Here is a 72,089-nt window from a genome sequence, read left to right as displayed (position 1 = left end):
ATGAATGGAAGGAATGATGCATATTCAAGCCAGATAACCACTTCTACTATGCTTAACCCCAGAGATGGGTGAACACCCTCAGACTACAAGGCTTTAGACCACCAATTACTCACAGTTTAAGGAATAGGTGAACATGGAGAACACTGACCACACCAGTAGATGCACAAGACCTTGTGATGGCTGGCTACAACCAGTAGAAAGGTATGTAAATCTATTTCCTAATGCACAAACAGGATGACAGCTCTCCGGCACCAAGAAAACAGAAGCCTGCATACACCTTCAATAATACATACTAGATTCTAACACAGAGGTGAGATGACAGCCCCTCTAATGCTAAACATCAAGAGCACATGAGAAATGCATAACAGACATAGCCTGGAACAAAGAAGAAGTGGAAAGTAAGCAATTAACAACAAAAGAAGCTTGCATTAGCTGAAAATGATGACCAGATGTTGCGGCTATCACAGTAGTCACAGTCTCCAGAAGTTGAAATTTACATCAAAACAATATCCATCAACCCTCATTACACCTTGTTTCTGGGTATATATGGAGGTTGATTACAAAAATATCTGCTATCCTATGCGTGGAGGGGTCATAATGGACCACCAATCACATTAACTGTTTGATATGGGTCTTTGATACAATCTACTGCTTTAATGAAAAAAAATTGACATTCTCTGGTACTCAGGTGTACTCCTCGAGTAGGTGGAGTGTTGTATGAATAAATTTCCATAACTGCTGAAGGCGTTTAACTGCTCGAGGCTGTACTTTCCTTCCTTGTCCGTGCTATCTCTTGAATGAGGTAATTGAAGATTAACTGCACAGAGTGTTGGTGGGTGATCGCCTTCGTTCCCTGGAAGCGTGGTATAGGCCAAACACACGAAAACTGCATGGAAAATGAACGAAGGGTTGGGAATGAATGTTAGCCGTTGGATGGAACTGACGGATGGCTCAGATCGCATGGCGGGAGGCGATGGGAAGACGCAGGGTGGAGCGACTATGAGCCGTTGGATCACATATATGGACGGCGGAGATCATTTGATAGGGAGTATTGGGAGAAGGCGTGAATGGAGAAACGTGGGCCATCAGATCATGGTCGGGCAGATCTAACAGTGATTGGGGGTGGAAGTTGCATGGGAGATAATGAGCGGGAGAACGAGTGGGATGGCGGTAAGTGGTTTCCCCACACCGCTTATGGGAGGCAGTGGTATTTGTACAGAGGAGTCATGATACCACTCAGGCGTTAACGTGTGGTGGATGTGACTCATGGGAAACTGCTTTCCCTGCTGGCTATCACGCGTGCATGTTCAGGCGGCAGGATGGGCGAATGCCGTCAGATTGGGAGATGGACGATTGGATGGCAGGAATTAACGCACAAGCTTGGTGGAACTGATGTGATAGGAAAAGCTGCAGGTCGGGGACTTTGTAAAAGCATGTGGTTATACAGGTTAAGACCTTAGCGCCGAGGGGTTTGATGTAAAGGGGCTTACACGGGGGAACACACTGAATTGGCAGATAGCGCTTGCTTCGGAGGTTATATGACCGCGGTTGTATGAGAGCTTAAATTTGGCGCTCAGGAGCCAAAGAAATTAAGGTTTATACTAAATATTGGAGTAAAACAAGGATTGCGGGGGATTATGGAGTTATAAGGGAAATGAAGGAGAAGAGGAAACCAACTGCTGCGAGCCTCTTGCAAACATAACTAGCACTACCAGACCTGTTTTTTATCGATTTAAAGTTGTAGAATATAATAGAGCTAACACTGGCTCTTTCTGGGGATGAGATCCTCCCTGTGAGGTCTCAAGAACTTGCAGATCAATGCCTTTCTAGTCGAAAACAAATTAGCCAAAATTCATAGTGTTCCATTGGGCATGGAGTCTACTTTGCCTACACAAAACTGATAAAAACAAAATATTTACAACTTTTAAGGCCAAAGACCTTAAACAACATAATTTTTCAGAAAACGCCCATTAACTGGGCCATCAAAAACTGCCTCTCCTCTCATACTTTTTAGTATGAAGGTGTTGTTCCCTTGAATCTGAGAAATGATGAAAGGCCCTGTCCAAAAAGCATCAAATTTCCCATGGTTTCCTTTGTTTTCCTTCAATGCATCCCATTTCAGAACCAAGTCTCCAACCTGAAAATTATCTGATTTTGACCCTTTGTCTAAGGCTTCCTTGATCTTATCTGATGTGTTGCAGCCTTTTCAACCAGTTTTTCTCTAATCTGATGTACCTCTGAAATCAATAATCCTCTTTGCCATGTCTCCTTCCTCATTCTGCTCTTCTTGAAGGAATTTTGCCACAGGGAGAGTTAACTAAATGGGGAATACAGCTTCAGCGCCATATACCAGCCTGAATGAGAATTTTCTGTGGATTTCTTAATGGTTACTCTGTCAGCCCATAGTGCATATTTGAGCTTAGCTTCCCAATTCCTTTTATTGTCCTCCAGCAGCTTCTTAATTATCCTTATTAGGCTTTTATTTGAAGATTCTGCTAGACCATTCCCTTGAGGATAATATGAGGTGGAATGAACCAGTTTAATACCCATCGAATCACACATATCTATTATCGGGAAATCTAGTGTCCACTTAGAACTGCTAGTCCCACTAAGACTGGTAGCTATCTTAGAAACAAACAAACTAAAACTACTTTCATTTTCCTTTATGAGAAGTAGATAAGAGAGGAATGAAGGATACCAACCTCAGTCTTGCACTTGGTTCCTTGCTCGGTTCCTCTCCCTTTTTATAGACCCTTGCTGCTTTCTCCTTCGTCTACCCAGCTTCAAATAGCACCTCTGGAATCAAAGCAGCATAATACTATCAAAGAACAGAGATCTACAATCATAAACAATATAGGACCAGATATATATTGATCACACAAATGCATATATCATCAAACATACAAGAATGTGGAGGAAAACTTGAATAGCTTTATTAATATCAAGAATAAGCGAAGAGGATTACAACCAATTGTTCTGACCCAGCGTCATCCTCCAGCATGAAAGCCCTTCTTTCACCTCATGAAAATCTTAGATCACCCAACACTATGATATTCCAACAAGAAACCAACAACACTTCCTTACAAGATACAAAATTCCAGCCTCTGGATCTCTTGGATGAGGGATCCATATATAGATGATTGCAAGGGGGTGAGTCAGCTTCTAGAATTTTGATTAGTGTCCTCTCTCTGATAGTTCATGGTTCCACTTGGAGATTGATGATCTCTTACTCATCCCTAGGCGAATTCAGAGAGGCAAGTGTCATAGGAGAAGTTTCTGGAAGATTATATGATCATCCACCTCGCAAACTGTCTCTGCCATTTGTCCACTCTCTTCCATCGCACCCTACAGAAGGGCTTTTCAGTATGCATCACACCCTTTACACTGGGCAGGTGGGATGCATCGTACCCTTAGCACTGAGCGAGATGTATGGTCTAGTTTTGACGAGTTCTAAGCAGTTTCCTGTGGAGAACTTCTAGGAGATGATGTAATCAGTTGACCTTGTTCCTTTAGGGTATGAAACAACACTTTTAGGGACTTAGGAGCCCTTGGTTTATGGACATGTTTGATTGGGGTTGCAGTACCCAAAAATGTCTATAACAGTTGCCCCCTAAAGCATGAGGTCGTTAATCTTTTGATGTCGGGTGAAATTCTTTATCATGAGGATCAGAAGTTTTTTCGAGCTGGAAGGCGACCTGTAATAAGATACAATACAATACATTATCTTCATAATATTTTTCATGATCTAGCTGAGGCAGGAATTCCCATGCTTAGCTTTATAAATTCATTTTCATGTACATAAGACAGACAACCATCTGTGTGGGAGACTGATGATTCTAGTAGAGTCATCATCCTTTGATTCAGATGATCATCTGTGCAGCAACAATGTACATTTGATGTCTTTATTTTCCTGAATATATCGTGGCCCAGATGGATGAAACTAGATCCGAGGTCTTCAAACTCATCCAATCTTCACTCGGAGTACAAGCCGATCCATGTGAAAGATGTTCTGGGGTCAAACATGGAAAGACATCGCCTGATTACCAGACAATGATGTAAGCTGTTAACAGGTCCGAGAGGAATCACCGATAATGATGATGACCCTCAAGGTACCACAATACAATTCGCGTGGTGTGAAAATGGATTGGCGTCTAACATCACGCAAAATCTTTCGGTTGAAGGCCAATGATGTAAACCTGTCGCTGGAAGTGAGAAACTTGCCATTGAGGCATGCAAGCTTCAAAGTACTGAAAGGGTTGTTCCTAAGTCGACTTCTTGGATAATGAGCTGATGTCGACAAGAAGCGACCCGCCGTAGGAGGGCCTTAATGAATCCCACATCTACGACATAGAATGGAGTAAATGATTTTGGAGGTCAAAACGATCTGATGATACAGGTTTTAGGGTGGTGGTCATGAAAGAATGGAGCGTGAATGTATTGCAGCAGATGAGACACAGGTGAATTCTCTGAGCGACTTCTCTTGAACATACCAGTGACATAGACATGGATTGGTAGCGTTAACCCCAAATATGGATGGTGTGGTGAACCAATGGTGATATGACCGGTGAACGGAACAACCCAACCCGACTCGGATGCGGAGTGAAAGTGTCATGTTCAAGAGCGACTTGCTACCAATAATGTTTCCTCAAGTTTTCTTCCCAATTTTTCCCCCAATCATTGCTGACCAATACCTCTTTATTTTTGTCAAGCTTGAGGAGGATAACATATGCTTGTTCTATAATTTTCCATTCGGGAAAACCCATCGCTATATTTTAACGAGCCTAGCAACAGTGAAACTCGTTCTTGTCTGTATGGACAAGTTTGTTGCTATTCGGTTTTAATGAGTTTAACGACAAAGATAACTCAGTCCTTTTCAATTTTAGAGAGTCCGAAAGGGACGTAAAGGAAAATCCAATAATCCTTTTTCGTCATGTAATCCCTTAAGTCTGAAAAAGTATAAAATAATACAAAAGGGATGAATTTTCGGTAATTTTAAGGAGCCAAACAAAATAGGCGCTCGATCTTTTTGAGTAATAATCCCTCAGGTCCAAAAAGATTAAAATCTAGAGGAGGGATAGCACTTCCGGTCACTTTAACGAGCTGGAGAGGCCAATCGCTCAGCAATCTTTTCATATTTTACGACTCAGGTGAAAAGAGCTTAAAGGAGACTCGTTTTCTGAGGAATGAGTGATAATTTTGGGTAGCAGCTGATTCTAGGTAAGGTTTGGAATTTTCCAATCACGGCAGTGTCACGAGGATGGCTAACAGGATCACTCTTCACAGTTGTTCCTCAAAAGGGGTAAACAATCAAATGGAGGTGAATGTTCGGCCAAAACAGAGTGGAGGTGATGATGAGAACACGACCAGGGCTCAAAAGCTGATGATAATGCATTCACAATGGTTATTTACCGGAAATTGGTTCATTTTTTAATGAGCTTAAACTCTGGGGGAAACATTTGCTCATTGATTAGGTTTAATTTTTAACGAGCTTGAACTCCACATAAAAACTGCTCGTGGCGGGTTTATTTTTTAACGAGCTTGAACCCTGCGGTAACACTACTCATGGTGGGTTTATTTTTTAGCGAGATTAAACCCTATGGTAACACTGCTCGTGATAAGTTTGCATGCCCCTAGCATAATAATGCAAATTGAGGTGCATTCACCCCAAGCTTCATTGCATTCATTGCGGTGGTTGGAATGAAGGTTTACCTTCGAGATCTTTGAAAGACTCGACTTGGATTTTACGAGATCATAATCCAAGACTCGATTTGGAAAGGGAGTTGTTTCATTTTTTAATGAGGTTGACACAAGATAGGAACTGTCCTCAGAATCCACCGTATTTACAGTATTTGATAGAAAATCAAAAACTGAAGGATGATCAAGGTTGTTGGAATAATCTTCATGATAATTTAGAAGATGGGAACGATGGTGGTAATCTTCCCATGGTGCCTCTCCTATCATCATTAATTGAGTGATTCCTTCATCTGTAGAGTGTACATGCGACCAAGGATTTGAAGAGGTGTTATATTCCTTAGACCTATTTATCCAAACACTCGATGAGTGTTGACTTGAGTTTGCCCCCCAGGCCAAGAAAATTGATTGCTACAATATTTCTATTAGGGCGATGATCCATGCTAAAAAAATGTTCAAGAATCTTCTGAATCTAGAAGATATCATATTGCAAGTTCCCATCGTGGCCACTTCCGCTAGATTGTTTGGAGGTGGTAGGGAAAAAGTACCCATCAATGTAGGGTCTTTTAGTAGGCCTACTCCGATATTTTGAAGCGAATGAGGGCTTCCATGGATCATTGGAATGCTTCCCATAACTTGTGAACTATTGGGGAGAAATGTTTGTTGGTCAACGATTGTAATTCCTCCTTGAAAGGGAAATGCAATCTTCCTGAAATAGGTTGACACAATGACAGCCATAGCATATATCCAGGGCCTTCCCAATAGGATGTTGTAATCGAGGTTTCCATCAATTACTTCAACATCTATTTCTACTGTTTTGCCCCCCAGTTCGGCTTGCAAGTTACTTAAAATCCCATATGGGGTGTATGTTCGTCCATCAAATGATTTTAATGTCGTCAAAGATCATGACAAGGGTGGAGATCCTAAAGTTTTCCAGCAACTCATTGACATAATACATGTAGATGCCCCCTCATCAATAATTGTTCGATGAACATTTTTGTTGAGGGCTTTCACTTGAATGAGGAAAGCTAGTTGAGTTGGAAACTGAGGGTCATATCCTTTGTGATTAAAGGACACAAGATTGGAATCCGTTGGGTTAATCCTACCTATCGGTGATAATAAAGCCTGCTCTTGAGAGGGGCAATTTTGCAGTACCTCAAGTGTCAACATAGCGGATGGCGATTGGGCCAAATCCTCCACTATATTATAATGCTATGCTGCTCTGGCATGAGGATTAAATGTCGATTTGTGTACTACTCCCTTTGGCGGCTTTATTGTTAGTTTAGGAATGATGGGTGGCACAACTTCTGTCGAAGTTGTTGTCGAACTACTGGGTTGATCACTGGCCTTATTGTCTGACAGCTGTGGATTCCCGTAATCTTTATTCCTTGTCGATATCAAAGAATCATTTTGTTGCTTCGAAACCGACAACATTAGCACTTGGGACAAGGAAGCATTGTCACTAGCAACCAGATTTGTTCCTGGATTTGGAAACGGATCAGTCAATACTGCCGAGGTTTTTGAATTCTTGAAGAACTTTCTAAGCTTAGCTTTATACAGACACTCTCTTGTCCAATGATCCTCATCACATATTAGGCATGGACGATTTGGTTTCCTATCTCCAGAAGGGTTGGCAGAAGATTTTTCAGGGGACTCCTCCTCCTATTTTTTCTTCTTCCCTTTCTTTTTCTTCTTGCCTCCTGGTTGCTTGGTTTCTTTTCCTTTGTCAGTCAATACGACATTTACTTCCAAGGTGAGAAGTTCTTCATTCACATTTTGACCTTAAACCGTACGGGCCTTTTTCGACTTAGCCTTTACGGTTTTTGTGCTGGTCGTTCCTATCACGCCGTCCTTGGCATGAGAGTCTTTTTTTGATTTAGGAGAGGGAGGAACGGAAAATTTCGGTCTAGGAGCATCAGTGCTTTTATCATAGAGCATGCCAGGCTGAGTATAGATCAAGTCTAGATATTGCGCATTAGCAATTACTTGTTATTCAGTAACGACTCCTCCCTTTGCCACATCTTCCGTAATAGAAAGTAACAATGACTTAATAAACCATTAAGCCAATAGCTGATCAGGAACATATGTTCTTACCATTCTACAACGACGTCGCCACTCATGAATATGATCGGATATGTGAGTGGTTGTCATTTTCTTGAAATTGGTAAGAAGCTCTGTTCCCATTTCGTAACTTATGGGTAACTGAAAATGGGTTAAAAAGGTTGTGGCTAGGGAACTAAAGTTATCAAACGAAGCTCTAGGTAATTCGATATACCATTTTGCTGCCGGACCAGTTAACGTTCGCTGAAAAAGGAAAATCCTGATCGAATCATCATTTAGAGTGTTAGATGAACACCATAGATGAAAGGTCATCACATGATTCGACGGGTCTTCACCCGGATTTCCATTAAATTTAGGAATATCTAATGGAAGTTTATGAGGAATCGCTGGCCACCAAGGGGCGTAAGCGACTGGAGCATTTGTTAGCCGGTTTAGATCTGGTAATTCTAAAGTTTCCACGAAGGGAAACTGTTGATTCAGGTTCAGCGAAGCGTACCCAGGATAAGATGGGATTGCCTGAGCAGTGGGTCTTTGCGTACGAGTGTAGTGCATTTGATGTTGATAACTTTGATAAGGTTGATGGGCATAACCATTATGAAATGGTTGATGTTGACCGTTTTGAACATACGGCTGCCCATTTCTTGCAAAGACTTGGTGCTCAGTTCCTTGGTAAACTTGTTGGAATTGTGGTTGTTGATATTGCATTAGCCATGGTTGTGAGACCATGTGTTGTTGTCCAATACTGGTTGTTTGATTGAGATGAGGGGTAATGGTACCCGTTTGAGCCTGGGTCACTCCAGTTAAGGAGCCACTAACCGATGATTGTGGTGGCGTCGCAGGGACAAGGGGTTGTTGGATTGTGACCTGAGAGACTTGAGGTTGGCATACAATAGGTAACGCTTGTACTTGCGACACCGTCACAATAGCCGGTGTAGTGGGGATATTTGACATAGGCATACTTTGTTGCATTGAGTATACAACTCTTGGTTGTTGAGGTAGTATCGATATCCAACCAATGGATGTAATTCCAACATAACCTGAATTTTGTTGCGAACCCTCGTATGTTTGACCTCCTGGAGGAGACAATGAAAGGGCATGTTTCCCCCCATACGAAGGTAGTCCAGTGCTTAATGGAATGATTTGCCTTTGAATATCGAACTACCCAAATTGACACTGTGAAGGATCAATTTGTTGGGACTCAACATAAGAGATTCCAGATATTATTCCAGACGAACAAACGGGAATAGACCATACTGTCGAAACAGCCTTTGGACGGATTCCATCCATCGATTGAGAGCTAGTCGCGACAGATGGTATGCTGGTGAACATTGTCGGAGTAGTAGCAGGAAGTTTTTCCACTGTTGTGTCAGTTGACACAGTCGTAGATGTTGACGGTTGCTCAGACATATCTATTCTATCCAAAAGGTTTCCTAGCGATTCTACAGGAACTTCTGATAACAGTAGACTAATTTCTGATGAAGAAGGATATAGAGTGATCCCAACTCCAAATTGCGATGGAGTAGTAGATGGTGGATCCTCCACAATCTCTTCTATGGCAATCAAACCGGGTGGAAGAGGTAGACCGTCAGGTCCGTAAAATATTTCCGGTTCCGAAGAAGGTATGGATTTTGTAGCGACTGATGTTTGGGGAACAACACCTTCCGAATCAGCTACAGATTGAGCTAGTTTAGGTATACTAGGATCAGTTCTACTGTCCTCTAGTTGCTGCGGAACTTCTTCTATAAAGGCAGGGGTACCATAAATGTTTGGAGTAACCGGAGTCTCCGAGGGTGTCGGAACACTTGTTCCAACCTGACCAGGGGACTTTGAGCCGGTTAAACGAGTTCGCTTTGTCCGAAATAGTTTTGATTTTGGAGACAAAGACGGTTGACTCGTAAGCCTCCATGAACGACGGGGTTTCAATTGACTTTCTTCCACAATTGCGGATTACTCGATCAACTAAAAATAAAGGGGAAAATGTTTCCGAATTAAATGAACTTTAGACGCTTTGACACAACTTGTTTTTTCAATTTTTAAGAGTCGAGAAAAAACAAAAGATGACTCTAGTCACCTTCGATTTTTAATGAGTCTGAAGTGACAAGTGCTCATACCTTTTCCTTTAAGGAGTCTGAAAAGGAACGAAAGAGACTACTCTAGAAATCTAGACAGAGGGATTACCAAATCAATCACAAAACTACAGAATAATTTTTACGGTACAGTAGTCAATCTTCCCGAATGCTGTGTTTAGTGCATTGCGATTGATAGGGCGGTAGACACGGCTTCCTATGGATAAAGGATTAGCCTATTGTGGTCTCCCAATATATACTCGACGGTACGTGGGAGCACAAGTCTCTACTGGCACTTGTCGTCTCAAAGAGGAGGAATCACCCAACCAACAGTGAAAGCGACAGTTACCAAGCTTTACGACGCTGGAATATGTCTCTAGCCTAGACTTCTAGATGTTGTGCGTTAGGTTCCAAAGCATTTTTAGGTTCATTAAATTTATTTTACAGTTGATCTTCCTTAATAAATTTTCCTTTCAGGTTCACCACGTGATGTAGATATAATTCCTGAAATGCAATCTAAGATGATAAACAATCGTTTAATCTTCTTTTTGTAATGAAAATCCTAGCTACTAAAGAAAGAGAGATGGTATTCTTTCAACATAGAGCAGAGAGCACACACTAGATGCATTGTCCTAAATCAAACCAACAAACAGTCTAAATGAAAATGCACATGCATGTATTTGTTTTCAGCTTCCTTAATGTGTGAATGACCAGAAGAATGCTAAGTACAAATCTGAATTATCTTTTCAAAGTGATAGTACTAACAAATTTCTCTTCAAAAATGAAAGGAAGATAATGATCACACTTTGCTATTTTGAATTGAAAACTACTTTCGACACTTGAAAAACTACTAATTCAAATCAAATACAAGAGTAACTGTATAATCGACCATAAAAAACAATAGAATTATTTTCTTTGACTGAAAACGACACTTGCGACACTTTCAAATAAAATGATGACAGTTTGATTATGCTACTTCTTTGTAAAAGAGAACTAAAAATGGCACACAATACATAAAAACATTAACAGTTCTTTGCACAATGGAGGCGGAATGATGGAAAGGAAGGGGGTTTCCACAGTGGTATACTGACCATAGATAGCAAAACGAGATCTTGTCTGACCAGCGCACCTGTAACATAGGGAAAGTGTGATGCAGCGCACATACTACACACGGGAAGTGCGATGCATCCAGATCCCCAAGAGTAGAAGGTGCGATGGTCCAGGGACGAGACTTCAACTGGGTTCCGGGTCACAGTTTGCAGCTTTGTTCAGGGATTTAATCTGAGCAAGTGATGTACAATAAATAGAAATCACAGGGGCTTATCTAATGAGGTTACTAGAGCCACCACTAGGGCAATTAGAAGGTTTGAAAATCGATTGCTCAGTTTATAAACAACACCTAGAGATAGACTGAAGCAACATTGATCTACTTTGCACTTGCATAGCAAATGTAGTTTGAAGGCTAGCTGGCTTGACTTTAGGCTCCATCTGTAGGTTTATAAAGCAAAAAAATATAGACAAGCAAACAATCTATTCGCTCCCTAGTGGAGTCACCATTTTGTTATCGGGAAATCTAGTGTCCACTCGGAACTGTTAGTCCCACTAAGACTGGTATCTATCTTAGAAACAAACAAACTAAAACTACTTTCATTTTCCTTTATGAGAAGTAGATAAGAGAGGAATGAAGGACACCAACCTCAGTCTTGCGCTTGGTTCCTTGCTCGGTTCCTCTCCCTTCTGATAGATCCTTGCCACTTTCTCCTTCGTCTACCCAGCTTCAAAGAGCACCTGTGGAATCAAAGCAGCATAATACTATCAAAGAACAGAGATCTACAATCTTAAACAATATAGGACTAGATATATATTGACCACACAAATGCATATATCATCAAACATACGAGAATGTGGAGGAAAACTTGAACAACTTTATTAATATCAAGAATAAGCAAAGGTGATTACAACTAATTGTTCTGACCCAGCATCATCCTCCAACATGAAAGCCCTTATTTCACCTCATGAAAAGCTTAGATCAGCCAACACTATGATATTCCAACAAGAAACCAACAACACTTCCTTACAAGATACAAAATTCCAGCCTCTAGATCTCTTGGATGAGGGATCCATATATAGATGATTGCAGGGGGGTGAGTCAGCTTCTGGGATTTTGATTAGTGTCCTCTCTCTGATAGTTCTTGGTTCCACTTGGAGATTGATGATCTCTTACTCATCCCTAGGTGAATTCAGAGAGGCAAGTGTCATAAGAGAAATTTCTGGAAGATTCTATGATCATCCACCTCCTAAAATGTCTTTGTCATTTGTCCACTCTCGCCCATCGCACCCTACAGAAGGGATTTTCAGTATGCATCACACCCTTTACATTGGGTAGGTGGGATGCATCGCACCATTAGCACTGAGCAACCTATATGGTCCACTTTTGACCAGTTCTGAGCAGTTTCCTGTGGAGAGATTCTAGGAGATGATGCAATCAGTTGACCTTGTTCCTTTAGGGTATGAAATAGCACTTTTAGGGACTTAGTAGCCCTTGGTTTATGGACATGTTTGATTGGGGTTGTAGTACCCAAAAATGTCTATAACAATATCCACCAATTCTTTTGCTCTGAAGGTTGCTGCATTATCTATGACTAATTTATGTGGACAACCAAATTTGGTAAAGATATTCTCTGTCAAAAATTTTATGACCACACTATGATTAGCCTTTCTGGTAGGAATTTCTTTAATCCACTTGGTAAAATAATCAGTGGCTACTAATATCCATTTATGCTAGCCACTGGAATGTGGATTGATTTCTCCAATAAAATCCAAGCCCCACTGCTGAAAAGGTCATTTTGCCTGTATTGGTTTTAGGGGTATGGACTTCAACTATTGCTTTCCTTCAAATCTTTGGCACCTGTCAAAAGATTTAAAAAATAAAAATACATCAAAAAATAAAGTGGGCCAATAGTACCCAGCTCTGAGAATCTTATGGGCAGTGGTTTTCCAATAATGGTGCCCTCCACACATGCTGGAATGAAACTGCTACATAACTTCTATTGACTGTTCTTTGTCCAGACACCTCAAAAGCACTCCAGATGGATCCCTCCAGTAGAGCAGATTTTCACTAATGCAATATTTAGCTGCCCTAAGCTTTATAGTTCTGGCTTGACTTTGAGTAAGGCCTGAAGGAATTTCTAGCTTTAGCAAAAAATTAATTATTGCAGAATACCAATCACAAGAAGCTAGATTTTCTGCTACTGATTTCTTTCTGGTTGGTTTAGTTGCTTCTTCTTCTTCATCTGTTTGGCGACTTTCTACAATTGTGCACAGGAAATCAATATCCAATGATCTGCAATTTTCTTCAGCTAACAACCTGGCAAGACCCTAACCTCTAACCAACTTGGTGGGTTTTAATTCTATATTAAATTCAATCAACCTTGCAATCCATTTAGCCCTTCTTCCATCAGCAACAGGTTGTGTTAAGACATCTTTTATTGCAACAGAGGGTACATATGCAATTATCTTGGAGTGTAGAATGTAAACTCTAAAAGCTTTCAAGGATTTTATAAGGGCATATGCTTGTTTTTCAATAATGTCATACCTCAATTCAGCATCCCTTAAGTTTTTGCTAAAAAATGCTACTGGATGTTCTGAACCTTCTTCATCTACCTGCAATAAAACTACTGCAATGGTGTCTTTAGAGGCAAATGAAAATATATGAAACTCCTTGATGTAATCTGGGCTGCTTAGAATGGGAGCTTCCATAATGGATTTTTTAATAGACTCGAAATATCTTCTTGCTATATCATTCCATCTGATCTCTGACCCTTTCTTCAACATGGAGTTAATCTGCTTGACCAGTTGTGCAAAATTTAAACCTCCTTAAAAAATTAATTTTGCCCAGAAAGGATTGAATATCATTTTTTGATCTCAGGATAAACAAGGTCTATATTTCTTTTACTCTTTTTGGGTAAATTCAGACACCTGTAGCAGAAACAATATGTCCCAACAACTTGCCTTCTTCTAAAGAAAATAGTGATTTTGTAGGATTGACTGAAATTTCAAACCTCCTGCACTTCAGGAACACCTTTTCAAATGCTACAAATGATCTTGATGGCTGCTGGAGTATACTATTATGTCATCAAGGTAGATAAGGACAAATTTATCTTTCTCTCCCACAAATGCTATATCCATAGCTCTCTGAAATGTTGCTCCAGCATTCATCAATCCAAAAGGCATATTGGCGTACATAAAAGTGCCCCAAGGAGTGGTGAATGCAGTCTTCTCTTGGTCATTTGGATGCACAACAATTTGATTAAACCCTGCAAATCCATCCAAGAAAGACATTACTTTGGCTCCTGAGACCTTCTGCAGCAAATGCTCCAGCTTGGGTAGAGGGTAGTTGTCTTTCTTAGAGCATTTGTTTAAGTTTCTGAAATCGACACACAGTCTGATTTCTCCACTTTTCTTCCTCACCACTACCAAGTTGGCTACCCACTTGGAATATCTGAGAGGGACTATGATCTTGGCAGCCAACAACTTTTTAAATTCTTTTTCAATCAGAGGAATAAGTATAGGATTTATTGGTCACAGCTTTTGTTTGAAAGGAATGGTGTCTTTCTCTAGAGGGATTTTATGCTGAATAATCTTTTTTATCATAGGTTTTCAGGTCACTATATTCCCAGGCAAACACATCAGCAAATTTCTTCATTAAGCTGTAGTATTCAGAACTTTGGTCAGCAGAAAGATGAGTGGAAAAATTTACGTATATAAGCTGACCTGGACTTCCTATATCATTCTTACAGACTGCAGATTGATCTTCTTTTTGGGCAGCCTTTTAAGGTACATCATTCTGGTCGAACAACCTTTTTAGAGGAATTAGACCCTTTGGAATATGATTACTAGGAAGATGGACAATGATTTCTTTGCCTTTTACTTCTAAGCTGGGGTTGGGGGCTTTCTTGGAAGGCTTCATTCTCTTGGTCAATTTTCATTTCAGAAAATTCATCAATGACTTGCAGAAACCTATTTAATTCATCATCATCTTCAAAGACTTTCCAGTGGTGAACATTGTTAGGCAAGGATGGTCTGTACTTCATTTGGAATTCATATATAAGTTTGGGAGGCATGGGAGGGATAAACAGGCTAGCAGACACAGCAAGGGAATCAACAAGCTGATTTTTGGCTCTAGGGATATATGAAAATGAAAAATTTTCAAAGGAATCTTTGAGTCTCCATACCTCATCTCTGTATGCTTTCAGCCTTGGGTGCTTTGCTTGAAATGTTTTATTTACTTGTTGAATGATCAAATCAGCATCTCCAAATACCTTCAAATTCTTGATTCCTCTGTCTTTTTCTGCATTAAGGCCCAATAGAAAAGCCTCATACTCTGCTATATTGTTTGTGACTTGAAAAGCCAGCTTGAAAGACAGATGTGTGCTTTCTTGTTCTGGAGATATCAGCACCACCCCTGCTCTTGTAGTCTCCCTGGAACATGCTTCATCAAAGAACATCTCCCAAACCTGACTTCCTTGCTCTTTCTCGGCCTGATTTGTTGGTTTCCTGAGCTGCATTGAGCCCTTCTGGGGTTCTTCTATTTGGAGAATACATGCTCCAAAATCAGAGTCCACAGCATATATGGAATGATTAGTAGGATTCTTCTCATCGTTGATGATGTATGCGAGCTGTGCTTCTCTATACAATCTCCTGCTCTCTCCTCCAAAAACTGGGACAGTGGCATAAGATATTGTAATGTCCCACCTAATCTCTTAATCCATCCTCTGGGCAGCAGCATGCCAAACTTAGGAGGGACATATGCTACCACAATATCCATCATCATACTCTTCATGGGAAGCTGAGTTAAGGTAATGGCTAGATCTTTAATCAATCCTAGGCATTTTACTTTCCTTGAATGAAAAGAGAATAAATTATGATATGGTCTGGTGATGTCAAGGCCTAACTCTTCCATGACAGCTTTAGGCATCAGATTGTGGCTGGCCCCTGTGTCTAGCAGGCATATATGGAGGATTTTGTCATGAATGGTCAAGGAGACATAAAAAGATGGAGAATTATTATCAGCAGGTTCAATCATGGGGCTAAGCACAACAGCAGGCTTGTCATATTGCAAGTTGACAGAGTCAGTGGGGGTTTGTGTGGTTTCTAGCTCAAGAGCTTCAAGGATAGGCTTTCTAAATACTTCACTCTTTACCAACTCTACCAGAGGCACAGATATTTTCAACTTTTGAACTTCTAACTCAAAGCTGAAAGAGGAATGTAACTTATCAAAACCTCTTACCTCTTGAACTAGAGCTTTGAGGATCATTGGATCAGCAGTTGGTCTTCTCTGTTTGATATTTTGTGATTCTGTTTGGACAACAGCTCTTTGGGCAGGATTCTCTTTGACATTTTTTGCATTTGACCTCAAATTGTATCTTTGTTGTTCATCAGTTTGTAGAGCAGCCTCTCTGTCCCACTCCTGACTGTCTTGTTCTTGCAGCAAAGATTCTTCATAAGTAGCCAATGTCAAAAATGCAGCGCTGCCTTTATCTTCCATTCAGTGAATTTCATCCTCATCTTCAAATTGTTCCTCCTCCATGACTACATTTTGGAAAGGAGCTTTAACTTTCTGTTCTTCATTTGGTTCTTTACCCCTCCGAGTTATTTGTAACTGCTCATTTGCTCTTCTGAATGGATTTGGATTTCTTTGAGAAAATGTGTTCTGCTGCCTTATCTTTCCTGAATTCTGCTCAACCTTCAGCTTAGATATTTCAGCAGCCAATGACTCTATCATCTTAGTTATTTTATCTAATTTAGGCTCTAAAGATGATAAAGAGGAAGTAGAAGATTGACCTCTCTGCCTCCTTCTATCAGCATGACCTTTTACCTTTTCTACAGCCATAATATTAGATTCCACCTCTAGTGCTGCATCCTGCATGTCAGCTAGAGTGGCACATCTTCTTTCTCTCAATAGCAGGCATAAGTCAGAGTCAAAAGCATTGGCATAAGTGAGTTTGGCAGAGGTGGGGGTAGGCTTTACCTCAGCTGGTATCTTACTATACATACGATTGAATCTTTTATTAAAATCAAGCAATGATTCCTCATTTTCCCTCTTCAGGTTACCAAACTTAGTATGGTAATACAACAAGTCTTTTTTATCTCCCCAGTGATTCAAAAATGCATCATCTAAGGCTTCAATATCAGCAATAGATCTAGGGGCTAGTTCTCTGAACCACTTCCTAGCCTCTCCATCAAGGCTCTGGACAAAATCTCTCATCCATACATCATTTTCACTTATATCTAAGTTATCAGCATAACTGTAAAAGGCCTCAAGGTATTCTTCTGTTGTTACTCCCTCTGTGCCTGTGAACTTAGGCATATATTTTTTATATTGTCCCACAGGCATGGGATTTAAAGGAACAGGCAAGACCAAGTGTCCATATCTAGCAGCAACAACTCTTTCTATCTACGTGGGTGCTTGCTGGCCTGCCATGATTGGGATATGTGGAAGGCTACTCACAGATTGAACGGTAAGAAGTAATGTGATGGATGGCAGAGATAAAGGGATGTTTTGGACTGTATGGGAAGCTTTCTTTGGACTGAGAATCAAAGGGGAACTAGATGGACAAGGGGCTGTATTAATCTCTGAAGGAATTTCCTTATTAACACTGTTGTGCTCTAAATCTTCAAACTGTATATCTTCAGCTATAACTTTATCTTTTAGAGATGCATGAGATTTCTTAGGATTACCTAATCCTGATGCCCCTTTCTGTGGTGCTTTCTACGATTTGACAATCCTCTCAGGGTCAGGCACTGGTTCAGCTGGTGATTTCTGAGGATTTCTTCGAGTATGTCTCACAAACTAAGACAGAACTTCAATGTGGAGTCACCAAATGTTGGTCTTCCTCTAGTGGAGTTTCTAGATAGATGATTACAACTAGAAATGTGCCCATACCTTGTCTATCATCAAATCTGGAACTGTGTCGTTCTCCCAGGGAAGCTGAGCTTCAATCTCCTCTCCCCGACAACGACGCCAATTAATGTTATCACCCTAAGAAACTCTCCTAGGTTGTATATCAGAGATGCTTGGGAACATTACAAACTCAACAAAAATGTTGGAAAATGGTGTATGAATGGAAGGAATGATGCATATTCAAGCCAGATAACCACTTCTACTATGCTTAACCCCAGACATGGGTGAACACCCTCAGACTACAAGGTTTTAAACCACCAATTACTCACAGTTTAAGGAATAGGTGAACATGGAGAATACTGACCACATTGGCAGATGCACAAGACCATGTGATGGCTAGCTGCAACCAGTAGAAAGGCCTGTAAATCTATTTCCTAATGCACATACAGGATGACAGCACTCTGGCACCAAGAAAATAGAAACCTGCATACACTTTCAGTAATATATACTAGATTCTAACACAGAGGTGGGATGATAGCCCCTCTAATGCTAAACATCAAGAGCACATGAAGAATGCATAACAGGCATAGCCTAGAACAAAGAAGAAGTGGAAAGTGAGCAATTAACAACAAAAGAAGCTTGCATTAGCTGAAAATTAATACCAGACGCCGCGGGTATCACAGTAGTCACAGTCTCCAGAAGTTGAACTTTACATCAAAAAAATATCCATCAACCCTCATTACATATTGTTTCTGGGTATATATGGAGGTTGATTACAAAAATATCTATTATCCTATGCGTGGAGGGGTCATAATGGACCACCAACCACATTAACTGTCTGATATGGGTCTTTGATACAATATGTTGCTTTAATGAACAAAATTTGACATTCTCTGGTACTTAGGTGTACTCCTCGAGCAGGTGGAGTGTTGTATGAATAAATTTCCATAACTACTGAAGGTGTTTAACTGCTCGAGGCTGTACTTTCCTTCCTTGGCCGTGTTGTCTCTTGAATGGGGTAGTTGAAGATTAACTGTGTAGAGTGCTGGTGGGTGATCGCCTTCGTCCCCTGGAAGCATGGTATAGGCCAAACACACGAAAACTACATGGAATATGAACGAAGGGCAGGGAATGAATGCTAGTCATTGGATGGAACTGACGGATGGCTGAGATCTCATGGTGGGTGGCGATGGGAAGATGCAGGGCGGAGTGACTATGAGATGTCGGATCACATATATGGATGGCAGAGATCATTTGATAGGGAGTATCAGGAGAAGGCGTGAATGGAGAAACGTGGGCCGTCGGATCATGGTCGGGCAGATCCGACGGTGATCGAGGGCGGAAGTTGCATGGGAGATAACGAGCGGGAGAACGGGCGGGATGGCAGTAAGTGGTTTCCCCGCACCATTTATGGGAGGTAGTGGTATTCATACAGAGGAGTCACGATACCACTCAGCCCTTGACGCATGGTGGATGTGACTCGCAAGAAACCACTTTCTCCGCTGGCTATTGCGCGTGCATGTTCAGGCGGCAGGACACGTGAATGCCGTCAAATTGGGAGATGGACGATCGGACGACGGGAATTAACGCACGAGCTTGGTGGAACTTATGTGACAGGAAAAGTTGTGGCCCAGGGACTTTCTAAAAGTGCGCGGTTGTACATGTTAAGACCTTAGCGCCGGGGGGTTTGACGTAAAAGGGCTTACATGGGGGAACACACCAAATTGGCAGATAGCGCTTGCTTCGAAGGTTATATGACTGCAGTTGTTGAAAACTTAAATTTGGCGCCCGAGAGCCAAAGAAATCAAGGTTTATACTAAATATTGGGGTAAAACAGGGATAGCGGGGGATTATGGAGTTATAAGGAAAATGAAGGAGAAGAGGGAACCAACTACTGCGAGCCTCTTGCAAACATAACCAGCACTGCCAAAACTTTTTTTTTATCCATTGAAAGTTGTATAATATAGAAAAGCTAACAGGAATCTATAGTAGACTCACTAGAATCTAGCATAAAATTTTGTAAGAGATTCATCTTTATGCATGGAAAGATTTTCAATTTCAAAACACAAATTTTCATTATTGTGATTTTCATGGGTTGATAGAATTACCTTCATAAAATGGTTTGATGTTCATGTATTAACTCAGTTGGACACATTTTGGACCATTTTTGAATCTATCCTCAAAATTGAGAATAAATAATCTACAAATTTAATTATCATTAGTAATATCGAAAGATTCACATTTATGTACAAATCAACAAAGATGTTTTAAGGAGGAAATTTTTCTCTCACTATCATACCTCATATTAGACAAGGATTCAATTTGTCTCTTAGGTATGCCTCTCCTAGGTTTGCATGAGCTAAAAGTATAACCCAAATAAGGAATCTACACTTGGGCCAAGATTAGTTAAACAAATTTTAAAACAAGAATCCACAGAGGCAATCTATCTGTGGCACTCCTTCTAGCACCAAAAATTTTGATGGAATTTTTTTTTACCAAAATAAACATTCAGGAGACCACCCAATGATAGCCCCAAATTAGACTCTTTGTAGTTTGGATTGGTGTTTTCAACTAGTTCTATTGGGTCTAGTTATTGAATTATGATGTCCCTAATTACTTATCACCAGAAAAATAAATATCAGATATACCCTCTTGTATATCTCTCGCAAGAAAGAAACCCTTAAGCTAAAACAAGGGTTCAATGAAGGCACACTAGAATTTGCACTTATATAAGGAGATTTATAAAAATTTAGTGAACTCATTCTTAATGAAAATCTACTCTAGGATACATGTAGCAAATAGGAAATCTAATCTATCCTATCTAAATTAGGACAAGATATATATCTCATCCAAATCAATAACAAGTTATTTAAAATAATGAGGATTTAACATCTGTTGTATGATAAATATCAAGTGGTTGAAGAAGTCCTAACATGCAACATTTTAAGTGTCATACATGCTCTATTTTAGAGATTGAAAATAATTATAGATAAGCTGATAGATAATTCATTAAATTGCACCTCTGTTCCCTTCAGTATCTGACTACTCTAGCCTCTGTTGCTTTGATCTCTAACTGCATCAATCACACTGATTCCTTCTATTGCATCCATGTTGCTGCTGGTCCTATCTCCCAACACTGCATCCACACTGCACCTCCTCTCATCATGTTGCATCATGCTTCCTACTACTGCACTGCAACTCAGTTACTAGGAAGTAAGTAACTGATCTCCCAACTGACCTCCCTATTGGGTTAGAAATAACCTCTGATGCTAAAGCTCCCTTTTCCGCTCTATCCACATTTGTCTCTACCCACTCAGCCAATCCTTCTACTCCTCGTCGGGGCCCCCGTAGCAAGGTCTAATCAAAGAGGTTAGGTACCTCAAGGATCCTGCCCCTAGTTCAGCCTTCTTGGGACTATCACTTCACATCACCCCACCTCCCACTTGGAGGTATGGATGCATGTGATCCCTCTGCCCACTTAGCTCGAAATTTCCCCCTACTAGAGGTCTCTGCATGAGTGGATGCCTCCACTCGGTCTCCTCTCAGCTTCTCCAGTTGTGGCTGCTCCACAACCTCTTGAAGCTGCTTCACCAATTGTGGCTCCTCCACAATTGTCTGAGACTTCTTCTGGCATTGCATGTTGAGAGGTAATGTACTCTCCCTCTCAACCACCAAATCTCCAACATTTTCCTTGCTCCTCTAGGCTTTGCATGCATCTTCAACCTCAAGAGAATACAGGTTCTTGACTCGTGAACCGATATGCTTCACTTGTCTCGTGGTGATGTGTCTAAGAAGAACCTTTCCCTTACTGAAGACTACATCATAGCCTTTGTCCTCCAACATCGCGATTGATACCAAGTTCTTCTTCAGTCCTGGCACATATTTCACATCTGTCAAGGTGATGCGAGCTCCATGCTCCCTCTGAAAAGCAATTGTTCCCACTCCTGAAACACTAAACCTTTCATTGTCACGCATCTATATGAGTATCTTGAGGTGTTTCTCCTCCAAGGCACTGAATAAACTCTTATTGCCAGTTATGTGGAATGAGACTCCACTATCAAGAAACCAACCACAACCCATCATCGATGAAACCATGCATGCAATGAGGGTAAAATCCAATTCGAACTGAGAGGCCAATGCCTCACCTTCAGATCCTTCCGAGGATCCCTTCTTTCATTTCTTCAATGGATAATTAGTTGCATAATGGCCCACCTCATGGCAATTAAAGCATCTCACTTTAGATTTGTCAATCTTCTTCCCTCCATGAGAAGAACTCGATTTGGGATGAGAATCCTTCTCCTTCCCTTTCCTTGCCTTACTCACTAAGGAAAAATTTTCTTCATCCTCCTTGGATGAAGAACCATCTCGGTGCACCTCCTAATCTCCTCCAGCATCAGATCCGACCACAGTCGTTCCCAATCTGGCAGTTTCTCTCTTTTATTCACTGAATCCTGGTAGTTGTGCCAGCTCTTAGGAATACCGAGGAGAGAAAGACTCACCATATCATCATCGACTGTCGTGATTCCTACACTTCCAAGCTCATCTCTGTAGGTGGTGATCTTTTTCAAATATGTAAAGATTGTGTCGTCCTCTTCACACTTTATTTTCCCAGGCTTATCCTTCAGCGCCAACTTCCTCTAATCACTATTGTTATGATATAGCTCCTTCAATGTCTTCCACATTGAAAACAGAGTCTCCTTCCCATGGATACTCGAGACAATATGGTCTCGAACTCCCTCCAGAAGAATCCTCCTTTCTCTCGCCACACATTTCTTCCATTCTACCAATTCTTGGGTATTAGCTATTGCTGGCTTGTGGACTTCTTGATCAATGAATTCCTTCAAACCATTTTCCTCTAATAACACTTCCATGCAATCCTTCCAGGCTATGTAATTCAAGTTTCCATCTAGGGCATACTCGAGTCTCAAGCCATGGAACGCCATTGGTGAGATATGATAAGAAATCAATTTTGTACCTACAATCAAGAACTTCAAACTTCGAACTTCTCCCTTATTTGTATATTGTTCTCTGCTTTGATCACCTTTGGTCTGATACCATGTAGAAATTCTTCTACAAAACCTCGCTCCGATACCATGTAGAAATTCTCAATGTAGATCACCTAATAATGCAATGTAACTAAAGAAAAATACTTGATCTACTTCTCCAAACAAACTTGCGGAAGCTTAATAGATTTTGAGCAAGATCAAATAGAACACATATAATAGAGAATGAGAAATCAATCACACATGAAAATAGAAGAATACGCTGGGGAAAGACTCAGCTAAAAACCCCGATCTTTGTATTATCATACAAGTGGAAATATCTCAGGATTACATAAAGCTTTAGTGCACAAGCTATCCAGCTTTCAGTACAATCCCTCACTACTACTTATAGACAAAATAGACGACACATATGCCTTCCTTCAGTCCTCCAAGCCTCCTATTTCCTTGCACAGTTTCTCCTGGGTCCTCTAGCTGCAACCTGGGTGAATAATCCTCTCACACACAACACTGACCTTTGAAATAACTGCGCAATCCTGAAGGAGATAATTCGTTCTGCATGGATGAGTTTCCTATATAGGAAAAATCCTCCAACTGATAGTACACTATCCCTTCCTTTAATCTCAACTGGGTCTTTCTCTGAACTGACATGCATGAGTTATTTATGAGAGAATATTCAATTATCTGGAGAACCCTAGTTGCATGCATGTATGCATTAACTGACTGAACTCACAATCAGTTCCTCCAACTGTTTGGAACTAATTTCACTTGAATTAACTCAGTTAACTGAGCTAACTAATTACAACTCAAATACAACTCATCCTTATCTCCTTAATTACGGGATAACTTCCTCAATCAAAGGGATAATTGTTGCATGTCTTCACATAGACTTCATGTTTGATTTTCTCCAAATAATTAACTCAAGATGAATTAATTAATTATTTTTCAAACAGCTAGTGAGACTAAATTCGAATTTTAATTCTCAATTTTAATTTAGGGACTAATTAAAATTGGAATCTATCCCGAAATGTTATTTATAGCAATGTTAGTTTTAGCATTTCTATTTTCTCCTATTTCCAACAGAGTTGGAGTATATCTTGAAATGATATTTATAGCAATGCTATTTTTAGCATTTCTTGTTGCCATTTTCAACAGGGAAGGTGGGAGAACATAAATAGATTGGTTTTTGGTTGGAGGGTGTTGGATCTACTATGGACGCACTTAGCCTACAATTGGACTTGGGCTTGGAGTTCTAGTGGAGGTTCCCTAGGGAGGAAATTTAGATAGACTTTCTTAGTTGGTAGGGTGGCATATTGAGTTGGTCGATCCTAGCAGGGGACCATAATCAAGCCATAACCAGGTATGTATTTTCTTATGATTTAATTCATGTGAATGATTGTAAATCAAATATGTTATTTAATATATGTATTATTTTATATATGCTATTGTCAAAATATGAATTGTTTCATTGTAAATGTCATTTTCTTTGATGTGAAATTTCGTGATAAATTTAGTTCTAATTCAAGGACCCCGAGTTAGTTCCTCATAGTGTGTGACAATAAATATTAGTAATATATCCTTTATTTTTATGATCTTGTCTCTAATACTTGGTAGAGAGAGATCTTGTCATGGCTATAGAGTCAGAGATGATGGAATCCTTAAGATGCCATGGGATTTCTAATCTTCTTGATGTTCCCCTAGCATCTACTGCTATGAATTAGAAACCTTTACATATTGGTTGAGTTATTTTAGGCATTTGGTGCTCCAAACATTTAGTTTGTTATAACATAGCATTTATTGGATTTCCTAATATTATTTTTTATTTAGGAAGTTTGTGTTTGTATTTTCTATTCAAACTCCTTTTGTTCCATGATGTAACATTCATTAAGTTGTCCATTTCCTATCTTTATCTATTGAATCAATTGCCTATTATATTTTCATGCTCCTTTTTTCTCTTCTCCAATAATTTTTATATTTTCCTTCTTGTCGAATTTTGTATCTCTTTGTTATGCAACCAGCTCACAAAATAGAAGAAAAGATAGATCAAGGACTTCAAAATCAGCCTCTTCGAGGGGGAAACCTCCTTTACATTACACAAACGAACAATTCTTGGATGATACAAATGACAATACCTCCTTTCTATATATAGGAGTCTAAGGGGTCACAATATAGTTAAAGTCGACATAACACTAATAATGTAAGGGAACAACAATAACAATAGTGGGATTTTATGGGGCACAATAATAACAATATGGGGAAAACATGGGCACAAAAATAAAAATAAGGGGCTACAATGAAAATAATAATAAGGAAATACACTAGTATTATGGGGACCTAACATGCCCTCTCCTTCAGAAAAGTGTTGTCCTGAACACTTGAGTAGTTCTGGATGCTTCTGTATAAAATTATCATCCTCCTATGTGGAATATTTAGCGGGTAAGTTCTTCCACTTGATGAGATACTCTGAAATTGATCGATTCTATAGCTATCGAGTTCTTGTTTCTGTGACTACTTTAGGTTCCAATATGATTTTTCCTTCCTTGTCAAGTTCTGGCAATATTGTTTGAACTGGGAGCTTGTCACATATAACCTTATTTAAGCATGAAACATGGACAACTAGGTGCACTCGGGACGTTGTAGGAAGCTCCAATTTGTATGCCATAGTACCAATCTTTTGTAACACCATGTACGGACCATAATACTTTGGTGATAATTTATTATCCATATTATACAGAAGTTGTGTGTATATAGAGGTTGAAGTTGCGCACAACTTTTTTATATACACATAAATGAAAGTTGTGAATATACGGTAGATGCACTTATACAGAAGTTGCGCATATATGAAAGATATGCATATCTTCTGTATATGAAACACTTCTGTATGTGTGCATATCTTCCATATATTCATATATCTTTTATATATGTGCAACTTCCGTATATGCACATATTTTCTATATATGCACGACTTCCGTATATGAAAGATATGTGCATATATGGAAGTTGCATATAGGCAAGTTCAATATATGCACAACTTCCGTATATGAAAATATACGAAAATTGTACATATATGAAAGATATGTGCATATATGGAAGTTGCATATATACGAAAAATATGTGATAAAAAAGATGTGAATATATATAATATATGCACATCTTTCGTATATACGCATGTCTTCCATATATGAACAACTTCCATATATGTTCATATCTTTTGTATATGCACATATCTTCACGACCCTAATGACCTCCTATGATGAAAGAAAAGAAAGATGAGGGAGCAGGATATCCTTTCAAAATATTTCTCGAAGAAGTCCTCGAGTGACAAAGGAATAAGATCATGGAAAACTTTGCCCAGATCCTTCAGCGGATGCCCACAGGTGATGCATCTTCATCCAGTAGCCACCTTGGAGGTGTCATTCCCTTTAAGGTACAAGTCAAATTTGACATTCCCATATTTGAAGGCCAGATAGATGCAGATGTCGTAGATAAATGGTTAAATCGGTTGGAAGGATATTTTTTGGTTCATGATTTTTCCAATAGGGAAAAAATTGCTTTTGCACTCCTCAAACTTACCTCCCATGTCAAGGAGTGGTGGGAAACCTACTGTGAGTAGAGGGATGAGAGAGAAACCCTCACTGTTTTGAGTCACACCCACTTGCAATTCTTTCCGAGACGCAATCAAGGAATATTATTACCCTGTCGGGAGCTATGAAGATAAGTACATAAAATGGACCACACTGCGGCAAGGAAGGGGCCAAGACATTCTAGAGTGTACAAATATTTTTCATACCCTTTGCACAAAGTTGGGTATGAAGGATTCTAAGCAGCATTTGGTATTCAAGTACTGTGTCTGTCTACATAAATCTTTCATATATGCACAACTTTTGTATATGTCCATATTTCTTGTATGTGTACAACTTCTGTATACGTGCAACTTCCGTATATACGCATATCTTCCGTATATGTGCAACTTATGTATATGCACATATAAAAAAACTACGAATATACAAAAGTTGTGCGTAGCTTCCGTAGTATGCATGGACGATAGTCTCAAGATATGCATAGTTTTTGTATATGTGCAACTTCTGTGTATGTGTAGATCTTCCATATATGCGCATCTACCATATATGCATATATATTGTATATGCACAACCTCTAGATATGTGCATATACGAAATATATGTACATATACGAAAGTTGTGCATATACGGAAGACATGCGTATATATGAAATATGTGTATATCTTCTATATATGCACATCTTATTTATCACATATCTTTCATATATGTGCAACTTCGAATATGCACATATCTTTCATATATATACAACTTTCATATATTTGCATATACAGAAAATATATGCATATATGGAAGTTTCCTATATGCAAATTTCGTATATGCGCATATCTTCAGTATATGCACATATACGAAAGTTGAGAATAATTGAAAGATATGTCCATATATGGGAGTTATGTATATACAAAATATTTTTTGATCCATAAGATGTGCATATATAGAAGTTGCGCGACTTCTGTATATGCACATCTTTCGGATATCCGTATGTTTTCCATATATGCACATATCTTTCGTATATGTGTTTCTTTTGTATATGTGCATATCATTTGTACTTTCACATATGTAGAGGTTGCACATCTACAGAAGTTACATATATATAGAGAATATGTGTATATACAGAAGTTGTGCATATACGAAAAGTATGCGCTTATACAAAATTTTCACATATGTATGCACAACATTTATATATGTGCATATACTGAAGTTTCACATATATGGAAGCTATGTGCATATATGAAAGTTTCACATATATGGAAGATATATAGAGAAGTTGAGCATATACGGAAGATATGTGCATATACATAAGTTATGCAGAACTTCACTCTCTGTATAAGCGCAACTTCCGTATATGCACATCTTCTATATATGCATAAATAGATATGAATATATACGGAAGTTGCACATATACATAAATTGCGCATATACAAAAATTGTACATATATGGAGGTTGCATATATACAGTGGCTAAAGTTACACATAAATTATCTATATACACATCTTCCATATATGCGCAACTTTTGTATATGTGCATCTACCGTACATGTGCAACTTCCATATGTGTGCATATACAAAAGTTAAACATATACAAAGTTGTGCACAACTTCAACTTACGTACATACATAACCTCTGTATATGCGCAACTTTCGTATATGAACAAATTTTGTATATACATATATGAATGTTATGCATATACAAAAGATATGCGATGCAAAATATGTGCATATCTTTCGTATATGCGTAACTTTTGTATATGCACATATTTTTCCTATATATGTTTATTTCATATAGTGAATTTCTTTTGTATATGTGCATATTTGGAAGTTGCGCATACACAATAGATGTGCATATTTTTAATATATTTTTGTTTTGATGCGCACAATGTGTACACTCTATGGTGATAGGGTGCATTTTTATGTTAGTGTCCCATGACCGAAATCCTGTGGGCACAAATCCAACTGTGTTAAGGGTTAATGTGGTCCATGTTGGGTGGAATTGCCAAGCAATTTTGATGACTTAGATACCTTTGGGTCACAAGTTCTGACATATATCAAAATATTAAAACACAATCTTTTACTCCTACTATAAACAAATTTCACCTTAATCATATGAATCATATTTTGAAGGAAAAGTAACATATCACTATTAGAAAAACTCAAAATTTTGGCATTTCATCTTTTCACACCACATTCAAATTCATTATAAAAGTTTTATTATCATTAGAATTTATTTTAGGTTAGCACTTGTGGGATGAGTTATTTTAAGATGAATATTTTTGGTGGTAAATTAGTTGTACAACTTGAGAAAAAACATGCACCATATTGATATTACAAGACAACGTATTCCACATTATAATGTATATATAACAATGTCCGTTTAAGAACAATGAAACTTACATTAAAGTCTTGCCATATGATACTAACACAAAATAAAGGTTTTAGAATAATAGTGGTCAAAAATCATGTAAAATTATAATTATCTCACATAACATAAATGAATACATCAATACACTTCTTTATTTTCTAAGTTTCCATGTACATATGTTCATATTTATAGTTACATTGAAGTTAAGGTGCATTCACTTTAGTGGTGATATAATGAAAAATGATGTAGAGAAATATGGCATCTAAATAGTTACATTGATTTAACAATCATATGACTCACAACAAGACAATGCAATAATTTTAGTTGATATAATGCAAAATTATTTAGAACAAATCACTAATTTTAGCAATGACATAACACAAAACAATAGAGTGCATTTGATATGGCTAATGATACAATTTAAAATGAATTATAGAAATCATGAAGCTTCATATATTTTAATAATAACATAATATAATATAATAAGGTGTATTATTTTTAGTGATGATACAATGAACAATTCATTAATTCAGGAAATAATATCAATTGATTCGGTGCATTGGTTTTGGTTTTAATTGTAAATAGTCGAAATTATTAGATGAAACTACTCACACATTAATATAACACAAAACCGCATTAATATATATACCATAATGTTATAAAAAAAAAAATCTCAAATATAAGTTTTAAAATCCACAACTTGATTTCTCTAATATTTCACACATTAAAATGATTTATAATATTAAATTATTAAAATTCTAATATATATATATAAAAGTATGAAAATTAAAATAAAGAATAAAATGTAAATATAATTGTGACTGGGAAACTAAAAAATGCAACTGCTATAGAGCAACAACAACGTATTAGCTCCACTACAATATGAATTAAAATTTTGAAAAGGTTGGAAAACTAGGGATGATCCATTAAGAATGAGTTTATTCAATGTATCCCAACTCTTTTCAATGATTTGTTTACAAATATTTATAACCTTGTTTTCACTTGCAAACGTCAATATTCATCCCCTTTCGCCATTTTTGAATTTGCCATCTTTGTAAATGGTGACGTGGTTGTAGAAATGATCTCCATCTTTAAATAATTTGGAGTTGTGTGTCCACATATACATATGTAGCATCAAATTGTCTTCTTCATCTCCACCGGTGGTTTCAAACGCCTCAGATTTTGTATGCACGCTTCAAATTTGACATTAAACTTCACATAGCCTCTTCCTGGTGAAATATTACAAAGAAACAAGAGGGAAGAATAGTAAGAAAGGCACATACCTTGAAATATCTTCAGGCAAATATCAAAACATGTCGTTTATGCTAGCTGAAAGAGGGCTTAAAACAGGAAACAAACCATAGATTCATACGCTGCTTCATTTTTCTTGAGAGCATTTTTTGGTTATGGCTGTCCATAATGGCCTTTGTCATTCTCTTTACATTTCTAGCTACCTGCTTCATGATTTCCTCAAAATAATCCTCTCTTAATTTCTGAATGAACCTTTCCAACTTATCTTTAAAGCTTTCTTCGATATAAAACTGATAACTCCGATGAAATTCTGGTTTGGCTAAGTAACGTTGATTTTCCATGAACCTGTAACCAAAATAGTAGGCATTGTCTTCTTGGCATCAAGGAGACTCACGAAGTCCATGCTCGAACCACACCATAATCCTTCGATTTAAATAACTAGTTCAATAAACCATAAACATCAGGTCATCGTCAACTTGGACAATCTTTGACGTCTACTGTGTAGTGACCGGGAGTTTAGCGACAACTGAAACTCATCCGACCAAACTTTTTGACCAGGGATTTAATCTTTTCCACCATCCTTCCAAATTTCACGGTGTAATTTGAAGTTTTTGGTCATCCTTTCAATGATTAAGACCCAAATGCCCAAAACTTCGCTTCCTGTCGATAAAAAGGCATGGGGAACTTAAACCATGCTCCGATGCCAAGGGCTGCACCAGACCATTCATTTGCAAAATCCTCGATGCCTTTTACCCTAGCATTCGAAATGCACAATGCTTTCTGTGGACTTTCTTGACAATCGTATTCTCTGTTTCCATGGCTACACACCTTCAAACCACCTTTACCTGTCTGCTTTTCCTGATTTTTAGCAGAGCTTTCTGTCTTAGTCCATCCTGTACCATGGGCTCATTTCAAAATTTTCTGTTTGAAATCTTTGGCCTGCGCGGAGACAGAATTTGAATTTTTGGGGATGGAGGAAAAATTGATTGCGGAGCTATGAAGAAATTCATGATACGCCACTACTCAGTTTGAAAATCTGGCATAGCGCATTGAATAGTTTGAAATCCAAAATGCTGAGATGGTAGATAATTGGACGTCTCATCCATGCATTAAATTCAATTCAATGGTGGAGCAGACCGGACAACTGAGGTAGAGGATACCGAAAATATGGCTCTGAAATTGTTGCCGGAAAATATGACCATGTATGACCATACATATATTTTCACAGGATGATAATGTCATGGTGGCCAAAACCAATTAATGGAGTTGCGGCAGGTATTGTAAGGGAGAGCATTAATGGATCTATAGATTTGGAAATAGGCTTTGTAGAATGAAAAGTTGTTCTCCACGTTTCGTCGATGTACGTTTACAATGTTCCTGCAATGAATCCATAGTTCTGTGATTGGTGCAAATATAAATTTGCACTAAATGCATGGTACCACTAATCCAATGTTGTTAGAGGCGGCGTGCTGTTAAGTATGACTGGAATTCACTGGTTGTTTGCATGCTCCATGATTCTTCAGAAGGCCTTAATGGGTATCTCCGTTATCTTGATCGTCATCATCCTGGCGTTCACGTACTATGTTCTATATCTCAACAGAAAGGAAAAGAATGGAATCCCTCCAGAATGGCCTTTCTTAGGGATTCTCCCCTCGTTGTTTATACATTTAAACCATCTATACGATTTGATTTCAGAACTCCTGATCGGATGCGGGGGAACTTCTATTGCCAAAGGCCTTTCGCAAACCACTGTCCTTACCAGCAATCCAGCAAATGTGGAGTACATTCTCACAACTAGGTTTCAAGTTTTCCAAAGGGTCCCGCTCAAATATGTAAATGAGCAATTTCTTTTCCCCAAGTTTTATTCTCCAAGATAACCAAATGAATGCATGGAAATGCTCAATCGATAAATGAATAGAAACCTAATTCAAGGTTTGAATATCAATATTTTGTACAAGGACTTATTTGTATGGGTGACAATTTGTGTGAGAGTACATATAATCCTAAATCCATCCAATAATGAATCGGAAGCTAACTCAGAGCTTGAGTATCAACATCCTGTAGAAGGACTTATTTGTATGGGGAAGAATTTGTATGCGTACATATAACGTCAGGGAAACAACAATAAAATCCAAAAATTTAGATTAAAATAAGAGTCTTTTAATTAGTTTAACCAATCCGCCAGCCATTTCATCAAGAAGACAAGCGTAGAGACCCTTCCTAAGTTATATGCATTTTGTGAAAAACTATTTAAATTAGAACAAGTGGACCCTTGCAGATACAGACAAAATATAACAACCAATAGAGTTTTACTAAAACCAAACTGATGAAAAAAATAAAATAAAATTGTTAACAATTATACACACAACGACCCCTCGAATGGACATGTGTTAGACCGTTAGTGGTATCGACGAAATTGAAATCAAATCTTTTAGCACTGGACGAAAATGAAAAACGCCGATATGTGATATGGAGTGGACTTGATATTGCATTTAACTCTTTTTAATAACTGGATCACATCAACACATCGCAAAAGTTGTGATATGGGTGGACGTGAAATTTTGATTAAATGGAAATTAATACCATATCGGGTCCATATCAAATCGACAATAGACGAAGTCACACGACGACATATATTAATATCGTCACAATGGCATCTTGAAGGTGAATGAAATATCACAATCTCGTAGGCACTCGCTGTTTGGAGAAATTGTAGGCTCGAACACCATCTAATATGTCAATCTGCTTATTATGTGTTTATGAGCAATGATCTTCTCTATGGGATGACCATAAATTCTGTAATTGAAAAGTATATGTACAAAATTGGCATTGAGCAGATAAGCAAGGGCCACGTGCACAAGACAGAGGGGGAAATTCTTGATAGTAAAATCAAGACCTGGATTCGCACCATGAAAAATGTGGTGAGGGTTCTTTTAGCAAGTGACAAATGACTATGCCATGAGATCTTTACAAGGTTTAACCACATGAAGGATTTTATAAATCGAACAAGGTGACATAGAATGCAACAAGCACATGTCGTGTTTAGGAGAGCTCGGGCTATTCCTCCTCCTTCCGACAAGAATGGCTTCCAGTTCCTAAGAAGACATGACATTTCCCATGTTGTAGAGGATAATGTTTAGGGTAGACCCTTTTCCTAAAAAAATTGCACCAAAAAAACATGCTATGGACTATTTTTAATGTGAAACCATTCCCTATACAAGAACTACTTATGGACCATATCTCTGAATTTCTTATATGAAAAGCTTTGAACTTTAAATTGTATTCATTATCTGTAAATTTCATTATCCTTTCATTTTGAGACTTGTTACGTGGCCAAGCCAACCAAAGAATAGCTGCCCTAACAGAGCTCCACAAATAGGGACGATGATCACTTCTATCGATGGTACTTCAACAGGTACAATGTTTCTTCTTTTGGATTTAATTACTTGTGCCCAACATTTTGGTTTCCATATTGAAGTTAAGATCTTTATATGCCCATTTATATTATCATTGGAGGGATCTATATCATTCTTTTGAAAAATGGTTCTTCTTTGAAATCATCCCAAGAAAATCGATCAGTAACTATTTGTAACAGAGTCTCTTGTCTTGTATTTCATCTTGGCTCACATGTTTTTTGGAAATTGATATGTATGATAATATTCTTAGACGTTTCGTTACAAGGTGGACTCGCTGTCATATTCATGAATTAATCAATTTTGATTTGCTTGTAAGATGTCTCATTTCTGCAGAGGAATTGTTTTTGATGTTCTATGCATGCTTTCTAGTTTAGGTCGAATCCTTGGGTTTCTATATTGATGATATAAAAGGTCAAGAGGAAAAATGGTCCTTTCTCGAGCTTAGAAAATAAGCAGGAGTCCTCGGTTAGGCATTGGTAATTGTAGAAACACTGGATCATTAAACTCTGTCAGTGAAGCAAGCCGCAAACAACTTCACGAGCATCCATCAACTCCCCTTGCAAAGAAGAAGCTTTCATTGCCTAGAAATGAAAACTGCAATAATATGATATTTCAAGAGAAGAGCACCTTGAAGAATGGCAATGCTAATGCAAGTGATGCAACCCACATCATTGAAGTAAAAACCGAGGACAAAAGGATCCCATTTAAGGAAACGCATGGCAAGAAATACAATGAGGGTGAAACCTTGATGATTCCAAAGCAACCCCTTAAAAAGGAAGTTGTGTATCATTTCAACAGTGACAAAGATCAGGAGTTAAGGAAACATATGTCAACAGTAGCAAAACTATCCTCCCCAAGGGCCTCTTCCAAAATAAAGAATGACCAGAAAACAGATGAAAATACCATCTCAAAGGGCTTGGGGTTTGATCCAAACAACAAAGAGAACATGTCCGCTCCTCGAACAAGCGATTCCAAAAAGAAATTTTCAGCTTCGGATGGGGTGCATAAGTGGACAAAGTCTTGATGTGTGCATGTTATTGGAGGAAGAATTTATGATTGTGAAAATGGCAAGACTTGCCACGAGGTGTTTAGGGATCTCTCTCCCTCACTTTGGATACGCATTCCTCATTTTATGTTTCACAAGGGTTTTTAATTCCAATCATGTCACTTGAAATTGTTGCAGTGCCGACAAAAGACTTTGGAATCATGGCGTCTTGCAAGAATGTAAGCAGAGATAAGATTTATAAGTAGAGAGAAGATATAAGCAGGTGGAAGGCGGAGTAGTATATCGAAGAATCGGAAGCATCAAAGGTTTATACATGTAATCCTTTAAAAGTTTCGATGTTATGGTACGGACCCATTATCGTTTATAAACCATAATTAGTTGCATATTGGATCCAGGCTATCAGGAATTTATAAATAAGAACCATCACAAATGTCTTGCAGACCTGGTGTCTTAATACATGGCAGTTAAATTTATTATCAGATACGCTTGTTAATATTGGAGCGTTTTGAAATTGTCGCCGTAAAAATATCGATAAATGGCAGTGAACCCAATCATATTATAAATCACAATTAAATTCCAAATCGGGTCCAACCTATCAGAGTTTACAACTTGCGGAATTATTAAAAAACTCGATATAATGAGCGAATGCTATATGAATCATAAAGTAGATTTAAATTTTATATCAAATCAATGGGCAAACCAACTACATCTGAAAATTTTCGATGAAAAAACTTGCGATATATGACAGAGTATGATGTGGGTAATGGGAGGTTGGGAGTATAAAACTGTGATATCATAATTTTAAGAAAGCTACCTTATATAAAACTCTGATAAAATTCTCCCATCGGGGATTTGTGACCTTGTTCCAACCAAAAGGCAGAATGAATAAAATCATGACACCGCGCCTATCGTTGGTTGTCAAAGTGGCCAAGGGGGACTTGCCGTCGCTTTTTTCTTAGGCTTTTCTTTTCACCAATATGTGAAAATCCTAGTTTTTTCGTGAAAATATATCTATCAACTATTGATTGGATTAACAATTTTCTTGTCACACCGAAATTACCAACGATCTTTGATGGAATGGAGATTTGTTCTTCGCGTGTCGTTGTCGTTGATGTAACGTTTACCATCTTCCCGTGACGTTGCAATGAATCCATTTTCATGTGATTGGTGTAAATATAAAGATGCACTAAATTCATATACCACCAATTCAATTATGGTCGGAGTCACGCATCAGGTTAAGGGAAATAGCTATTTCCACCTCTATAGCTCCATTAATACACCCCCTACGTACCACAGGGCACGGACACTCTGACATCTATTTAATTTTCAGGCAACACTTTCTGGTTAATAGTGATGGACATATGCATGATGTGATCACCCATCTCATTGTTTGTATCGATGCCCATTGAAATGAGCGGCATGTGTATCATGGCATGTCGTGTATCATATGCTATCCATTCCCCATACCATCTGATATTAATTGCCATGGAATGTTATCATACGAAATAAAATACATGAGCTCGATTGCTGATACATACAAAATGGTGTATCAGGTGGAATACGTATCAATATTGTAACCATTAATGTCGTGTTATATGAATTTGAAAACACGCTCAATATTCAAGTTTGAACTTGTAAAGGCGCTCAATATTCAAGTTTCATCTCTAAACCAGTGGTTTCACCAAATTTTGAATTGTATAATGGCGCTCCAGATTGGAATTTTGAATTTCAGAACCCGCGCTGCCATATTTTATTGAACTTGAAAGAAGCTTTGGTTGGTTATAGTTTCTTTGCTCAGCATGAGCTTCCAGACGAGTTCGGTGCTGATCGCGATTGCGGTGGTTCTGGCTATCGTTGCCTCTGTTGGTGAGAAAACTCATTTTAGCATTTGTTTTGTAAGGGCTTTAGCTTTAATTTCTTCAATTATCGTTGTCTCTGCAGCCGGGGACCAGACAAGAAAATGCATTTTATAGTTTGGTTCGTCCAGGGTTAAGCTTTAATTTTTTCAATTATCGTTGCCTCTGCAGCTGAGAACCAGACAAGAAAATGCATTTTATCGTTTGGTTCATCAACTGTTTAAGCTTTAATTTGTTTGATTATTGTTGCCTCTGTAGCTGAGAACTAGACATGAAAATGCATTTATCGTTTGGTTTGTCAGGGGTTTTAGCTTTAATTTCTTCGACTATAGTGCCTCTGCAGCTGAGAACTAGACAAAGAAAATGCATTTTATAGTTTGGTTCATCGGGGGTTTTAACTTTAATTTCTCTGATTATCGTTGCTACTACCACTAATAAAATGAATTTTCTTGTCTTGTTCGTCCGGGGTTTCGCTATAATTTCTTCAACTATTGTTGCCTCTGCAGCGGTTTTAGCTTTAATTTCTCTGATTATCGTTGCTTCTGCAGCTGAGAAAATGCATTTTCTTGTCTGGTTCGTCAAAATTTCTTTTTGAGCTTTGATTTCTGTGATTGACCGAGTAAATTTCATTTTTTGTTTTGTTTTGGTTTGCAGGGGCTGGCACTGTGGGTATCAACTATGGTCACAAAGCAGACAATCTTCCCCCAGCTTCCAAGATAGTGCCGCTGATCAAGAGCCAAGGCATCAAACAAGTTGAAGCTCTACGACGCAGACCCTGCAGCTCTACATGCATTCAGTGGTACCGACATTAAAATCACCATTGCCCTTCCCAATGAGCAACTCTCCAACGTTGCTCGTCGTCTTTCGCGAGCCTATGCCTGGGGTCCAGCAGAATGTGGTTGCCTACGTTCTGGGCACCCAGATCACGGCCATAGCTGTCGGCAATGAAGTCTTGGCCAATTCTAATGATTTCACCTCCTACATTGTCCCTGTCATGAAGAATATTCACATGGCTCTCGTCAAATACAACCTCGATGGAATTATCAAAGTGTCAAGCCCCGTTGCCACCAGTGTGCTCCAGAACTCTTTCCCGCCATCAACCGGACTTTTCAAGAGCGACCTTGTGGAGACCACGATAAAGCTAATGCTCGATTTTCTAAGCCAAACGGGGTCCTCTCTCATGGTCAATGTCTACCCTTTCTTTGCCTACTAGGGCGATGCCAACGATATTTCTCTGGACTACGCACTCTTTCGCCCCAGTGCCAGAGTCTGGGACAGCAACACTGGGCTCCTGTACACGAACCTCTTTGACGCACAGCTCGACGTAGTGTTCTCTACAATGTCGGCCCTTGGGTATAAGAACCTCAACATTGTCGTGTCTGAGACTAGGTGGACATCTAAGGGCGACGAGGGTGAAACCGGTGCTAACCTTGACAACGCTGTGGCCTACAATGGGAACCTCGTCAAGAATGTCCTCTCCAACTCTGGAACTCCGCTCAGGCCCCAGGCCTCTCTAGACACCTTCATTTTTGCTCTCTTTAATGAAAACCAGAAGCCCGGTCCCACATCGGAGCGCAGCTACGACTTGTTCTACCCAACCAAGGAGCACGTCTACAATATTGCTCTGACACCTGCAGCCATGAACAACTAGGCACCCACCTCTGGAAGTAATTCCTCTTCCACCCCAGCCACCTCTGTGCAGCATCATCGCAGCATCGGGACAACCCCAGAAGGAGCATCAGAGACATGGTGCATTGCAAATTCGAAGATCGATACTAGTAAGCTCCAGGCGGCATTAGACTATGCATGTGGAGAAGGGGCTGCGGATTGCAAGCAGATTCAGCCTGGGACGTCTTACTACAACCCTAACACGCTGGAAGCCCATGCTTCATATGCTTTTAACAGTTATTATCAAAAGAACAGCCGCAAGACTGGAACGTGCGACTTCCAGGGCGCTGCCTATGTCGTTACCCAGTGTCCAAGTAAGTTCATATATTATCCCAGGATTAGCTTACTTTTTGTCTACATATGCGCTACCATTATTGAAGGTCTTTTGATGATTAATTTTATGATGTGTTTTTTATCTTGTTGTTGCAGAGTATGGCGATTGCAAATTCCCGACAGGTTACTACTTTAGTTCATAGAAGATCAGTAGTACCTAGTAGTATTATAGTTTAGAATCATCTCTTGTGAACTTTCTAGAGTGCCTGCAGGGCTCGATTTCGTTCCGTTTTGTATGTATATGAAGGGGCGTATCATTCTTATTATGAAATCAATATTCTTGATTATAAAAAATCGTGCTGTCAAAATGGTTTAAATTTGATTTTCGTTTAACACCTTGGTTGAAATAGTGTTCCCCAATCGACATCCGGGCATAGATAAATCTCCAACACTGGATATTCTTGCTTCTTAAACATAAACTTCAGGTTTTAACTCAATTTATTAACTTTCCTAAGATCTAAAGGGGTCGTTTAACGTTTTGACCCTTAAGTAATGAAATGGTTTGCTAAGGAATCTGTATGAAATGGTTTTCTAAAGAATCTGTGATTCGTCATTTGGTATTTTTCTTAAATATATTGCAAGCATATTTTGGGATTTACAAGTTTGGGTTGGAATTACAAATTTCAGTTTGGAAAATTCTCTAAAAAAAGTCTCTAAAGGAAGGATTTACAAATTTTTGTTGGAATTACAAATTTGAGTGGAATTACAAATTTGAGTTGCGAATATTTCATAATCAACAAATTTTTGTTGGAATTATAAATTTGAGAGGAACTACAAATTTAAATTGTAAATATTTCATAATCTACACAAAGAGAATTTTGTTTTTAATACATTCAAAACCAGTTTTAAATAACAAAAATCTATATTCTTAACCAATATTTTTTAGATTTCAAGGACATTGATGCGAGAATTTACACTGATTTTCCATTAGGGCACACGATTTTCCATTAGAGTTGTGTGTTTTAGGGATAGGAACTCAATCAATTGCAATTGAACTAAATTTTTTTATGTAACTCTTTGACTTATTTCCATCATGATTATATACTTAGAGGTGCTTATGAATACAAAAATTTAATCAATTAAACTAAACCTTTTTTTATGTAACCCTTTAACTTACAACTCCCGACCTTTTTTTATGTAATGCTTTGACTTAAGAACTCCTAACTGTGTCACTGACTGTGATGTAAAATCTCAATACAATTATTAAATTATCTAAAAAATTATGCCTTCAAAACCAATTTTAAGCAACAAAGATCTATTCTTAACCGATTTTTTTTCCTGATTCCAATCATAAACTCCAAAACATCTTTAAACAAAGCACAACTAATTAATTACATAACAATTAATTTTGTTTAGAATCTATTAAATATTAAAATCTACATTTGATCTATATATTCAAAACTAAATAATGACATAACAAGTGACTGTGTTAAAAACCTATTAAATACTAAAATCTACCTTCAATCAATGCACATCAATGCACATTCTTACCGAACCACAATAAAAAAGAAATGTTGTTAAGAAAAGTTGTTATATATGTGAACATTTCCCACTCTCATTTTCCGAACTGCAACTCATATATCTTACAACATTTCATACATTTTAGCCTCAACTTTCTAATCTATAATCCTGGACCATATTTCATAGCTTCAACTTCCCATTCTACAATACATGATGAAATGGTAATACTTCCACTAAGGTTCACAATCCGCATTTTAGTGAGATGGGTGACTATATTTCATTGCAACATTTTTGGCTTATAAATATTTTTTAATTTAAAATTTTAAACTGCATCATTCAAACCTGAATTAACTTTAAGATATAATGTATAAATCTCATAATTGTAGAACCATTATTATAGCTCTATACCCCACACTTCAATGATCATGTTATTGTTCTTTAATTTTTATTATTGTTAAAGCAGTTGTAGAATTTAAAGTAAATGACCTTCCTGTGATGTATAAATGATTTTAATGAAATTTATTATATTAATTATTTAATTAAATAATTTATTGAATATTAATTAAATAAATTAAATAAATAAATAATTATTGTTTTTAATATTAGTAATCATACTAAAACATGTTATTTTTTTCCTTTTTGAAAAAGTTATAAAATTATATTATTTTCATGTTTTCTTAAACATTTTTTATAATCAGTTTTCAAATGAAATATTTTTAAGTTTAAGATAAAATATTTAGTTAATAAGCTATTAGTTCTTAACTTTATTAGATCTAGTGCATTAAAAAAAAAAATTCACTTATCTATTCAAATAATGTGTATGTTTTTCTTACTTGTTAAAAATAGATTAAATAGAATGATCAAAATCACTAAAAAGTTATCTTTGATTAGAGATAGGAAATATCTAAATGAGGAGATCTCTTGTTCCAACCATTAATTCATGAAAAACATTATAATATTCTGAAATGTTTCCATTCTTATTTTCTATCAAAAAGTCAACTTTAGATAAACTATGAGCTTCCATATTCCTCTCCCTATACAAAGATTAGGATGGTTGAAAACACTTCCAAGTTTTATCCTTTCAATTACGATATGAGTAATTGGTCATGGCCGCAGCCAGATAAACATGTTCAGCATCTTCTGGGCTTGTTGCACGGGCTGATTGTCTATGTAGATGATCAAATCGACCCCAACGGCCCAGACGAAGGAGCAGAAAATGACGTCAAACGCATCCCTCGTGCAGTGGAATTAAGAAATGCTGGGATCAAATTTGAGCGATCGGATGGAGGCATCAAGAAGATTAGATTTGAGGCTAAGAGAGCCACAATTTGTCTTCCGTCGATATCACAGACCAGATAGAGGTACTCTTCCATAACCTAGTAGCGTTTGAGGTGTGCAAGGCATCTAAAATCAATTATGTGACGTGTTACCTGAGTTTGATGGACGAGCTGATCAACTCTGATGAAGACGTGGCTGTGATGAGAAGAAGTAACATCGTTACAAATTACCTTGGGAGCGACGCAGAGGTTGCCGATCTCTTCAATGGTCTATGTAAGGGAGTCACCGTTAGCCGGGTAGATGTACTCAGGCAACTGAAACGACAAGTGAATGTTCAGTACAGAAGTAAATTCAAGGTTTGGTTTGCCGAGCTCATGAAGGAGCATTTCTCATTGCCGTGGAGAAGTTTAGCTCTGGCGGCGGCAATTATTGTAGTGTTGCTTACCGCTGTGCAAACCCTCTTCTCAATATTCTCAGTATATAAACCATGATCTCAGGTGGCCTTTCAAATGATTTTTCTTTTTCAAATCACTGCATTACAATAGTATGTGATTCTGCGCTTTCTATTTATTTTTTCAGACGAAAAAAACATAGAAAGTTACATATTTTCATGGATTATATCAGATCGTACTTAACATAGAAAGTTACATATTTTCATGGATTATATCAGATCGTACTAAGAAGATAACATTGAAATCTACGGATCAACACTTCAAAGAAGAAGATTGTCCACAGAACAGTTTTTCAACCTGAGAAGAGCCAGAAAGCAAGAAAAACAGGGGATCCGTGCAGATCCGGTGCTTTTCTGCTTATTAAGTGATTTGCATGTTGATGGTTTTAACAAGTACAAAATGTAGAGGATGAGTTAAAGTGTACGATAAGTTCTTTTGAATATTTTATTCAAACTGTTTTTGCTGCCTTTGGGTTTGGCAATGAAATCATGAATGGGCTTTAGTTGTAGTGATTAGCAGGTTGATTGTCAATTGTATGAATATTGTGGACATGTACAAAAACAATCAGAAATTTTGTTGCACATAGCAGATTTCCAGTACCTCTTACCCTTTCTCTTGATCCATGGATTTAATTGTTGAGTTGCTTTTTAAAATTAAAACCCTTTCGCTCGATCCCATGGATTATGGATTTAATTGTTGAGTTGCTTTTCAAAATTAAAAAACACTTTTAAAAAACTGCATTATTTATATCCATGAAAGAGACACTATGAGACTAATGAACAATTGTTTATATCACTTCATTTTCAGCAAACTCATGTTATGAGACTAATGAATAATTGTTTATATCACTTCATATTCAGCAAACTCATGTTTTAGTAGTACGAATAGAATTATGATTTATATGCTTTTTACATCACAAATATCATTTATCCAAGTTCAATGAAGTTAAGATGGCCTGTTGTCCTCGTACTTGTTACACACTTCAGTTGTATTTTTAAATTTTTTCCAAACCAGATCATGAGTGGCAGTATCAATAACATTCGAAATCTTTGAGTTCATATTTACATGAGTCATATTGGCAGTCAGGGCTTGTCTTTTTGCTTTTAGATACTACTGTCTACTTCGATTGTAAACCATGTCGTGTACAAATAGATTTTCAACTAATCATGTACATATTCAGAAATTTAAGTGTCAAATTTCATGCAACAGATAATATTATGAGTTTATATTTACATGAGTCATAAATGGAGATATTATCATTTTTGTTGTATTATTTTTATTGGTGTTTTTTTTCTAAATAATGGAAAAATTTATCTTAATTTAGTTGTCAAACCAGTAATAGAGACAATCATTGCTATCTTCAAATGTTAGTTGACTCATCACTATTATTCAAGGAAAACCGCACCACTTGTAAGTACCCACTTGTGGCCCTTAAAGGGTTAGGCCTTCATTCATGCTAGATTCCTCTGGGTCTTGGGCATTTAATTTATTTCCTTACCTCCGAAAAAGTCTAGCTCTTAGCCAAGAAAAAAAATATATCACGGCAATACTCCAAGCCCATATTTTTATTGTTCCTTTTTTTTAAATAGTGTAAAAATCTATTATAACTGAATTGTCAAACTGAGAATGAGGACAACCATCACTATTTGCTATCCATGAATGCAAGCTGACTCATCATTGTTCGGAGTAGCTCTTAGTCAAGAAAAAATAATTTCAGCACAATACTCCAAGCCCATATTTCTATTGTTCTTATTTTTTCTTTTTAAATAGTGGAAAAACCTATTATAGCTGAATTGTCAAACCAAGAATGAGGACAACCATTACTATTTGCTATCCACGAATGCAAGCTAGCTCATCATTGTTATTCAAGGAAAACCACACCACTTGGATTACCCACTTACTCGTGGTCCATAAAGGGTAGGCTTTCACTCCTCTCAGATACCCTTGATTCTTGGACCATTAACTTAAGTCTTAACTGAATAAAAATAACTCTTAATTATATAAATAATTTATTTTAATTTTATATTTCTAATTATTTGTAACTGCAATTAAAAATTTTAATATATTTATATATCATATTTACAACAAATTAAAAATAAAAAGATATGAAAGTTATCTCATTAAATAAAAAATATAATATAATATAATAATTTGAAAGTTACAAAAATACCAAATACATTGAATGGAATAAGATCGGAAAAATTACCTAAAATAGATTTGAGAAGACTTATTTCTTATTTTTTATAAGCTTGGATATTCTATAACAACTTTGAGTTCATTAACGTCAAGTTAATGAAACTTCTATTTAACAATACAAATACATGTAAGCATTTATGTAACTAAATTTAAAAAATAATAAATTTCAATTACAGTGAATGTTATTATTTCTTCACAGCCTCATGGGCTCATTATCTCTTCTCATTACTTTGAGCTAGGGAAAGAAATTAAAACTTCTTTTGATCATTTTTAAAATTCAAAATGTATGTAAGTTGCTATAGGTGTATATTGCATTTTAACTTAGGTGTTATATTCATATTTCAAACCATATGAAATAGATAAGCTTTAACACTTTTACCATGTAAAAATTTAAAAATTAATATGAAAATAATGAAATTAAAATTCAAATATGTATTTATGTTTTTATAAAAGGAAAAATATGTTTTTTTTTTAAGAATAGAAATAAAAAAGTGTAAGTTTTTGGTTACATGGTAGTTTATTTGATTTTTTTATGAGACATTTTTATTTTAACATCTAAATTATGTTTCAGTTATACTTAAAGAAGAAAGACTAATTAGTCATTGGAAAAGAAAGATTAAAGAGATTAAAGGAAAATATTAACAATATAACACTATTGTGGAATTTAGAACAGGTACAAATGCCAACATCCAAAATTAAAGCTTCCTTTGAGAGTAGATCTATAAGAACAATATGCTCCTTGTAATCGTGAAGGATCTTAAGATCTTCAAACCGTTGTTGTAATAACTGGATCTTCCTTTTCCATGATTCCAAGCGAAGGATTCGGAGATCCACCTTTCCATTGAACCAACTCACTATTATTTTAGAATCACCAATTAGTTTGAAAACCTTCACCTACTTCCACAAATCTAACCTTAAAGCACACCACAGAGCAATCAACTCAGCAACAAAGTTCGTTCCATTTCCAATGCCCAACTAACATTATAGAACCACATTATTAGGGAATAGAATGGAAACATCGACCCCACAATTATCCCTTTGATAACAACCATCAAAGAAACCCCATACATTTCCTTCAAATAACACTAGCTCCCTTATACTTCTTATCTTCTTTGATTTCAAGGGCTTGACATATTCCAAAAATGAAACTCTAGAATTATGTGCAATTATTGTTGAGCATACAACATCATTCTAAAAAAAAAACTATTTATCCCTAATCAAATGCACCACATCATAAATGTGGGGATAAATTTAAAAGAGGACAAACTAAATCTCTGAACCTAAAGCCACAAACTTTCTTTAACAGAATTTCCAAACCACCAACCTTTTGTTTTAAGGACTAACAAAACCTCTTTCCAAACAGTCTTAACGAAAGGGAAAAAACAAATAAATGGTCAATAGATTCACTGTTCTGACAACATAAAATACAAAATCCGTGACCTTCCCATCTTTTTTTTGCTAAAAAATCCCAACTAAGAATATTCATTTCAAGGAGAAGCGATAAACAAGATGACATTTCTGGAGTCCTTGACATTTCCAAACTAAATCAAACCACCATTGTGAATTACAAGACATATTTTGCTTAATCAAAGCATGGTATCCATGCTTTGCTGAAATAACCCCACATTTCTTGTTTTTAGACCAGGAAAGACTATCTTCTTCATCCCTATTTAAAAAAATACCTGCTTTCCCCAAATTCATAAAAAAAATATTCCATTCACCTATAAAAACAGGGAAGATCTCTAAATCTTGAGTAGACGCCCATAAATGATTATCAACATCTGAGGGATCATATCTAGCCACAACTACAATATAATAAACATCGTGAGAATTTAGAAATTCCACCAGATCTGCAGACATCCTATGCCTACCATCACACCCAATCCATGGATATTGTCCAATTAATATGTTCCTGCCATTTCCAATTTCCACGTGTTCCATTTTTCCATAACATGTATCCCTTAGGCCACATCTCTCCAAATCATTGACCCAACCCCTCATCGATTTTGACTATCATCTCAACCATACCTCCATTGTGTTATCCTTTGGGTAATTTAACCTTATGACCGAGCTCCTGTAACAACCCCTGGTTGATTTCCTATGCAAATAAATAAAAATAATAACCAAGGTCACGCGACACATATTGCAAATAGAATGTTTGGTAAAACATAGTGATGGGGATCATTGGTGATTAATTAATGACTATGGGAATTGGCAAAGACAAAGTGGAATTAATTGGAATTTATTTATGAAAATAATGGAAAATAGGAGAAAAGGGAGATGAAAGGTCATAGAATTGCATGTGAGGAAAATTCAAGGAAAAATAAAGGAAAATGAAGAAAATAGAGGCCTCAATGATAAAAAGGATTCCGAGGATTAGTTCACGGGTTTTGTGAGTTCAGTCTTTGACAATCTCATTATTTTTTCTCTCTCTCTCATAATCTTGCACACTTAGAGAAATCTTGGAGCATGCTTGGAGCACTCTAGTTTTCATGGATTTGGAGAAAGAAGGCAAAGGAAAAGTAAGAAAGGGCAAGGGGATAGAAGGATCAACAACTACAGCGGGATTGCCTTGCAAGTATCGAGTTTCATGTATGATTTCCTTGTTAGTTTTGGCATGCATGGTATATGCATTTGGTTATTTAGTTATAATATGTCATTGACATGGAGGATTACCTGGATTGATAGTGTTTTTTCCTAGCCTTTCCATTTCTTGGATAACCATGGTATTGTGGGTTTTTCCACATGTTTCTGATTGCTGCCCAGGTTCCTTATAGCTGTGGGTTGAGTTACTAGTTCCTCGAGCCGTTGGTTGGAACAAACGATCTAGAGCCTTGGAACAACTTGGGTTGAGTTACTAGTCCTGGAGCCTTGGTTGGACAAATGCTCTGGAGCCCTGGAAGGTTATGGGTTGAGTTATTAGTTCCTGGAGCCATAGTTGGGACAAACGCTCTGGAGCCCTGGAAAACTTGGGTAGAGACCAATCTGGTTGGTGTTAGTGATGTCTGACTATTGTAGCTGCTACAACCATCCTCCAAAATTTTTCCTGTGCTTTGATTTTGGAGCCTTATTTCTGTCCACAGAAGCTTATCTTCTATTGTCGTCAAGTATTCATGGTATGTTCAAGACTTATATTTTTATATGGTAATTGTGACTCTTTGTTTCGACCTTGATCTGAACTTTTACAGCTACAAGCAACCTTCTGACTACACCTTGCAACATTGCTGAGATTGCCTCCAGAAATTGCACAATCTTGGAAGGCAGGCCAACCTTGCCTCCAGAAATTGCGCAATCCCTCTTGGCAGGCCAACCTTAAGCTTGAGAACTGCACAGTGCTAGATGACAGCCCAGCCTTGATGATGGAAACTACACAAACCATCCCTTGAGCTCAAAGACCGCACAATCCACTGAGTCAAGAAGTTTCCCAGTCCTTGGAAATTATGCAATCCTTCTTGGTAGTGTGCATGAAAGTTTACCAAAAAATAAAAAAAATAAAAAACATCCCTAGAAAATAGGGATTCACTAATCAGTTTCCCGAAGGTGACACACTCACTATTTTTGGAACTTTCCGCCAAGTGTCACTTTTTCCTTGATTTTAGGCATGTACATCATCAGTCTAGATCTATTTAATAGACACCCGTGGAGCTCATTTGTACATTTGATCTTGGAGCTCTAGCATTTCCAAGGAGATCAAGGATCCTTTGGTGGAGTTTGCGGAGATTTTCCAAGTGACTTTTGCTTTTGTCTCCTTTTGTCGCTTTTTCTGTCGCTTTTTGTCGTTTGGCTTTTGTGAGTGTCGCTTTACTTGTTTATTTTCATGGTTGCTATATTTTTAATGTATATTAGCTTTTACAAGTGTTTCTTCAGTCCGTCATTCACCTTTCACAAGTGTCGCATTAGTTTTCTTATTTTTTCCCGTTAGTGGTTGTCATTGCGGTGACTCTTCTTTCATGTTTGTTTTCCCTTTTGCATGTTAATATTCCACACTTGTTTTGCACTAATATATCCATACTTAGTCATATATGCACTTTAAAATGCACAATCACTCAAATCTTCTTGTTTCCCACACTCTCACTGGGCCGATATGCCCTTCCCTTGGCCAGTTTCACCTTCTCTAGTTGGGAATTGTGCAAGTCTGGAGCTAAATATGCAATCCTGGCCTCTGAGACTAAGCAATGTGTAGTACATGCTGACCCAACTACGCATTAGTCAGTTCCAAGGCTCGGGTCTGCCACCTTGGCCACTGAGACTGTGAGATGCATAGGCTCTCCCATAATCTGCCTAGGTTGGACTGCGAATTGTTCCGTCTCTAGCCTCAAGCTGCATCACTGGCTGTTGAGATTACACAATGTGTAGTTTCCACAAACAATCTCCCTCCCTTCACTTCTAGAATTGCACAATTTTCCTAGTCAATGCATGTGGTTGTGCCTGATCTTGCTTTGTAAGTTGTTTTGTTGAAGCTAATTTATTGTCTGCCATGAGTGCTTTTTCCTCTCTTGGGTATTACAGGTGTTGGCCATTTTTCTTCATCATTCACTGTTATCTGGCACCCAAGAGAGTTGCTTCAAAAGATACCACAAAGAGAAGTACCGGGGAGGCAGTTGAGATTACGCTAGTTTACTTGCCAGTATACTCAGACACTCAACTATATGTAGAAAAGGAATCATATCTCACATGGCAAAAGGTGAATAAAATTTTCTCAGCAAGGACCTTCAAAGAAAATATGGAAGACCAGAAGGTGTATGTTAATATCCAAAGGTCGTGGTTACACAAAATTGCATGCAAGTATTGTTGTCACTTTTTCTATCACCTGTCGCTCAATTTCTTCAGAAGATATAGAAGCCTCCTAGAGACAACCTTTGGGTTGATAGTAGACCAGTGCCTAGGGCATCTTAAAGAGAGGAGTTCTTTTGAAGATTATCTGAGGGATTTCTGCTGCACTCCATATGTCACGTAATTTAAAAGAGATAATTCAAGGGCTTGGTTCAATTGTCCTCCAACAAGGTAAACTCAAGCAAACACATAGATCTAAATACTCAGGGGGAAAATATGGCTAATCTCAAAGAGAAAGGTCTTGGTTCTAGTGGCTGACACAACAATAGGAAACTTAAATATTGGCGTTGTAGTAAAAATGAAGAGGAGGAAAGAATGGGGGGAATTTGATGCAAAGGGCTAGATACAACACAGAATCCTAAGCAACAAGTTCTAGTAGAAGTATGGAATGATGAGGAGGTGAAAATGTAGAAATAGTGGAGCGCTAATTAAGGTCCCAACCTCTATGCATCATGAATATGATTGTCACCAAATAACATTAAGTAAATATGTGCATATACAGGTACTGTAGGCTACTAAATAACTCAAGTAAGTATGTATTTAACACATCTACATGCCTTTCCTTGTAGATTCTTTGACTTTTCTTAAGCTATTCTGGCACATTATGATGCATCAACTGAATTTTCTCTATGAACTTCCTTGCCTTATCGATGTCACTATGACCATCGATGGCAACATCTTTCTCAAAGATTAAATCCAATGGCGGTCTTGGCCAGTACCCATAACATGCCTCAAAGTGATCATGATCCGAAATACGTACAACTCTGATTGCTAGAGTGTTGAGAACACCAATTTTCTGAGAAGGATGGTGGTGAGAGTTGGAATGTAGGTAATGTTCCGTGTGTTCTTTCTTACGATAGACCTGGATAGATATGGAACCATATTGGTTTCTATTGATTAGTATGTCAAAAAAGGGAAGGCTTCCATTTTCTTCCAATTCCATGGTAAACTTGATGGAATTGGATTGACTATTCAAGTGATACAAGAACATGTTTAATTTTTCTTTCCCATGGGGCCAGATAATGAAGGTGTCATCGATAAATCTTTTCCACAGTTTTGGTTTTAATGGGGAAGATTCAATGGCTCTGTTTTCAAAGTCCTCCATAAAGAGATTGGCAATGATGGGAGATAGAGGAGATCTCATGGCTACACCACAGGTTTGTTCATAAATTTCATCTTTAAAGCTGAAGAAGGTTGATTTGAGACAAACCTCTATTAATTGGGCCATGTCAGAGGTTGTGATTTTATGGATTACTTTCATGTTTTCATCTATGGGAATGTTGGTGTATAGAGCTTCAACATCAAAACTAACTAATAAGTCATTCGGTTCTAGGTTTAAGTGTTTAATCTCATTGATGAAGTGGGTGGAATCTTTGACAAAGGAACTTGTGTTGCCCACCAAAGGTTTAAGTTTCTTCGCTAGGTATTTTTCCAAATGGTAAGTGGGCCTTCCTATGGTGTTTACAATGGGTCTTATGGGGATGCTTTCTTTGTGTATCTTCGGGGCTTCGTAAATCCTAGGGGTGTAGGGGTTATTTTCTATTAGACTTTTAATGTTATGTTCTCTACTTGTTTTTATCAAATTTTGTACATTTCTAGAGATCTTTTTTATGGGATTCTTCTTTAATTTAATGTAACAACCATTGTTTTTGAGGTGGTCTATCATCTTGTCATTATAATATTTTGTGTTCATGATGACTGTTGCACCACCTTTATCAGCTTTTAGGACTACAACATTAGGGTTTTGGTTTAAGGTTTTGAGTGCTAGATATTATTGTTTGGAGATATTACTTTTGGGAGGGCTGGATTTTATAAGAATGATAGAACAATCTTGTCTAATAGTTTCTTTGATGTTGTCAAATAGTTCATTGATCCCATACTCAATGCTGCATAGAATGTCTTCTTTGGGGATGGTACGAGGTGAGATCCATAATATTTTGGTCAATGCTGATGCTTGAAAAATTCACCACATGTTTTCTTGTCGAGGTAGGTAGATGTGTCGCTGCAGTTGTCAATGTTGTTGTCCCACGGTTATCCATTTTGCTACTGTGTATTGTGTTTAGGTCAGCTTCAACCATCTCAATTGTTTGGATTGACTAATCACTTGTTGTCCCACGGTTATCCATTTTGCTACTATGTATCACATTTAGGTCAACTTCAACCATCTCTATTGTGGTTAACCCTTGCGTATTTGTCAGCGCAATCTTATTCCGGATCCCAGAGAATGCAATAGAATCGATTGTTGTCCCATTCTCATATGTTTTGCTGTTATGTATTACTTCTTCAACTGTTGTTTCAGCTTCAGTTTCATTTGCTGCATTTGTCAGTGCAATCTTATTACAGGTTCCAGAAATATCTTTAGATTCAGAGCTTGGAGAGTTCGTATTGCTGGGTCTAACAACTCATAATACTTTCCCTTTGACCTGTGGATTGATTACAGATAGCATTGGAGCTTCAGTTCTAGTCCTGGGATTGTTCTGATGTCCACTAACTCATGTGATGTCATCTAATGTCCCAGCATTATAGCAGACTATAGAATTTTCCAACCATGATTTGTTTTCCATTTGTGGTTGTTCATCTTGTGTTTGAATGACTGCGTTTGCGCTATCTGTTACATTGGGTGTGGGTTCGCTGGAGGGTGAGGGTTGGCTGGAGGAGCTAACATGAGTGGGGCTTGAAATAAGAGAGTTTAAGAAGGAGATTTAAGATGAGTTTATCCTGGAAGACAAAGGACAATTTTCAGAGGTTATTAGATATTTGTGTGTAGGGTTGGAAAACTTACTAAGTTTCTCAAATTTCAATGTGTGCTTTAAACATTTACCTTATTCAATTTTAAGGGCTTTTAGAGCTGAGCATCCATTGATTCTGGACCAAAGATTTGAATCGATATGGCTTGATAAGCTGAGGTGTAGGTTGAAAGATTTTTTATTTAATTTTTCAAGCTGAGTACGAATTTTGTTAATTTCTGAGCGGATGAGGGATTGGCTAGCCCTGATAAAAATGTGATAGTTTGTCAAGTTTTTTGTGTTCCTCCATGCTTGACCCGTGGCTTGAGAAACTGTGACCTGGGGCATCTAAGACATAAGCTGTCAAATTCACCTACGTATCGCACCCGACCTAGGTCACACCAGCCCTAAGCTAACTAGCTTTTAACATGTCGCCTCCCCCTAGCATGGGTGCAACAACCTTCATGAGATTTGGTCTTAGGTGACCTTGCTAACAAAGCCCACCCTCAATCGATTATATGTCACAACTCTAATATATATATATATATATATATATATATATATATATATATATATATATATATATATATAGTAATTACCACAGTACTGGAATATCACCATAACAAAATCTTGATGAATTAAATCTATAAGGTAATGTGTCATTATTCGACCCCAAGTAACATTTACTTGACACATAACATAATCTATGCAATTATGATTTATTATTTATGTATTGATTGGCGGTATTATTGGCATGCATATTTCACATGGTTTTAGTTTAATCATTTAATACCCTGATGTATTACACCTTGGATTTCCAACCCAAAGGGATGGCGGGAGCAGACTTCTGGTTGATTCCGACTGATCTCCAACTGTCCATCACTTCATTGGTATGCTTGCCCCATCGATGGTCTGCTACAGCTCCACTCCATCAGACAACTGAATAAGCTTGCCTTCATTCCTTTGTTCATGGCATCCTCCGGCAACTTTGGCATTTCTTTGTTTGGCAGAGCTACCCTATTTTGGTTCTTGGCTACAGGTTTGGAAATGGGTTTATTTCGGGTTTCTTATTCAAATGTAATCTTTAAGTTAGATTAGCTGCCAGATTAGTCCGTCAGCTCTGTTTATTTTCTCTTATAACTAAAGGGTATATACAGGGTTGAAACCCTGTTGGAAATACTGAGAGGGGGGTGAATCAGTATTTCTTTTTCTCACTATTGTTTTACTAGTTAAATCATATATGTTCAGAACACAAAATGAACAGTAGGAATAAATGCTTTTATTAATATAACTATGCAATAAAATAAATACAATAAATAGAATGTCACAATTGGTTGCCAAGCTCCAACTTGGACTTTGGTGAGGCTCCAACCTCCTGAGCACCAACTCTATTTTGCTAAGACACCAATCTTGGATTTAGGAGCACCAACTCCCAAGGACTTCAATCATTTTCAATTCTGAGGCTTCAACCTCTTTGGTATACACTGGTGTGCTGCTGCGCTCTTTTCAGCTTCCACTGCTTCTTCTGCCCCCTTTTCTTCTGCTGCTTCCACTATCTCATGCTCAAGTTATGCCATCCACCAACAACTCTGCAGTTCTCTGTTTTTGCTGCTTTTATATGCTCCATGCCCCTATCCATTCGTTTCCTCTTACATGCTGGCTCTTTGGCTTCCTCCTCACTTGATCGCTTTGACACTTCGGCTTTCATTCCTTTGCTTCTTCTGTCTATACACGTGTTCCAAAATCTGAGTAGAACAAACCCAAACTCCCCTTTCTTAAATAAAACTCAGCCCTTGACCTGTGGTTAATACCTTACAGGCTTTATCGGAGGCGTTTAATCACCCATCGGAAGCCACCACCCGAGCGTTTTAATCAACCATCGGAAGCCACCACCCGAGCATTTTAATCAACCATCGGAAGCCACCAATCGAGCCTTTAATCAACCATCACCGAGCGCTTTAATCAACCATCACCGAGGGCTTTAATTGACCATCGGAAGCCACCTTTTATTCGGCGCTTTCTATTAATAATCAACCATCGGAAGCCACCACCCGAGCCATTAATCAACCATCACACAGGCTTTAATATATATCTTAACCCTGCGGCCATGTATCATATAATACACGGAAAACATTATAAACCCCCGCTCTAATTCAAATGCCGGACTTCAATTATTATGCACCCGCCTTTACAATTTTGGCGGGTCTGGATTTCGCAACCATAACAAAACTCTTAAGGCCTGACCTCCGATGAGGAGCGGACCCGATGCTCTTTTAGACTCCCTTCTATATTGGTTTCGGGTCCGATGTATATCGGCACTCGCTGTAAACAATAGTCCCGATCCTCCGACGGAACGCGGACCCGACACCTTCTTATACTCCCGTCTCTATATTGAATTTGGGTCCGGGATATCGGCAGGTTCGCTTCGGCAGATTTGTAACGCGAAGGTTTAGCGGACCCGATCTCCCTTTAGGCTGCTCTCTAATATGATTTTGGCTCCGGATGATTTCGGCAATCGCTACCTCCGCTGCTCCGATGCGATACAAGAGTTCTGCAGACCCGATATGGTTTTACACTTCACTTGATAATAGTTTCGGCTCCGGATTTCGGAGCTTGCACCTTGAACAGTTCCGACATTCTGGATGCGATATATTATAGACTGTTTTTAATAAGTCCATTGGGTCCATGCCTCTATCGCAATCGGCAGATTACAGCGCCATCCCTTATGACTTGCGATCACTGCGGATGCGATATGATATTAAGCCACAGTCTATATTCCCGTCGAGTCCGCAGCCTTATCGCAATCGGCGATCGGGAGAGTGTCATGCCTTTGTGTGTTGTTGCGATGGGCGGATGCGATATAGCATTCAACCATAACATAATTCTGCATCAGGTCCGCATTATTATCGCAATTGGAGGTTTCAGTGGTGGCACATAGCTGAACCGCTGATTAGCGATGTCGCCGATATATATATATATATAAACTTCTCCGCCGATAGTTGTGAATGCATATATATAAGATTTTTAACCGTCGATAATGTTAAAGCATGCATACATGGGTTTTACAAGCCCTATAACATATCTATATGAGTTATGCTCCTCTTGGCATATATATGGCATATATATATGTGGCTCCTCTTATAGCTCCTCTTTGCTCCAATGTGGCTCCTCTTGGCATATATATGGCATATATATATGTGGCTCCTCCTATAGCTCCTCTTTGCTCTAATGTGGCTCCTCTGGCTTGGTCTGCTCCTCTTGGCTCTGATATGCTCTGTCTCCTCCTCTTGAATATTGCCATATTGACATCAATGACAATCTATGTCCAACAATCTCCCCCTTTGTTATTGATGGCAATATTCTTCTGCTCTCTCCCCCTTTGACATCAATGGCAAAGGAATGCATACGAACTCCCCCTGTCAAGTTGCTCCCCTTGTCCTGCTGCATCTTTATGAATAGACTTGAGTGATGATAAAGGAATAACCCCCATCTTTTGTCGCAGGTGTTCGAATGCTTCCCAAGGAAGAGGTTTAGTGAAAATATCAGCTATCTGCTCCTTAGTACTTATATATTCCAGAGCGATGTTTTGTTCAGCTACTTGCTCACGGAGGAAATGATACTTGATTGGTATATGTTTGGTTCTTGAGTGCATCACTGGATTTTTACTGAGACTGATAGCACTAGTGTTGTCACAATAAACAGTAATTGGTTGATCTGTACATATGTTTACATCCTTTAGCGCTTCCTTCATCCATAGTATCTGAGTACAACAGTCTGCTGCAGCAATATACTCAGCTTCGGTTGTGGATAATGATATGGATGACTGTTTTTTGCTGAGCCAAGATACCAAACAGTCTCCTAGGAAGAATGCATTTCCACTAGTACTTTTCCGATCATTTATATTTCCAGCCCAATCAGCATCAGTGTATGTAGTTATAGTCAATGTTGAACTCTTTGGGTACCAGAGACCAAAATCAGAAGTTCCCTTCAAATATCTGAGAATTCTTTTTACAACTAATAAATGAGATTTTTTGGGAGCCGATTGAAATCTTCCCACCATTCCTACTGCTTGCATTATGTCAGGTCTTGTAGTTGTTAAGTATAGGAGGGCTCCAATCATTGACCTGTAATGAGTTGCATCTACTAGAGGGGAGTCATCATCTTTGCTCAGTTTGCAGTTTGTGGTCATGGGGGTGCTCATGGGTGCACAGTCCTCCATGCCATATTTTTTGAGCATGTCTTTTAGATATTTGGCTTGAGATATATACAATCCTGCTCTGGTTTGAGATACTTGAAGTCCAAGGAAGTGGGATAGTTCACCTATCATTGACATCTCAAATTCTTTTGCCATGCTTTGAGAAAATTCATGGCTCATTTCATCATTATTACTAGCAAAAATAAGATCATCGACATAAACAAGAGCAACTAGTAACTTACCTTGATCTGTCTTTATGTATAGATTGCTTCCAGCCACTCCCTTTTTGAAGCCTTTTTGTTGGAGATAGTTATCCAGTCTTGCATACCAAGCTCTAGGAGCTTGTTTCAGCCCATACAAAGCCTTTTTCAACTTACATACTAGGTCCTTTCCTGCTGTCAGATCAAAACCTTCTGGCTGCTCCATGTAGACTTCCTCCTTGAGTTCCCCATTTAGAAATGCTGATTTCAAGTCCATTTGATAGATTTTGAATCCTTTCGAGCAAGCAAATGCTAAAAACATCCTGATAGCTTCCATACGAGCCACTGGTGCAAACGTCTCTTCAAAGTCAACTCCTTCAATTTGCGAATAGCCTTTGCAAACAAGTCTTGCCTTGTTTCTGATAACCTAACCTTCCTCATTCATTTTATTTTTGAACACCCATTTGGTTCCTATTATGTTTTTGTCCTTCGGACGAGGTACCAGCTCCCATGTCTTGTTCTTCTCAATTTGGGACATTTCTTCTTCCATTGCTTTTACCCAATGAGGATCCTTACTTGCTTCTGTGAATGTTTCTGGTTCTATCATAGATAGGAGGGCAATGGCTTTTCTCTTGGGTGAGGTTGTTATCCTTCTTCTGGTCTGCACACCTTCATCTTTATCGCCAATGATCTGTTCTTCTGGATGGTATCTTTCTACATACTTCATCTTTGAAGGAGTATGAGACGGTTCTCTTTCCTCTTCTTCTTCTTCATCATCTATCTCTTCTTCTTTAGATTCTTCTTCTTCAATGAGAAAGTCATCTTCCTGTTCTTCAATTTCCTTTTCTGGAAGATCTTCGTCAACCTTAACATCGATGCTTTCCACTATTTTCTTCAGTCGAAAATTGTAGCACTTGTAAGCCTTTCTCCATGGAGAGTATCCAAGAAATATCCCCTCATCAACCCGAGAATCAAATTTTCTAGGTGAACCATCATTTATTTTTATGAAGCACTTGCTTCCAAATATTTTGAAGTACTTCACCGAAGCAGGTCTTCCTTTCCATAGCTCATAAGGCGTTTTGTCACAATTTGGTCTTAATTGAGTCTGATTCAATGTATAGACAGTTGTCCCTACTGCTTCCCTCCAGAATTTAGGTTGTAGGTCTGCTGCTAATAGCATGGTTCTTGCCATTTCTTGGACAGTTCGGTTTCGTCTTTCAACTACCCCATTTTGCTGAGGTGTTCTGGAAACCGATAATTCCCTTTTAATTCCATGAATATTGCAGAACTCACTGAACTTGTTTGATGTGAATTCTCCTCCTCTGTCTGTTCTGAGACACTTAATTTTTGAATCTTTTTTGTTTTCTATAAGGGCTTTTAGATTCTTAAAACACTCAAAAGTTTCAGATTTATACTTTATGAAATATATCCACATCATTCTAGTATAATCATCAACAAATAACACAAAGTACCTTTCTCCTTGGAGTGCTTGATTTCTAGTTGGCCCACACACATCAGCATGGATGATCTCCAAGGGCTTTGATGTACAGTGTTCCTTTGTCTTGTGGCTGGTTCTGGTTTGTTTTCCATGTTGACATGGACCACACACCGCTTGCTTTGGTTTGGACAACCTTGGGATGTCTTGTACAGCTTTGGTTTTGCTGATATTGACCAGATTTTTGAAGCTGGTATGTCCAAGTCTCTTGTGCCACAACCAACTCTCATCTGCCTGACTCAAGTAGCATTTGTTCTCCTGAATCTTGTTCAGAACGTAAATATTATCTGGTGTTCTTACTCCTTTTGCCACAAGTTTCCCAGAGACAGAGTTCCTTATTTCACAGTCTTTGGTGCTGAAGACAACCTTGTGTCCTTGATCACAAATTTGGCTGACACTCAAAAGGTTGTGTTTGAGTCTGTCAACCAACAGAGCATCTTGAGCTTTTCCTTTTCCATTGATCAGAGTAACTGTTCCTCTTCCTGCAATTTTGCCAGTTCCGCTTCCAAAGGACACATTCCCTTCCTTTTTGCTCAGTGAGATAAATTTCCTTCTGTCTCCTGTCATGTGTCTGGAGCATCCACTATCCACAAACCACTTGTTTCCATTATTTTGCATAAATAGAGCCAGGCCGCATTTGTCCATTACAGAGATCTTGCTACTTGTCTTTCTTCCTTTGAGTGGGCAGTTTTGTTCATAGTGTCCATTATTGTAGCAAAAAGAGCAAGTCAGATCAAATTTAGTCAAGGTATCGAATGAATTGAAGGTTTTGATTTGTCCCTATCTTTTGGGAGCATATGAGTTGATTACTCGGTCCTTTTGCGTTGTTTTTTCACTTCTGCGAGCCATGCAGTGTCTAGCTTGGTGACCAAAGTTTTTACAGTGAAAACAGTGTCCAAGAAATATGGTTTTGAAACAACCACGGTTTAATTTGCCTTCCTTTCTGAGAATTACTCCTCCCTCGTCCTTTGGATTTTTGATGGGCCCTTGGTGAAGTACAGGTTTGTATTTGCTGTAGTGTCCATGATTCGAGTCCACATTCTTCTTTGGAATAACTCTTTCTTGATTCTTGGAATCTGGGATGCACTTTTGATAAGATACTTTTTCATCTTTTGGGTTGCAGGAAAGTGCATCGGCATAGCTTTTCGCATTATTATTAGTGCTTGAGGATTCTCCCTTGAAACCTATTCCAGACTTATCATGTTGAGGTTTTTGATTTTTCAGAATAGTATCAAGTATTTGAGAGCTTTTACAGCCCTTTTTAATTTTCTCCAACTCCTTTCTCAGAGATACTACTTCGGCCTCACGTTCTTCACAAGTCTCTTCTTTTTCCTTAAGCGTTGTTTCCAAGAGATCTTCTCTCCTTCTTATTTCCTCGTTTTCCACTTTGAGAGAGACAATTTTGTTCCGTAGTTTCTCGTTCTCTTCAATGGAACTTATTAACAGTTCATCCACATTTCCTTCTTGCTCCGAGTCATCATCATCTGTGAGTGCCATGAATAATGCTTCTTGGCTTTCATCATGACCGCTTTCCTCATCTGATTTCTTTTTGATGACCATAAAATCATCCTCATCAGACTCATCTTGCTTGGAGAGAAGGTTTTTCTTATTGAACCCTTTCTTTTTGTATGTCATTCTTTTAGAATTTCTTTCATCATCACTGTCATGTTTATGAGGACATTTTGTTGCATAATGACCTATTTTACCACATTTAAAACAGATAAGAGGATACTTGCCTTTAATCTTAGATCCTCTCTTCAGCTTTCGTACATATTGAGCCAATTCGGATTCCACATCTGACTCATCACTACAGTCATTCCTTTCTTTCCCTTTCTTTGACTTTGAGGCCTTGAATGCTGCATCTTTGGAGCTAGGTCCACCTTTCCTCATTTCATAGGCAGTGAGAATTCCATGGAGTTCATCCATTTTCAGGGTGTCAAGATCCTTTGATTCTTCTATAGCACTTATTTTGGAGTCAAATCTGTCTGGAAGGGACCTTAATACCTTTTGTACAATAGTACTTTCTTCAACCTTTTCGTCCAATCCTTTCAGGGAATTTACCACTTCAGCTACTCGGAGGAGGTATGCTGCAATATCTTCTTCCTCTTCCATCTTCAAACTTTCAAATTGTCTTCTGTGAGTTTGAAGCTTTGCCTTTTTGACTTTTTAGTCTCCATCGTACAAACTAACTAGCTTCTCCCACATTTCTTTAGCAGAATTACAGTGCATGATTTTTGTAAACTCGGAATCAGTGATTCCACTAGTGATGGAGTTCATGGTCTTTGCATTTGCAATGTAGGCTTTCCTCTCGTCTTGGTTTGTTGGAAGAGTGGAAGTCACTTGATATTCAGTTTGACAAAAATGCCAAACTTCAGGTCCAAGGGACATTAAATAGTAAGTCATTCTTTTCTTCCAAAAACCAAAGTTAGTGCCATCGAACAGAGGAGGTTTTCCTGATGCTTCATGATTTCTCATCATGGTTGCTGATCCTTCTTCAAGCTATTAGGCTAGAATGAAGAAGCCTGCTCTGATACCAATTGTTGGAAATACTGAGATGGGGGTGAATCAGTATTTCTTTTTCTCACTATTGTTTTACTAGTTAAATCATATATGTTCAGAACACAAAATGAACAACAGGAATAAATGCTTTTATTAATATAACTGTGCAGTAAAATAAATACAATAAATAGAATGTCACAATTGGTTGCCAAGCTCCAACTTGGACTTTGGTGAGGCTCCAACCACCTGAGCACCAACTCTATTTTGCCAAGACACCAATCTTGGATTTAGGAGCACCAACTCCCAAGGACTTCAATCCTTTTCAATTCTGAGGCTCCAACCTCTTTGGTATACACTGGTGTGCTGCTGCGCTCTTTTCAGCTTCCACTGCTTCTGCTGCCCCCTTTTCTTCTGCTGCTTCCACTATCTCATGCTCAAGTTATGCCATCCACCAACAACTCTGCAGTTCTCTGTTTTTGCTGCTTTTATATGATCCATGCCCCTGTCCATTCGTTTCCTCTTACATGCTGGCTCTTTGGCTTCCTCCTCACTTGATCGCTTTGACACTTCGGCTTTCATTCCTTTGCTTCTTCTGTCTATACACGTGTTCCAAAATCTGAGTAGAACAAACCCAAACTCCCCTTTCTTAAATAAAACTTGGCCCTTGACCTGTGGTTAATACCTTACAGGCTTTATCGGAGGCGTTTAATCACCCATCGAAAGCCACCACCCGAGCGTTTTAATCAACCATCGGAAGCCACCACCCGAGCGTTTTAATCAACCATCGGAAGCCACCAACCGAGCCTTTAATCAACCATCACCGAGCACTTTAATCAACCATCACCGAGCGCTTTAATCGACCATCGGAAGCCACCTTTTATTCGGCGCTTTCTATCAATAATCAACCATCGGAAGCCACCACCCAAGCCATTAATCAACCATCACACAGGCTTTAATATATATCTTAACCCCGCGGCCATGTATCATATAATACACGGAAAACATTATAAACCCCCGCTCTAATTCAAATGCCGGATTTCAATTATTATGCACCCGCCTTTACAATTTCGGCGGGTCCGGATTTCGCAACCATAACAAAACTCTTAAGGTCTGACCTCCGATGAGGAGCGGACCCGATGTTCTTTTAGACTCCCTTCTATACTGGTTTCGGGTTCGATGTATATCGGCACTCGTTGTAAACAATAGTCCTGATCCTCCGACGGAACGCGGACCCGACACCTTCTTATACTTCCGTCTCTATATTGAATTTGGGTCTGGGATATCGGCAGGTTCGCTTCGGCGGATTTGTAACGTGAAGGTTTAGCGGACCCGATCTCCATTTAGGTAGCTCTTTAATATGATTTCGGCTCCGAATGATTTCAGCGATCGCTACCTCCGCTGCTCCGATGCGATACAAGAATTCTGCGGACCCGATATGGTTTTACACTTCACTTGATAATAGTTTTGGCTCCGGATTTCGGAGCTTGCACCTTGAACAGTTCTGACATTCTGGATGCGATATATTATAGACTGTTTTTAATAAGTCCATCGGGTCCATGCCTCTATCGCAATCGGCAGATTATAGCGCCGTCCCTTATGACTTGCGATCACTACGGATGCGATATGATATTAAGCCACAGTCTATATTCCCGTCGGGTCCGCAGCCTTATCGCAATCGGCGATCGGGAGAGTGTCATGCCTTTGTGTGTTGTTGCGGTGGGCAGATGCGATATAGCATTCAACCATAACATAATTCTGCATCGGGTCCAACTTATTATCGCAATCGGAGGTTTCAGTGGTGGCACATAGCTGAACTGCCGATTAGCGATGTCGCTGATATATATATATATATATATATATGCCTTTATATATAAACTTCTCCACCGATAGTGTGTTTGTAATATGTGCCCGCCGATAGTTGTGAATGCATATATATAATATTTTTAACCGTCGATAATGTTAAAGCATGCATACATGGTTTTTACAAGCCCGATAACATATCTATATGAGTTCTGCTCCTCTTGGCATATATATGGCATATATATGTGGCTCCTCCTATAGCTCCTCTTTGCTCCAATGTGGCTCCTCTTGGCATATATATGGCATATATATATGTGGCTCCTCCTATAGCTCCTCTTTGCTCCAATGTGGCTCCTCTGGCTTGGTTTGCTCCTCTTGGCTCCGATATGCTCTGTCTCCTCCTCTTGAATATTGCCATATTGACATCAATGACAATCTGTGTCCAACAAACCCTACTAGGGTAATATTCCTAGCTAGAATGTTTGTGTTCATACTATATTCTTTCTAGAACTGGAAATTATTTTGCCAAAAGGTTTTCTAATAACATCGTTATTTTCAAGGGGTTTCCTATTTGTCTATTCCCTTTACTTAAAGAATTATACATACTAAATTTTCCAGATTCTCTTACAGTTTTATTCCTTTGTGTTCTTTTATTAAGAGGTTACACACCCACTGTTGGGCAGCTATAAGCAAAATATGTCTAGGGTTTGATATCAAATTTCTCCTCTAATAACCCATCTATCGCTTTTAACAGAAAGTAGGAGTTCTAATTTAGACTTAATAAAAAATCAGAATTCTAATTTAGACAGTATATTTCATGTATGAGAATTCTAGATAGGGTTTCTACTGTAATAACCCTTCTACTACTTTCAAGCAAAAATCAGAGTTCTAGATACTTATCTTCTTCTGTAGATTTCCACTGTTGTCCTCCTAGACGAGATTCAACTATAAATTAACAAATTTTCTCCCAACCATGAGACTTGCTTTCAAGCCAAAGTCTCCCCATGAGTTGTTGCTCACATGATAGATGATTTCGTGAAGTCTACTGTCTTATTTTCAACAGCTAACTGATCTTAACAAGACTTAGCTCCTTGACCCATTTGACATATCAGCACGAAGACATCTCATTTTCCTTCTCTTTTCTTCATCTCAGGTACCAATATCCTCTTGATCTCTTCTTGGAGAATTAATCTTCTAGAAAGTAGTTAGGGATAGGTAACTGCCTATCCAAACTACTTTCACATGTGAGAGTTACAAGATTTGTTATCAGTCAAACATTTGTTTCATGCATAACTTAATCAAAATCTTAAATGTATAAATTTAAATAATAATAATAATAATATCCAATCTTCTTTTATTATGGTAAATAAATATTTACAATCTTATTTTATTATTAGTATTGTTATTTAATGCTATAACTTTTTTAATTTAATATTTTTATTTTAAAACACTATGCAGGTCGAGCGAACGCACAAAAGATTCTTCGCACAGGGTTGTGGTGGCCAACCCTTCACCAAGATTCAAAAGCACACTATAAGGCCTGCGATATATGTCATTTTTAATGTCTGTCCAAAAGAATAAACGTCGAGTGCGAGCATAAGTCTTCTGAAAGCCTAAATGGCCTGCAGTGGGAGATGAGTGCAACTCTGGCAAAATGCAAGTTTTAAGCGTGCATGTTGGTGATATCACTACTTTGTCCTTGTAGCGAAGAATCTCATCCTGCCTAGAGTAGCCTGTTGTGGAATTTGGATCCGCTTGCAATTTATTAATGAGTTGGGAGAGCAAAGGATGTGAAAACCATTCCTTGCGAGCCTCTTCAATCAACTCTGGAATGAGAGGAGAGATTGCTAGAAAGGTGCTTTCCTCCTCAAATTGGTGTGATAAAGCATCCGCTACAACATTTTCTCGCCCTTTCTTGTAAATTATCTCATAATCATATCCCAACATTTTGGCTAGCCATTTATTTTGTTGTGGCGAGGACAGGCATTTCTCCAAAAAATATTTAAGGCTTTGGTTGTCTGTGCGGATTTGGAAATGCCACTCCAATAAGTATGGTCGCCAAGTATCCATTGCATGTAAGATGGCCATCATCTCCTTCTCATAGGTAGATTTTCTCAGATTTGTCCCACTTATTTGTTGGTTAGTGAAGGCCAAGGGTCAACCTTCTTGCATTAAGATAACCCCAATACCCATACTTGAAGCATCACATTCAATCACAAAAGATTTGGTGAAGTCAGGTAGTGCCAATACAGGAGTGGAACACATGGCTTATTTGAGAGCTATTTTCAATTATTGTTTTATTTCATGAACTCTTATTTCATCTAACATTTTTGTTGTATTTCCTTTCATTTTTCATAGACCAGTATGATCATATTACCTTGCCTCTTTTTACTAATGGTTTTATGGTGAGATATAGCATGATTAGTTTATTGATATAGAATGCAAGTTTTGGAGTTCCATAGATTGTAGGTGTTCTCATGCACTTTACCATGAGCATGTGTCCCCATTTTGGAGCTATATGTTATCCCTTGACATCTAGTGGTAACTAGACGATATTTTTCTCAAGTGACTCTTATCTCAAATAATAGTTCCACGGATGAGATTTATGATTCTCCACTAATTGTTAACCAAAGATTCCTCCCACATTTTCTTAGTTCACTCGCATTTGATGGATATGGTGCATAACATACATGAATTACATTATTTTCTCACCTCATATTGAGTTTTAATGCCTTATGTACTTGTCATTAAGTGTTGATGATTCTTTGAGTTAGATAATGGATCGTGATGCTCTAAATTTGTGCCTTTTGCCTTGTTTTACCTTGGTGATGATCAACATCTTCTAGATAAGTGTTGTCACTATTTGTTTGAGTTATACTATTAAGGGGATTTCAAAGGGGTAGCATGCCCATATCACAATCCATACTTAACACTTTCCATATTTCCCATTTCCCATTGTCGCTTTCATGGTTGTTGTCACCTGTCACAAAAAGGTTCAGGCATCATAATCCCATGAGAAGGAATTATAAGGTGAAGGTCAATTTAACTAAATAAAAAAAAGGGGGGGAGGAAGAGAAAGATGCAAATTAAAACGAAAATAAAATAAAATAAAAAATAAAAAGCCAAGGCAAAGCTTGAGTAATTGCCCCCTCATAATGAGGCCATTACCCTAAGTCCTATGCGAGGAAATGCATCACTTATAAAAGGACTAAATGAAATTATTTGAAGTTTTATCTAATGAAACTCATATGGATAAAAAAGGACTCAATGAAATGAAGTTTGAAAAAAAGCCAAATAAAGTGGTCGTAAGAAATAGTGCCAAGGAAAGGGTATATCAAAGCATATGTGCTCCTCCATTTTCAAACGTGCTCATGTTAATGAATATCTTAAATAACCTCGCTTGATTGTGTAATGCAACTTATGAAGTCACATGCCAAACCATACTATATATCACTACACCTACTCCTTAATGGCCTTTCTTGGTAACCACTTCTCTTCTTGGGCATTGACATATGTAATATGTACTAATAATGACCCTCCCATACCTAAAGGTGGCAAATAGCATGAATTATATGAGTTATTTTGAAGTTTGAAGATGATGTAAGTAGTGGCTTCTACATATGACATGACCCATTTTTTATGTTGCATTGGACTTGTGTGCATGCTTCTAAATAAATGACTATGTTGGGTCACTTCATCTCACATTAGATAAATTTTGAGGTCTAAAATGAGACTCCTAATGAATATTATAATATAATAGTGGAAATAATAAAATAAAATTAGATTACATCATCAAATTTTAGAGGGAAAAAAGAAAAACTATTTTTTCAACTCATATTTTCAACTTATTTCCATATGTTTTTGCTCAAATTTCAAGTGGGGGCACTCTTTGTATGCAGAATTTAATTCCTCATCCAAGGAGTACCCTTGTTGCATACTTCCAATACACTGCTACACGAACAATGAGAAGTACATGAAAAAATGTTATTGCAGTCACATTTTTCCATGTATTTCTCGTTTTTCGTGTAGCAGGGTCCCTAACTTTCTTATATGTGCATATCTTCTATGCGCATATACGGAAATTGTGCATATATGGAAGATATGTGCATATACGGAAATTGTGCATATACGTAAGATATGCGTGTATCTTCCGTATATCCATAACTTTCTTATATGTGCATATCTTCTGTATATGCACATCGTTTATGTATCTGCATCGTATATGCGCAAATTCCATATCCAGAAATTGCACATATATGAAAATTGTGCATATAGAAAAGATATGCGCGTCTTCTGTATATGCACATATCTTCCGTATATACACAATTTCCGTATATGCGTAATTTCTATATATGGAATTTGTACATATATGATGTCGATACATAAACGAAGATATGTACAAATTCCATATACAGAAATTGCGCATATACAGAAATTGTCCATATACGGAAGATATGAGCATATACGGAAATTGCGCATATACGGAAGATATACGCATATCTTCCGTATATCCCTAACTTTCCTATATGTGCATATCTTACGTATATGCATGCCGTTCATGTATCTGCATCGTATATGTGCAAATTCCATATACAGAAATTGCGCATCTATGGAAATTAGGCATATACGGAAAATATGCGCATATATTCCATATATGCACAATTTCTGTATATGCGCAATTTCTGTATATGAAATTTACGCATATACGATGCAGATACATGAATGACGTGCATATACGGAAGATATGCACATATAGGAAAATTAGGGATATATGGAAGATATGCGCATATCTTCCGTATATGCATAATTTCCGTATATGCGCAATTTCTGTATATGGAATTTGCGCATATACAATGTAGATACATGAACGAATATATGTACAAATTTCGTATACAGAAATTGCGCATATACGGAAATTGTGCATATACTGAAGATATGTGCATATACGGAAATTGTGCCTGATATGCGCATATCTTCTGTATATCCCCAACATTCTTATATGTGCATATATTTCGTATATGCACGTCATTCATGTATCTGCATCGTATATACGCAAATTCCATATACAAAAATTGTGCAAATATAGAAATTGTGCATTTATGGAAGATATGGCGCATATCTTTCGTAAATGCACAATTTCCATATTTCCGCAATTTCCGTATATGAAATTTGCGCATATACGATGCAGATACATGAACAACGTGCATATACAGAAGATATGCACATATAGGAAAGTTGGGGATATACGGAAGATATGCGCATATCTTTCGTATATGCGCATATCTTCCGTATATGCACAATTTCCGTATATGCGCACATCTTCCGTCTATGCACAATTTTCGTATATGCACAATTTTTATATATGGAATTTACGCATATACGATGCAGATACATGAACGAAAATATATACAAATTCCATATACATAAATTATGCATATATGGAAGATGAGCGCATATACGGAAATTGCGCATATATGGAAGATATGCAGATATAGGAAAGTTGGGGATATACGAAAGATATAAGCATATCTTCTGTATATGTGCAATTTCCGTATATACGCATATCTTTCGTATATACACAATTTCCGTATATGCGCAATTTCTGTATATGGAATTTGCGCATATACGTTGTAGATACATGAACGAAGATATGTAAAAATTCCATATACAGAAATTGCGCATATACGAAACTTGTACATATACGGAAGATATGTGCATATACGGAAGATATGTGCATATCTTCCGTATATCCCCAACTTTCCTATATGTGCATATCTTCCGTATATGCACATCGTTCATGTATTTGCATCGTATATGTGGAAATTCCATATATAGAAATTGCGCATTTACGGAAATTGTTCATATATGGAAAATATGTGCATATCTTCCGTATACGCGCAATTTCCGTATAAGAAATTTGCGCATATATGATGCAGATACATGAATGACGTGCATATACGGAATATATACACATATAGGAAAGTTGGGGATATACGGAAGATATGCTCATATCTTCCGTATATGCGCAATTTCCGTATATGGCATATCTTCCGTATATGCGCAATTTCTGTATGTGGAATTTGTGTATATACGATGTAGATACATGAACAAAAATATGTGCAAATTTCATATATAGAAATTACGTATATATGGAAATTGTGCATATACGAAAGATATGCGCATATCTTATGTATATCCCTAACATTCCTATATGTGCATATCTTATGTATATGCACGTCGTTCATGTATCTGTATCGTATATGTGGAAATTCCATATACAGAAATTGCGCACATACGGAAATTGTGCATATACGGAATATATGCGCATATCTTTCGTATATGCACAATTTCCGTATGTGCGCAATTTCTGTATATGGAATCTGCGCGTATACGATGCAGATACATGAACGATGTGCATATACGGAAGATATGTGTATATCTTCCATATATGCACGTCGTTCATGTATCTGCATCGTATATGCGCAGATTCCATATATATCTTCTGTATATGCACATCGTTCATGTATCTGCATCGTATATGCGCAGATTCCAGAATTGTGCATATACAGAAGATATGCGCACAATTTCCATATGTGCGCAATTTCTGTATATGGAATCTGCGCATATACAATGCAGATACATGAATGACGTGCATATACAGAAGATATGCACATATAGGAAAATTAGGGATATACGGAAGATGCGGATATCTTCCGTATATGCACAATTTATGTATATACGCATATCCTCCATATATGCACAATTTCCATATATGCGCAATCTCTGTATATGGAATTTGTGCATATACGATGCAAATATATGAACAACGTGCATATATGGAAGATATGAACATATAAGAAAATTAAGTATATACAGAATATATGCGCATATCTTCTGTATATGCACAATTTTTGTATATGCGCAAATTCTGTATATGGAATTTGTACATATCTTCTTTCATGTATCTACATCATATATGCGCAAATTGCATATACAGAAATTGTGCATATACGGAAGACACGCATATACGGAAATTGCGCATATAAGAAAAATATGCGCATATCTTCTGTATATCACCAACTTTGTTATATGTGCATATCTTCCGTATATGCACGTCGTTCATGTATCTGCATCATATATGCGCAAATTCCATATACAGAAATTGTGCATATACGGAAATTGTGCATATACATATCTTCCGTATATGCACGTCATTCATCTATCTGCATCGTATATGCATAAATTCTATATACAGAAATTGCGCATATAAGGAAATTGTGCATATACAGAAGATATGTCGTATATTGTGAATATATGGAAGATATGCACATACTTTCTATATATGAACAATTTCTGTATATGCGCAATTTCTGTATATTGAATTTACGCATATACGATGCAGATACATGAACGACGTGCATACACGGAAGATATACACATATAAGAAAATTGGGGGTGTACAGAAAATATGCGCATATACGGAATATATGCGCATATCTTCTGTACATCCATAACTTTCCTATATGTGCATATCTTCTGTATGTGCGCGCCGTTTATGTATCTGCATCGTATATACGCAAATTCTATATACAGAGATTGCGCATATACGGAAGATACGCATATATCTTTCGTATATGCACAATTTCCGCATAGTATCATCCGTATATGCACAATTTTCGTATATGCGCAATTTATGTATATGGAATTTGTGCATATACGATGCAAATACCTAAATGACGTGCATATACAGAAGATATGCACATATAGGAAAGTTAGGGATGTATGGAAGATATGCGCACATTTTCCGTATATGCACAATTTCCGTGTATGCGCATATATTCCGTATATACACAATTTCCGTATATGTGAAATTTCTGTATATGGAATTTGCACATATACAATATAGATACATGAACGAAGATATGTACAAATTCCATACACAGAAATTTCGCATATACGGAAATTGCGCATATACGGAAGATATGCGCATATCTTCCCTAAATCCTTAACTTTCCTATATATGCATATCTTCTGTATATGCACATCAATCATGTATCTGCATCGTATATACACAAATTCCATATACAGAAATTGCTCATATACGGAAATTGTGCATGTATGGAAGATATGCGCATATCTTCCGTATATGCAGAATTTACGTATATGTACAATTTCTGTATATGGAATTTGCGCATATACGATGCAGATACATGAACGACGTGCATATACAGAAGAAATGCACATATAGGAAAATTAGGGATATAAGATATGTGCATATCTTCCGTATATGCGCAATTTCCGTATATGCGCATATCTTCCATATATGCGCATATTTTCCGTATATGTAAAATTTTTGTATATGAAATTTGCGCATATATGATGTAGATACATGAACGAACATATGTACAAATTCCATATACAGAAATTGCACATATACGGAAATTGTGCATATACATAAGATATGTGAAAATGCGGAAGTTAGGAATATACAGAAGATATGCGCATATCTTCCGTATATTCCTAACTTCCTATATGTACATATCTTCCGTCTATGCACAATTTCCGTATATGCAATTTCTGTATATGCGATTTGTGTATATATGATGCAAATATATGGACGACGTGCATATACGAAGGATATGTACATATAGAAAAGTTAGGGATATACGGAAGATATGCGCATATCTTCCGTATATGTCAATTTCCATATATACACATATCTTCCGTATATGCACAATTTTCGTATATGTGCAATTTCTTTATATGGAATTTGTGCATATACGATGTAAATATATGAACGAAGATATGTACAAATTCCATATACAAAAATTGCGCATATACGGAAATTGTGCTTAATATGCGCATATCTTCCATATATCACCAACATTCATATATGTGCATATATTATGTATATGCACGTCGTTTATGTATCTGCATCGTATATGCGCAAATTCTATATACGGAAATTGCGCATATACGGAAATTGTGCATATACGGAAGATATGCGCATATCTTACATATATGCACAATTTTAATAAATGAAATTTGCATATATACAATGCAGATACATGAATAACTTGCATATACGGAAGATATGCACATATAGGAAATTTGGGGATATACGGAAGAATGCCCATATCTTCCGTATATGCGCAATTTCTGTATATGTGCACATCTTCCGTATATACACAATTTCCGTATATGCGCAATTTCTGTATATGTAATTTGCGCATATACAATGTAGATACATGAATGAAGATATGTACAAATTTCATATAAAGAAATTGCTCATATACGGAAATTGTGCATATATGAAAAATATGCGCATATACGAAAATTGCGCACATATGGAAATTGTGCATATACAGAAGATATGCATATATCTTCCGTATATGCGCAATTTTCGTATATGCGCAATTTTTGTATATGGAATTTGCACATATACAATGCAGATACATGAATGACGTGCATATACGAAAGATATACACATATAAGAAAGTTAGGAATATAAGGAAGATATGCGCATATCTTCTGTACATCCCTAACTTTCCTATATGTGCATATCTTCTGTATATGCATGTCGTTTATGTATTTGTTTCGCATATGCACAAATTCCATATACAGAGATTATGCATATACGAAAATTGTGCATATACGGAAGATACACGCGCACAATTTCCATATATGCGCAATTTCTGTATATGGAACTTGCGCATATACGATACAGATACATAAGCGACGTGCATATACGGAAGATATGCACATATAAGAAAGTTAGAGATATACGAATCTTCTGTATATGCGCAATTTCCATATATGCGCATATCTTCCGTATATGCACAATTTCCGTATATGCGAAATTTTTGTATATGAAATTTGCGCATATACGATATAAATACATGAACGAAGATATGTACAAATTTCACACACAAAAATTTCGCATATATGGAAATTGTGCATATACGGAAATTGCGCATGTACAGAAGATATGTGCATATCTTCCGTACATCCCTAACTTTGCTATATGTGCATGTCTTCCGTATATGCACGTTGTTCATGTATCTACATCGTATATGTGCAAATTCCATATACAGAAATTGCGCATATACGGAAATTGTGCATATACGGAAGATATGCGAATATCTTCCGCATATTTTCCACATATGCACAATTTCCGTATATGCGCAATTTCTGTATATGGAATTTGCGCATATACGATGCAGATACATGAACGACGTGCATATACGGAAGATATGTACATATAGGAAAGTAAGGGATATACGAAAGACATGCGCATATCTTCCGTATATTCGAAATTTCTATATATGGAATTTGCGCATATACGATGTAGATACATGAATGAAGATATGTACAAATTCCATATACAGAAATTGCGCATATACAGAAAATATGCGCATATCTTCCGTATATCCCTAACTTTCCTATACGTACATATCTTCCGTATATGCACGTTGTTCATGTATCTGCATCGTATATGTGCAAATTCTATATACAGAAATTGCGCATATACGGAAATTGTGCATATACGGAAGATATGCACGTATCTTCTGTATATGCACAATTTCCGTATATGCGCAATTTATGTATATGGAATTTCTGCATATATGATGCAGATACATAAACGACGTGCAGATACGAAAGATATGCACATATAGGAAAATTAGGGATGTACGGAAGATATGCGCATATCTTCCGTATATGCACAATTTCCGTATATACGAAATTTCTATGTGTGGAATTTGTATA

At 37.7% G+C, this 72,089-nt stretch overlaps 1 pseudogene; it reads left to right on the top strand.

The window, feature by feature from the left end:
* The first annotated feature begins 36,129 nt into the window (after window positions 1-36,129).
* Window positions 36,130-38,481, top strand: LOC149178466 (glucan endo-1,3-beta-glucosidase 12-like; annotated as a pseudogene).
* The last annotated feature ends 33,608 nt before the right edge of the window (window positions 38,482-72,089 follow it).

Source organism: Pinus tabuliformis, chromosome 4_1 (genome assembly GCF_031772625.1).
Source record: "Pinus tabuliformis cultivar Carrire ecotype Pingquan chromosome 4_1, CPIR1, whole genome shotgun sequence".
NCBI lineage: Eukaryota > Viridiplantae > Streptophyta > Pinopsida > Pinales > Pinaceae > Pinus > Pinus tabuliformis.
The sequence above is the reverse complement of the archived record's forward strand: the minus strand, read 5'-3'. Positions and strand labels throughout refer to the sequence as shown.